Here is a 72,089-nt window from a genome sequence, read left to right on the forward strand (position 1 = left end):
ACTAAATTAAAGCAAAGTTATAAATCTAAAATTGAAAATAGCTAAACCTAAGACTCCTAAAACCTAGAGAGAGTAGAGAGCCTCTCTCTCTCTAGAAACTACATCTAAACCTCAAATTATGTGAATGAAAGTTGTGTGAATGAATAATGAATGATTCCCCCACTATGCAGTCTCTAATATGTGTTTTCTGGGCTGAATCCTGGGTCCAAAATCAGCCCAAAATTGCCCCCAGCATTTTCTGCAATTTCTGCACGTGGCGCATGTCACACGTACGCGTCAGTCACGCGTATGCTTCGATGGTCATCTTCGCGTGTCACGCGTACGCGTCAAGTACGCGCACGAGTCGCCATGCGATTTTGCTTTTCGCGCGCACGCGTCAGGTACGCGCATGCGTTGTTCCTTCCAGGTCAGCTCCTCAGTTTCTTATGTTCCTTCCATTTTTGCAAGCTTCCTTTCCATCCTCTAAGCTATTCCTGCCCTATAAGGCCTGGAAACACTTAACGCACAGATCACGGCATCGAATGACATAAAGGGGAATTAAAATACACAATTTAAAGGCTTAGGAAGCAAGTTTTCAACCGTAGAACAAAATTGGGAAGGAATTGTAAAATCATGCAAATTGTATGAATAAGTGTGCAGATACTTGATAAAAACCACTCAATTGAGCACAAGATAAACCATAAAATAGTGGTTTATTAACGCCATCGGCGCTATTCAGGTTAGAAGGAAGAGTCGTGCAAGATGCGAAAAGGAAGGAAGGTTCGCGCCATTGCCATTGACCGTGCAGTCGCCGCGTCCAGTTCGCCACCACCACCGTGCCGTCGCGCCATCGCCATCGAGAGCAGAACCGAGAAGAGTGTGGGCTCGCGAGTGGGGGTGGTCACGAGCTTGGAGCCGTCGCTGCCTCGCGCCGTCGCTCTCGCTGTGAAGCCCGTCGCTGTCGCCGCTGTCAGCATCGTGCTTCCTAGTGCCGTTGGTGGAGCCGTGTCTGTCGATCTGTTGCTCTGCGATGCTTAGCTGAAGCTTCTGTACTGTTGCCAGAGATCTGTGGTTGCCAAATGACACTACTGCTTTTGCTGCCAAAGGAGGAGGAAGCCTTGCCGCTGTTCTGGTCAACAGGGGCAGTCTTGTGGCCACCAGAACCACCGCCGGGGATGCCACTAATTGACTCAGTCACTTCTTCCTAGTCGCGGTAAGGGTCTTGTTATTAGCCTCTGTCCTTTTGAATTCCGAGAATACTATAGTCACTGCATGTTGGTTTCATTTATTGTGATCGGTGTTCGTCGCTGCTGCCGCTTGAGGTGGCTACCGGGCTGCCGCCGAACCAGCTTTGAGACCGCCGCTGTTTCGGTTCAGCCGTTCTCTCTTCGTTTCGGTAAGCATCTTCGATTTGAAAGCCCTTTAGTTACTATTCTGTTACCTCACGCTGAGGTTTGTGGTGTTAATTGCTATAAGATTGAGTTTCGCTTGTTGTATGTCGCGATTAGAGTTGCTGTGATTACTGCGAATTTCAGGTTGAGAGAGAATGTTCCTGTGACACGTTTGGCTTATGGTTTTGCATATTGAGGTAGGGGCTTTTTCCAAAAACTATGTTTTATATATTGGAATTATTACATATGGATACTGATGTGAGACAATATATATTTGGTGATTGTAACAGTCTTATGTATTGTTTGGTTGTCTTGAATGATTATGAAAGTTTGTTTGACTGGATTGTTGTGTGGATTTGTGAAACAGAATGTTTTTGAAGCTGATTCTTTTAAATATTTGGGATCAAGTTTAATCTGTTGGGAATTGATTTGAGTTGAGTTGGTTTTCTTGATAATGTGAAGAATAGAACACACTTTTGGATTCAGCCTGGATTGCTTTAATTGATTTGGTTTTGATAAATGAATTGTTGCTGAACTGTTTCTTTAAAGTTTTGGAAATAAGTTTAATTGGTTGATAATGATTTGATTTTTGAAACGGTTTTCTTGAGATATGAAAATGAGGTGACTGTTGGATTTAGCTTGCTCTTGAACTGATTTTGGATTTGGACCATTGAAAAGGATTGTGGAACGGTTTAGTTGGGACCCGAACCGGGTGGCAAAGTCCAAGTTTTAGGGGAGGTGCTGCCGAAATTCTGATAGATTCCGGGATTTTATTGAAATGCTATTTGGAAGATTATGAGTTAAACACTTCTACTATTTTATTTGAATTATTAAGAAGGGGATGATTTATGCTTTTGAAATTTATTATTAAAAAGGAAATTGTGATTTAGTCTTGTTTCTTAAGAAAAGTATTATATCTCCCTTGTGAACAAGTTATTTAGATGAAACTTATGCTTTAAGGCTGTTTTAAATGTGAAAAGGGTTTATGTCTTTGAATTTAACTTGAGGGTTTCAATTAGAGGAGTTTCAGTGAATTTTAAAGAACTTGAACGTCTATTGACAAGTTTCATTCTAAAATGTTTTGGGAAAAGTGTTAAGTACTCTTTAAATTCTGAATTTTTGCAAGACTAAAACAATTTTTGAGCAGTTTAAAACGCTTTAGAATTTATCATGGGGTTAAAGCTGGTTTTGTTTAAGTGAAGGAAATGGCTTTGAAAGGAGTAATTGATTACATGATTTGGTTTGGCTTAAATCCTATTTTATTACTCAAATTAGGAAGCCAAGGTTTTAATGATTTTAAGTGAATTTAAGGAAATGAGTTATGTTATTCTCCCCTAAAGACTTGAGACTCTGCCGAGAAACTTTTGTTATAAAATCCCGTTGTTGGATTGATGATTTTGAATATTTCAAAAGAGATCTTTAATTTGCCATGGTTTTGGAAGTTTTGTAAAGAGGATGCCGAGAGTGGCTTTGTTATTTTAAAGGGGAACTTACTTTGAGTAAAAGGGGCTTATGAGCCTGAAACAATTTGAGGAATGAGAACTTTAAAGCCAAGGCTGAAAAGAGTTGAAATTTGATTTCAAAGTGAAGTGAATTGAGAAAAAGTGATTTATGGCTTGAATGCTGATTTTATGAATTTGATGATGTTGGATGGTGGAAGTGCTACTTTATTATGAGCCGGAATGGCTATGTGTGATAATGAATTTTGGCTGATTGCGGAATATGTTATGAGCCGGATGGCTGACTGTAACACCCTAATTACCCTAAGCTTTACCTCTAGCCGTAAAGCAAAAGTTAATCAAAGGTTACGACAATCCTAAGGCTTATATATATATATAAAGAAATAATATATTCTAGAATCCCGATGAAGAAAATAAGCTCAAATACAGAATTACAAAGCGCAAAACGTTCACACGAAACTAACGCACAAGACACAGGATATAGATGTAAGAGAATAAAACATATGTATATATATAGATATAATAGTATTATAATCATAGGGAACTAGCCGCAACTTGCGGAGTTTAAGCCGACTAGTTACAAACAGAAAAATACAGAGTTTTGAAGTTAAAACAGCTTATACAACTTATCTCTCAAATAAGCCTCTAAGGCTATAAAGTTAAATATACAAAAGATGAGAGAATACTACAACAAAAGTAAAATAGAAACATACAAGGAAAGAACCATACTCCGCTCTGTCACCATGTCCGCAATTTCACCGAGGTGAATTATAACCTGCATCTGAAAAATAACAACAAAGTATGGAATGAGAACCGGAGGTTCTCAGTATGGTAACAGTGCCCAATAATGTAAGATGTAAGGCTTTGGGACACCGAAGGCAATCCTAGAACTTCACATCACATACGGATATTCAAGCTTAGAATACAATAAATAAATATATAAAGAACTTAAACCATAAACTGGGTTATCTAAACTTAGGGAAATTCTAACTAATATTAATCACACCGCTGTATCCACTACTAGAAAACAGCAGATTACAGACAGATTTTTCCGACAAAATTTTATTGTCGAAAATACCGACAGATTTTCGACAGATTTTTCGTCGGTAAAAAATAAAAAATTTTTTCACAAAATTTACAGACAGATTTTAATATCCCTCGGTAACTTTGTCGATAAAATTGAAGTTGAAATTTGAAACTATCACCGATAACAAAATCCCTCTGTAACATCTAATAAATCCCTCGCAAGTTTAAAATAAGTTAAACCCTGATGAAACACACCATGATGAAGCTTCATTCAACACAAATCACCGTTCATCTTCTCCGATCGTTCCTTTAAGCTTGCTCTTCTCCTCTCTCTTTGATTTGAGTTGAAAATAGGGCAAGTGTGACTTCTCCGTCACTTCTGCTTTGTCGCCATACGCGTCGCACGAGCTCCCTCTGTCACTGCTCGCTTGCACGAGCTCCTTCCGCCGCCGCTCGTTCGCATAAGCTCCCTCCGCCGCCGCTCGTTCGCATAAGGTCCCTCCTTTGCTGCTCGCGTTGCACGAGCTCCCTCTGCCGCCTCTCAGCTTATGTCTCTCTCTGTCTCGCGCCATCCATCCTCGCCGTTCACAGCCTTGTCGAGTCATCGTGTCACCAGATCTGAAACCTACATGTACGTCTTTATCTATTTTAGATTCTGGAATTGCTATTAATCTATATTTTTTGTTGAATTCAAATGTTCATACGTTATTGTTGCATCTAAAACTCGATCTGTTCCACTTTTGTTTTATGGTTTAGATTTTTGTTCTTGAATCTTCTTCAAGGTTCGAATTTGGTTTTGAAAGTAGCTCCATTAATTGTTATGGCTAAAAGTTTTGCGTTGAAGATAATGTATTGTGCCTTCTGCAGTTCTGCTTCTGAGGTAAGATGGAGAGATTACCATATTCTTAAATTGGAAAAAGGAATTGGAAGATTTTTTGTTTGAATTTTACATTTGAAGGAATTATAAATATCAGTTCATGAAATGCAATCTGCTAAGTACATAGATTGAAATTACTCTATGACTGATTAAAATGAGATTAACAGCAATAATTTTGTGCCCTATCAACTGTGTTTTTTGGCAAATATCAGTTGATGATAATAAACTGTGTTCTTTGTTTTAGCTTGCTCTAGGTGCTGTAAATTCAGAGGTTCTTCTTGGAAGGTATGAGCTTTAAAATATTTACATGATTTTCATATGCAGTAATGTGCTTCTTTTTCAGGCCTGGTGTGTGGGGAAATGGTGCTCAAGTGTAGCAAAATTATTTCCTCATCAAACTATTCATTTCATATGGTTAATAGAATTATTCAAGATCGGATCAAGAGAAAGCCTATATAAATAGCATATGAAACAACTAGCTCAAGTTCTTGGAAGGTCCTTCTTTCTCAATCTCAATGCCTAATTTGCTTCTTTTTTCTTTCCTCCTATTTTGATTTTTGAGTTTTCTGCTAACTATGTAGTGAGGAAGAGGCTAAGAAGAAGATATACTCTGTTTCCACTACTTGGCGCCCTCATTTCCGAAGAGCTTTCTTAGAAAGTTAAAGGTAGGTTTTACCGCTACGTTCTTTCTAATTCCTCTTCCCATCAGTTCTTGTCTTTCATTAATGTCGATGCTTATTAGATTTGTTTTCATTGCTTGCATGTATTAAATTCTGATTTGTAAAGCATTTTTGATATCACAATTGCTTTGTATTTAAAAGACTCCTCAACACTCTTATTTCTTGATGAACCAACAAGTGGACTTGACAGTGCTGCCTCTTACTATGTCATGAAAAGAATTAAATCCCTTGATCATAAAGATGCCATTCAAAGGATAGTTATTGCATCAATCCATCAGCTTAGTGCTGAAGTTTTTCAATTCTTTGATAATCTCTGTTTGCTCTGTGCTGGCAAAACAGTTTACTTTGGACCTGCTTCTGCTGCAATTCAGGTTAATATACAACTAAGAACCAACTAACTAAATAGTTCATATTTTCAATGCCCATCATTTCTATAATACTATCATAAGAACATCATCTTGTATGTAGTTTTTCGCTTCCAATGGTTTCCTTGTCCTGCTCTTCAAAACCCCTCAGATCATATGCTAAAAACTATAAACAAGGACTTCGGTCAGGTAAGCTTTCCAATGTCTCTTTTTTCTTTTCTTTAACAATTCAGTTGTTCTTATATATATATAAGTAAATACATATAAGTCTTCTTTGTCTTGTCCATGTTGGTACTCCCTTGGACCTGGTTGTTTGCTAGATTTTTGAATTTGGTAGATAAGGCGTGACAAGGACTTTAATATGTCCAAATCTTATTTCCACGCTAAACATACTTATCTAGAGGAAGCAATTTCAAAAGCACAAGACACAAATTGACAAGGCTTCATCATTTGTAGTTATCGTTAAGTTGAACAAGTAATTAAAAAATAATCTCAGCTTGAATTGAAACATGATCTGCTATTTATTTAATGGGAAAGGAAAAGATAGATAGATAGATTCATAGATATTCTTTTTGTACATACAACTAGAACATATTTATTTATTTATTATTAACTCTGTCATAAAATATTTTACATATCTATATATATTATTATAGTGCATTCCAGTCGTAGAAGAAAAGCACAAAGGTTGACCCGTCCTTTTATTATTTTACTCTTATATTTATAGGTTCATAAACTTTTTAGGGACTTTCCCTCTGATCTTTATGATTCTTCTTGTATTGTAAACATTATCCGATCCTTTCTTCAAGGGCTAACAACCTAATCTATTGATTGAAGAAAATAATGTTTTAGACTTTTAGATAAGATTAAAAAAAAAAGCAAAAGCAAAAGACGAATAGTGTCATGCAATGAAAAAGGTAGAAACCCCCTGGACTAGTTAATTACAACTTTAACACAAGCTAACGGAATCACATTCGAGAATGGTTCAAATAATAATACAAGAGTTTCATCTTATCATTTAATTTCTATCCCTATCTCTCTCTTTTTCATGATAATTTTGATACAATTTTAATTTCTTATATGTATTTTTTCTAGTGAGTGTGAGTGTGTGAGTGGGTTTTTCCTTTTTCAGGTATTGATGAAGAGAGGAAGAGCAACTATTTAGAGAAGGAGGCATGCACCATCAAAAAAAGCAAAACATGTTCAATTTCTTAAACTTTGATATCTATCACCTTGGACCACACCATTCCCAAATCCCAAATCCCTCCAAATTAGTAAAAGATAAAATGAATTTTTGAATACAGCTTTTCTACTGCTGCCAACATTTCTTGCTGAGAAATTTTTTTCATTTTCTTTTTGGCCTCAGGTTTCAAGAAATTGTATTATTTAATAATACAAATACTTTATTTAATGGGGCTTTAGGATTGTGCAGACACTGTGATTGGGAACTGGCACTTGAGAGGGATAAGTGGTGGAGAAAAGAGAAAGGTTAGCATTGCCTTGGAGATCTTGATGAGGCCTAGATTGCTCTTCCTTGATGAACCTACAAGTGGACTTGACAGGTTCACATACCCTTGGTTTTACTTCTTGTTGGGATCCAATTGTGCTTTTTTTCACGCCAATTCTCCACCACTGGGCCAATTCTCCACCTGGTAGGTTTCTAAGCTATTGAATATCCTTCATGATGTTGGTATCTCTGGCTACCACCGCTTTGATTTACACTATTAATTGTTATTATTATTACTTTTATTATTTAAGATTTTTGTACTTATTATTGGTTTTGGGGCACTTAACATTGCCCAAAGATCTGTTATTTCCATTCCCTAACCTGCTCCTGATGCTGAAAGAGTAACATAGAAATCAAAGAATTATTGATGATCAAAACATAGATGGGCTAAAGAATTTTGATTTGCAGGTACTAAGGAGACTATTGGACTTTGGCAAGAAACTTCCTTCTCCTGATGCTCTTCTCATCAATGGGCAAAGAGATTCTGCTGTCTTTACCGATCAAGCAGGTAATAACTAATTATTAATTAACCATCTCTCCATCTCCATTAATATTCACTATTTGAAACTAAATAAAACTTAAATCAACTATATTTATTTGCAGGGAAGACTTACAAATCAGAGTGTCCAATGTTGGGTTAACAACATCAATCAACTTCAGGATTCAAGGCCACTCATTGAAACTGATTGAAGTTGAAGGTGCTCACATATTACAGGACATATATGAGTCTCTTGATATTCATGTGGGTCAATCAGTGGTACAGTTGAACAATACACTTTGAGTTTATGTTTTAAATTATAATTGATGTATCAACACACTTTGATGTATGGTTGTTACTTATTATTATAGTTGATGTATCAATACACTTTGTTTATGTTTTGAATTATATTGACTTCTTGTTTATAGTACTTTTCTTTTAGTTTGATAATACAATTAATTTGTTTATTTTTGAAATATTATAAATATTCGAATACAAATTAGATAAAAATTTGTATTAAATTTATATTTATTTTGTATAAAAACAAGTTTATTTTGCAATGAAAAATCTAAAAAAAAATTTATTTTACCTTACTGACGAATTTACAGACGGATTTTCTGTCTGTAATCAGAGTGAGATGATTTTCCAAGGCTCAAATTACAGACGAAAAATCCGTCTGTAATTACCGACGAAAAATCTGTCAAAAAATCCGTCTGTAATTACAGACGGAAAATCCGTCGAAAAATTCGTCTGTAATTACCGACGGAAAATCCGTCAGAAAGTTCGTCGTCTTCAGGAAATGGATGGAGAATTTACAGAGGGAAAATCCGTCGCTAACTGGTGAAAATCTGTCGGTAATTTTCCGACGGAAAAAAATCCGTTGGTAAATAATTTCCGACGAGGCTTTTACAGAGGGACAAAATCCGTCGGTAATTTCGTCGGTAACCAAAAATCCGTCTGTAATAAAGGATAAATCTGTCTGTAAATCTGTTTGTATTAATCTATTTTCTAGTTGTGATCCACAGCCTTTGCCAACCTAACCTCTGTGCGATCCCATCGCCACCGCCTACCTAACCTCCTCAGCACCAGACAATCACAATTAATGCAAACAAGTAATACACATGTAATATTCATATACAACAGGTAGACATGTTATACAATTAGGAAAACTCAAGTAAACAAAGCAAGCAAGTAAGCATATAGAAGATGCATATGATGAATGTCTGCCCTATTGGATGTGATATCACATGTCGGTTATGGTGCCAAGCCCGACAGAAAATCCGGTCGACAACTCCCGGATTAGTCTCTCTATTGCGCATAAGGAGGAATAATTTCGAGGGATAAGTGCCCTACCACCTTCTCCTTTCAGAGGGAAACATTCCGAGGGAGTGTGCCCTACCACTTCCTCTGGTTGCGAGAAATATGAGTGAGAAGCCCAGCTTCAACTCTCACATCCGAACGTAGGCGGTAGACTGCCACAGCCCTGTGACGGAGAACAATGCATATCGTAATCACATTTTCAATCTCAAAGACCACTGCTCACAACACACTTCCACTCATACTTGTCACAACCATCATCAATACATAAGTTCCATTCTGAACTCCTTAGTTCATCAGTTCCTCAATTCCAATACCATCCTCCTTTCTCATCTACTATACCCATCCTCAGTACACCAGAAACCTACAGCTCCGTTTACTAACTTTCTAACATAAAACCCAAATTAAACCTCCTAGGACCTTTCCCTTATTCTGATACCAAAAAAATAAGCCCAAAAGTTTTAAAATGGTGTCACAAAAGCTTACAAGCTTGTTGGGGAGGTGAAACAGTTGAAAACAAAGTTTAAGTTTGAGAAACAGGGCATGTGCGTATGCACAGTGGTGTGTGTGCGCACGCCCAAGAGAGTTTTAAAACGTGTGCATACGCATAGGGGTGTGCGTATGCACATGTACCAAATTTTGCAATTCTATTCGCTCGCACAAGGCGTGCGAGCGCCCCCAACAGACTAACCTTCCCAATGTGTGCGTGACAGGTTTTAAATCCTCATTGGATATGCACGCACACCAGATGTGCTAGCGCTCAAAACAGGAAGCCTTTCCCTGCGTGTGCGTACGCATAGGTCTGTGTGTGCACACAGGTTTAAAATTTCGCAGGGGTGTGTGTGCGCTCAAGGCTATGCGTGTGCACATATCAGAAATCACAAAATTCTGCAACTTTGCAAAATTTTAAATTTTGACACCAATCTTTGAATGATCATAACTTCCTCTACAAAATTCCAAATTTTACAAACTTTATATCAATAGGAAGAGTTTTCAATGAACTTTAATTTAAATCAAATTTCAACAAATTTCAAAAATTGAGGCTCAAGTTATGATCCGTCAAAGTTCACCAAAAATTCATTTTTACCCAAAAACTTCATAACCTCAATTTGACCAACTTTCAAACCAAAACCAATATAATCACTACCCTAACAATACCAAAACAACCACTCATTCCTCAATCTCAACCATCCATAATCTTCCATTTACCCTATTCCACACCATCAAAATCATCATTCTCCAACAAACCAAAAATCATCACAAACAATCCTAATTCTCCTCATTCATCAATAACATTTCCAAACCTTCATTCACTCATTAACCCACAAATTCTTCCATATTTAACCAAATCTCAACTCAATAATATATATATATATATATATATATATATATATATATATATAGACACACACACACACACACACACACACACACACACACACACACACATATCATTACCACACACCAAGTCCTACTCACCAACAAGAGCCTTAACTTTACCACCAATTAAATATACCAGTCCATATCACATACAACTTTACATACTCTACCAATAATTATCACCATTCACAATCATTCTATCATCATTCACATATCTTCAACTTAATCCACATCATTTAACAACCCCATAAACATTCCACAATCCACTACACTTATACATAACAACACAATTTATCTCAATCAATCAACAACATCAATAGTTCAAATTCTATCTTAGGGTCAACTAGCCTAAGTGTCCATAAACAATACATATTACATAAAGAAAATCAAAACCATACCTTTGCCGATTTCCAATATACTCAAACACCAAATTTGATTCCAATCAAGCTTCCACCAAGCTCCAAACCATCAAAGCCAAACCAACAGCCACTATCAACTCAAAAAACAAGCTTCATACATACAACATAACCATACATCAACCACTAAAGCTCATACTATATCAGACCACAAGGATAAAGAGGTGCTTTACCTTATCCAATGAGGCTGGGGGTAAAATCTATCTATCACTCGCTGCTAGAGATCACCTAAATAAGCAAAACCATAAAATCTCCTCAAAAACCAAACCCCAAAAATGAAAAAACTTAGGGATGGAAACTGGTGCATGAAGAGAGAGAGAGAGAGATCTTACCATATTTCTTTAGATATAAAGGAAGAGCTCATCAAGAGCTTCACGTGGCCACAAACGGCTCGTCAATCGGAGCTCCGTAGCTCAAGTTATGGCTCCCGGAAGGTGGAGGTGAATAGTAATCACTCCCTTCTTCCTCTCCTCTCTCATTTAGCGCCCCTCTCATCATATGAGGGTATGAATGAGCTGAAAAGCTCATTAAATGAGTTTATATATGTTGGACTTTGGACCCGGTTTGGGCCCAGTCCAACCCGTTAGCGTTTTTAGCCCGTTTGGCCCACTTTGGGCCAAAACCTTTAAGATTAGTGCCCGGTTTTCAATTCTAAAATTATTTTTATCCTTTCAAAACAATAAACCAATTTTCTAAATCTTATTTTTCTCAAAACACAGTGCCAGACAGGCTTAAACCGGTTCAACCGGTTCGGTTGTCGGTTCTCGGTCTTTCGTTTTTCATTCACAACTTCAATACAACTAACCAGCAAGTGCACTGGGTCGTCCAAGTAATAAAACCTTACGTGAGTAAGGGTCGATCCCACAGAGATTGTTGGTATGAAGCAAGCTATGGTCATCTTGTAAATCTCAATCAGGCGGATAATAATTGATGATGGAGTTTTCGAAAATAAATAATAAATAGACAGAAAATAAAGATAGAAATACTTATGTATATCATTGGTGAGAATTTCAGATAAAGGTATAGAGATGCTTTCGTCCCTCTGAACTTCTGCTTTCCTGCTGTCTTCATCCAATCAGTCCTACTCCTTTCTATGGCTGGCTTTATGTAAGGATATCACCATTGTCAATGGCTACTTTTCATCCTCTCTGGAAAATGGTCCGATGCGCTGTCACTGCATGGCTAATCATCTGGAGGCATCACCGTGGTCAATGGCTGCATCCTATCCTCTTGTGAAAATGGTCCAAATGCTCTGTCACAGCACGGCTAATCATCTGAGGTTCTCGATCATACTGGAATAGGATTCACCCTCCTTTTGCGTCTGTCACTACGCCCAGCACTCGCAAGTTTGAAGTTCGTCACAGTCATTCAATCCCAGAGCCTTACTCGGAATACCACAGACAAGGTTTATACTTTCCGGACTCTCATGAATGCCGCCATCAATCTAGCTTATACCACGAAGATTCTGATTAAGAGATCCAAGAGATAATCATCCAATCTAAGGTGGAACGGAAGTGGTTGTCAGGCACGTGTTCGTGGGAGAATGATGATGATTATCACGTTCATCACATTCATGTTGAAGTGCGAATGAATATCTTAGAAGTGGAACAAGTTGAATTGAATAGAGAAACAGTAGTACTTTGCATTAATTCATGAGGAACAGCAGAGCTCCACACCTTAATCTATGTAGTGTAGAAACTCTACCGTTGAAAAATACATAAGTGAAAGGTTCAGGCATGGCCGAATGGCCAGCCCCCAAAACGTGATCACAGGATCAAAAATACAATCCAGGATCTTCCAAAGATCATAAGATGTCTAATACAATAGTAAAAAGTCCTATTTATACTAAACTAGTTACTAGGGTTTACAGAAGTAAGTAATTGATGCATAAATCCACTTCCGGGGCCCACTTGGTGTGTGCTTGGGCTGAGCTTGAATGTTACACGTGCAGAGGCTCTTTCTGGAGTTGAACGCCAAGTTGTAACGTATTTTTGGCGTTCAACTCTGGTTCGTGACGTGTTTCTGGCGTTTAACTCCAGACAGCAGCGTAGAATTGGCGTTCAACGCCCATTTGCGTTGTCTAAACTCGGCCAAAGTATAGACTATTATATATTGCTGGAAAGCCCTGGATGTCTACTTTCCAATGCAATTGGAAGCGCGCCATTTCGGGTTCTGTAGCTCCAGAAAATCCACTTTGAGTGTAGGGAGGTCAGAATCCAACAGCATCAGCAGTCCTTCTTTTACCTTTGAATCTGATTTTTGCTCGAGTCCCTCAATTTCAGCCAGAAAATACCTGAAATCACAGAAAAATACACAAACTCATAGTAAAGTCCAGAAATGTGAATTTAGCATAAAAACTAATAAAAACATCCCTAAAAGTAACTAGATCCTACTAAAAACATACTAAAAACAATGTCAAAAAGCGTATAAATTATCCGCTCGCTGCAGTAGTTTTAACTCCACACCTGTGTATGAAGTTCCCAACTCCGGAAGGGATCGCCACGATAAAAGGAGACCAAAAAATTGCGCGACGCTGTTACAATGAAAGTCTGAACCTCAAGGCAACCGCAAAGGAGAGGAAATCAACACCATTGAACTCGGGGGAGTTCGAGCCCGCGAAGAATCCCGACCACAACCTGAAGGCGAGACCGAAGAGGTCCAGATCGGTGATACTCATGATAAAACGACAAATATTGGGGGAACCTTGAAAAGAGACCTGAAGGAGTCTCTGATACAGTTCCTAAAGGAGAACACCGATCTCTTTGCATGGAAGGCCACAGATATGCCAGACATGGATCCTAAACTAATGTGTCACAAACTGGCGGTATACCCAGGATCTCAGCCAGTATAGTAGAAGTGTAGGAAGCTCGGACCAGAAAAGTTCCAAGCTGTCAAAGAGCAGGTGCAAGCTTTACTAGAGGCAGGATTCATAAGAGAAGTCAAATACCCACTATGGCTAGCCAACGTTGTCTTGGTAAAAAAGTCAAATGGGAAGTGGCGGATGTGCACTGACTATACCGACCTCAATAAAGCTTGCCCAAAAGATCCCTACCAACTACCAAGTATAGATGCTCTAGTGGATGCATCCTTGGGATACAGGTACCCTTCCTTCATGGATGCTTATTCAGGATACAACCAAATCCCGATGTATCCACCCGATCAAGAGAAGACCTCGTTCCTAACTCCCAAAGCAAATTAATGCTACATCATTATGCCGTTCGGACTCAAGAACGTAGGAGCTACCTACCAAAGATTAATGAAAAAAGTCTTTGCAGAACACATCGGAAAACTGATGGAGGTCTACGTCGACGACATGCTGGTAAAAACACAAAGTGAGGAATCCTTGTTGACCGACCTCGCAAAAGTGTTCGACACCATCAGAAAGCATGGTATGCGGCTTAATCCTGCAAAATGTACCTTTGCAGTAGAAGCTGGCAAATTCCTGGGCTTCATGCTTACACAGAGGGGAATCGAGGCAAACCTAGATAAATGCCGGGCTATACTCAACATGAAAAGTTTGACCTGTGTTAAGGAAGTACAACAACTCAACGGAAGATTGGCAGCTCTGTCCAGGTTTTAAGCCGGTTTGGCCATAAGATCCCTCCCCTTTTACGCCACATTAAGGAAGGGAAAGAGGTTCGAATGGATCGAAGAGTGTGAAAAAGCCTTCCAAGATTTCAAAAGTTTCTTGGGGCAGCCACCTATTCTTACCCGGGCACGGGAAGGAGAAGCACTCGTACTATATCTAGCAGTAGAAAATCGGGTAATAGCCTCGACACTGGTTAGAGAAGATGAAAGCGGGCAACAACCTATCTACTTCATCAACAAAGCCCTGCAAGGGGCCGAGATAAACTATCAAAAGATAGAGAAGTTCACCTATGCTCTCATACTCACTTCATGACGACTTCGCCCATACTTTCAAGCTCACACCATCAAGGTTCGGACTAGCCAGCCCATAAAAGGCATTATTCAGAAGACAGATTTAGCTGGGAGGATACTGCAGTGGGCAGTCGAGTTGTCCGAATTTGATTTACAATTTAAAGCTCAGACAGCAATCAAATCACAGTATCTGGCCGACTTCATTGCTGAGTACACTGATACCCCGGGAACTCCCATAAAATAGAATTTTTACGTGGAGGAATCCTCAAACAAAGCCAGGAATGGGGCAGGAGTGATAATAGAAAGAGATCAGGGAACCCAAATCAAACTCTCACTAAAGTTCTAATTCCCTGCTTCAAATAATCAAGCCGAATATGAAGCATTACTGGCTGGTTTGAGGCTGGCTAAGGAGGTAGGAGTTCAAAAGCTCACCATCTTCAGTGATTCTCAAATAGTTACCTCACAAATATAAGGGAAGTACAAAGCTAAAGATTCCACCATGAAGAAATATCTGGACAAGACCATAGAAAAGCTCGAACAACTCGAGGAATATGAGATCCAACATATACCTCGGGAACAGAATGCTCGAGCTGATGCACTCTCAAAACTAGCCAGCACCAAACCAGGGGACAATAATAGAAGCCTCATCCAGAAAATATTGCAACGCCCATCAATCTTAGAGGAAGAAAAGTTCCTAACCATATCAAGTCAGGATCAGGGGTAGATGACCCCCATAATCAAATACCTCAAAATAGAAACACTCCCCATCGATAAGAAAGAGGCAAAACGTCTAAAACGAGAAGCACAGTACTACACTATGGTGGGCGACATCTTATATAGGAGAGAGTTCTCAACACCCCTCCTAAAGTGCGTACCAACTTCTAACACAAAAGAAGTCCTGGAAGAAGTACATTGTGGCATGTGCGGCAATCACTTGGGAGGCACGAGCTCTGTTTAAAAAGGTACTCCGAGCCGGATTCTTCTGGCCGACCTTGCAAAAGGATGCAACAGATTTTGTCAAGACATGTTCACCATGTCAAAAGCATGCTAACTTCCATATCGCCCCACCAAAAGAGCTCATAAGTGTAACATCACCCTGGCCGTTCGCAAAATAGGGACTAGACCTCCTCAGACCCTTTCCCCAAGGATCAGGACAAGTCAAATTCCTCATTATAGGGGTGGACTACTTCACAAAATGGATTGAGGCAGAGCCCCTGGCCAATGCCACTACTCAAAGAAGTCAGAAAATTCTGTACAAAAATATTATTACAAGGTTTGGAGTCCCTTATTCCATTACCACAGATAATGGCACTTAATTTATTGATACCGGTTTCAAAAACCTAGTAGCCGACTTAAAAATAAAGCACCAATTCACATCCGTAGAACATTCACAAGCTAATGGACAGGCAGAAGCTGCAAACAAAGTCATACTAGCCGGGTTAAAATGAAGACTACAAGGTGCAAAGGGAGCTTGGGTCGAGGAACTCCCACAAGTTCTATGGGCATATCGGACAACTCCACACTCCACCACAGGAGAATCACCCTTCCGACTTGCGTACGGGATGGAGGCAATGATTCCAGTAGAGATAGAGGAAGGATCCCCCAGAATAATCCTCTTTAGTGAGGATACCAACTCCCAAACTCAAAGGGAAGACCTCGACCTACTTCCAGAAGTCCGAAAAAGAGTTCGGATTAGAGAGGAAGCGCTAAAGCATCGAATGGCTTTAAGGTATAACTGGAGAGTAGTCCAGCGAAGCTTCACCAACAATGACCTCGTTTTAATCCGAAATGACATCGAAGCAGGTCGGTCAAGAGAGGGAAAGCTAGCAACTAACTGGAAACGACCTTACTGAGTTATAGAAGTACTGGGAAAAGACTACTACAAGGTATATGACCTAGAAGGGCGAGAGCTACCAAGGCCATGGCATGCCTGTAACCTAAGGAGGTACTATAGTTAGAAAGTAATAATTATCTTAGGCAAAGGTGCACTCTTTTTCCTAAAAAGGCTTTTTAATGAGACACCAAGCCAAGATCTACAAAATTGCTCGATCTAGAAGGGTAAGCAGTTATATTTATATACTCTTGTCTATTTCATATTTCCTACTTGAATAAAGTTTTTTCAGAATTACACAAAAAAGTTATCTACCAAGACGTATTAATCTGAGTGCAATAATTCGTCACCCAAATATGACAAAGTCGGCAAGATGAGAACCAAACTCATCGCCCGATTACAAGGAAGTCGGCAAGGTGAAAGCAACAAAAACAGATTAATGCAGGAAGTTATAAAAAGTAATCCATAAAAAGTGACCTGACGAGGTCTTACTAAAAATGGATTACTAAAAATAACTTAAGAGGATTTGACAAGAAGAAGTCAGATCAATCTAATCAACAAAAGTTATAAAAAGCAATCCATAAAAAGTGGTCTGACGAGGTTTTACTAAAAATAGATTACTAAAAATAACTTAAGAAGGACCGACAAAGGAGAAGTCGGACCAAACAAAGCGACAAAAGTTATAAAAAGTAATCCCTAGAAAGAGACCTGGCGTGGTTTGAGTAAAAATGGACTACTAAAAATAACTTAAGGGGTTTCGACAAGAAGAAGTCAGACCCAACCCATCTACAAAAAAAGTTATAAAAAGTAAATCCATAGAAAGAGGCCTGGCGAGGTTTGAGTAAAAATGGATTACTAAAAATAACTCAAGAAGGATCGATAAAGAAAAGTCGACCAATGAAAACGGTCTTTCAAACTAACAAAGTCGACCATCCAAAGCAAGCGCTAAAAGAAACACAGTTCTGCCCAAAAACCACGACACCACGACAAGGCTATCAAAATTGTTCAAAAGACTAACTAAAAAGGTTATGCCTGAACACTAAAAAGTTGTCAAACAAGTTAGTCCTAAGGGTTACCTTGTCCAACCAGAAGATAGATAAAAGATCTAATCAAAAAGAGGTCGGACAAGCAGAGTACCAACACTCTATAAAGATCTACAAAATTTGTAGAGGTTGCAAAAGAACAATCAGCATATCAAAAGAAACACAACAATCATTAAAAAGACTCAGAAGGCAACCTGGAAGAGGACCTTAAGAGTTCAAAAGTACTTTGTTTATCTACTAAGTTGCATAGAAGCAACTAACAGTCAAAGGAACCAAGTTATAACCAAAATTACAGAAATAGAGTTTAAAAGCCCACAAGTCGAGCTGTGGAGATAAAAACACATAAATTATAAGGGGTGCAAAGTTTCCCCAGTAGTAGCGTCAGTGGCAGAAGGAAGAGGAATGATATTCACAGGGACAACGTCCAGGGTCCGATCCTCACTATTGAGTATCTCACAATCCGGATCGGGTTGGGAACGGTCGACCTCGGCAGAAGGATTTGAAGAAGTCGCGGCTGCAGAGGCTTTGACAGGGGGTGCAGGAGGAGGCCCATCATCTTCATCATCTGGGGCAGGCACTATTTTTCCATCCTCCACCACATTGTCTAAGCTAAAAAGTGTCAGGTCGAGTTCAGGAGTAATAACTCGGACCTGCGCCTTCAAGTTTTCATAAGTGCTTGTAACAGTGTCCACCAGATGTCCCTGGAGGTCGGCATAGTCCACGTGGGCAGTCTCAAGCCTCCCCCTCAGCTCTAACACCTCGGCATAAGTGCGGGTATAACTTTCCTTGTAATTTTTTGCCATCTCCTCCACTAAATTTGCAGCTGCCTCAGCCCTGAGAGCCCGCGACTTCTCCTTCTCCAAGTCCAACTCCAACTTAATCACCATGGCGTCAAGCTCATCCTTCAATCCTTTGATTCTATCAAATTCCGACTTTGCATCCTCCAAGAATTCCTTAGTAGCATGAACAGGGGAACCTTGGACAGTTTGAAACAAAGGCGCACCCATATGAACCATCTGGATGCTGTTATTGGTAATAAAACTCAAGTGATGAAGAATGGACACGTTGTCCATAGGAAGTCGACCATAATAGGCAATTTGGTTATCAACAAATCCCACGACATCAAAATCAGGAGCATCGAGGTCAAAAAGATCCACAGTTTTTTGTTTGTCCATAGTTTTCTATTTTTTGGGAGCAGGACCAGAAGCAGCACCAGAAGCCAAAGGGGGAGGATCAGAAGGACCCAAGCGAACCTGGGGAGTCGGGATGACTTTCTGCAACTCTGCAGTGTCCGAGGTTGGCTTCTTCAGAGAAGCCTGAGTCGATCCCTTTCCAGAAGTCTGGGCCAAAATGTTCTGAGCAACTGTTGCCTTCTTGGCCCTGCGAAAATGTCTCATGGAATCCGTAGACTTAACCATCTCTACAAAAAAGGAAACCAAGAAAACAAGTTACAAACAGATAAAGATAAACATTCAAATCACAAATCACAACTAGGGAAAAGAAATCGACCACTACCCAGTTCAGCTTGAAGAAGGGAGGGATCCCCTAGAAACTTCTTTGTATTAAGATGTGGGGGCTCCCCCCAGTTTTCATTCAACGCATTTACAAAAGCCTGCTCAACCTCATCTAGACTTTTCCAGGAATACCTAGATACTACCACGTTCTTTTGCCAACACAAAAGGAAGGTGGGTTCGTCATTCTCATCCAAAAAGAAGGGCCGAGCTCCTACAACAGAGTTTGAGTGGGACGGATATCTAACTCCTGACATAACAACTGGAAGATTTTAATGAATCCCCAAGAGTTAGGGTGGAGCTGTGAAGGAGCTACATTGCAAGACCACATCAACTCGGTCTCAAAAGGAGTGAAAAGAATGGTAATATTCAACTGACTAAAGAAATAGTCATAAGCATAGAAGAAGGGACGTTCCCCTTGAACCGAAGAGGGAAAACTGACTCTCTCTTCAGGATCAGGCGACACTAACTCATAGTTCTTCTCTTGATCCCTATCACTACAAATCCTATGGTGTCTCTTAAGCCGCACGCGATATTCAGAGTCAACAACTGTAACACACATCAGAGCGATAGAATCCAGCCAATCTGACATGCCATCCGGGATCATAGAAGACATTGCAACAATGTTTTTGCGATGTGACATGGGTCAACTATTCCTACATTAAGAAAAAATAAAATGGGTTACTACCAGACAAATCAGACAAATAGGAAAAAAACTCGGACAATAACATATGAAAATCAAGAAGTCAGTAAAAGGAAAGCCCCAAGACTCACACCAAAAGCCTAGGGGCACCCTTTGGAGGCAATAACAAGGTAAGAACCAGGAAAAAAGAAATTGACAACCTATGCCCTAAACATCTCGAAGTAGAAATCATCACCACCAGCAAAAAGCATCAAAAGTCACAAATTCTCCTACTGATAGTTCATCATCAAAAGAGTGTTAAGCTAGAAGCAAAAAAGTAAAAAATAATGATACAAGAATAGCAACGAAGTCCCTGAACAAGATCACCGGAAGACGCACATTCTTCGCAAAAAAAGCAAGCAACAAAGAAAAAACACAAGTCGTGATCAAGACACAAAAAGAGACAATCTTTTCACAGAAGAATCAAAGTTTTTCAAAGAGTAAAAGCAAGATACAAAAGTCAAAGCCCTACATCAAAGCATGCATAGTTGTCGAAAGCAAAAAAGAGAAAAAGATAGAAAATGCTAACCTGCAAGGAAGAAAGTAGTAACAAAGAACAGCGTAAAATCCACACCAAACAGTCACTCCAAAGGCAGGGAAAGTTGGAAGGCCTGAAAACGCGAAAATATGAAGTCGAAGCACAACAGTAAGGAAAAGAGATTAGGGGCAAGTCAAGGAAAGCACAACACTGATTAAAAAAAAGCAACCTTTAGCAAAAAGGATCCAGCCTTTCAAAACAGATTCTTCGCAGACATAAAATACCAGAACGAGTCATCAAAAGGAAAGAAGATACCAACCTGAGGAAGAAGAAGAAAGCAATAAACGTTTTAAAGACTGTCGAAGAAGATCAAAAAGAGACGACGAACAAGCTCACTCCAAACGAACTTCTCTGAAGAGAGATGTGAAATAGAAGGAAACAAAGGGAGTGAAAATGTCACGAGTAAGAGGAAGAGCGAAAAGAAAGGAAAGAGAAACTGAAAAGGGGCTTAAAAATTCAAAATGAATTGAAAAGAGGGAAACGGCAAAAGGAGTCAATAAGCATTTTATCCTCGCACGTTCCTAAGAAAAGCGCAACGCGCGCTACAATTAAAAAAGAGGAGGAAAATGGTTCGCATTCAAGAGCACCTAGCAGAAGTTATATAATGCTCGAGCTCGACTTTCTCCAAAAAAAGGGGTCAAAATCTGAAGACATGACCCTAAAAAAGTAAAGATCAAGCTCAAGCAGGGGCACTATTCATACCCTGGGTCGAGCTATCCGACCTAGGGAGATTGAAGACAAAGCAACTGACCTCTTCAGGTTAGGACCCCGACCTCTTCTTTAAAAGAGTTCGACCAAATCGACATGAGGGGCCCAAACATGCCCAAATGAAGGGATACAACCCAAACTAAAGGCAGTTAAAGCCTAGAAAGATAAGAGCGGTTCCCTAGAAGATAAGATGACTTCACTTAAAGATAAAGATATGATAACTAACTTATCTTATCTAGAAAGGTCAGCCTACACTACTATAAATACACTGGAGCACCCAAGCATAACTCATACTCTAATTCTACATAAAATACCTGCTTAAAGCCCATGCTAACTTAAACATCGGAGTCTCTAGCAGGTACCACCACCCTCCGGTGACGACGGATCAGCAACACCACCAAGTCTAACAAGTCAGACACACCAGCTCCGGCCACCACAGCAGATCTCATCCGAGATCGACCTTCAGTTTTAGGTAACCCTCGGAACAGTTTGCCTTTGTGATTAGTTGTGATTAGCTGCTAATTGTTCTACTTGCAGTAACTATTTGTTTGTGCTTGAACTTTCTAATTGTGTTTGCGATTGAGACTTTGTTGGACTATGGTGATTGGTTGTTGGTTGGGTTGTTTGGGCCTAGAGCCGTGGTTGATCATGAGGTGCGCCGAAGGCCATGTCTGGTTGATATCTTTGGTTTGAAAAAGTATGCCTTGCTTTACTATCACATGTTTGAACCATGTCATCTTTTGCATGGAGCCTATCTTGTAACATTTGCTTTACAATCATTCTCTTACCTTTGCATATTTATTCATACGACAATTCAAGTATTTGAAAACCGTATATATGTTTATATGTTGAGATATTTTTGCTTCTTCCTTAAATATGTTGAAGAGTGAACTGTTATGATATTTCTTTCGTTTTGTATCAATTTTTGAGGACGAAAATTTTATAAGGTGGGTAGAATGTAAAACCCAGAACTTTTAAAAAGTCTTATTATGATCAAGTCTCAAATCATATAGTTGTTTATAGTCTTAATTTCAGAAGTTATTTTATTAAAGATGATTAAAGCAAGTTTTGATTAATTGAATGTGAAATAAGTTATAATTATTATCCAATTTTACAATTATTGGATTATTTTCTATATTTAAATTATAAAGTTGATAGTTATGAAATAATAAGAATTTTATATGATTTGGATTAAATAATTAATATTCTAAAATATTAATACTGCTATTTTGAAAAATAGAGAAATGAATTATATTATCTCTAATTCTTGGATTTGAACATTTTATTGAAAATAATTTGAAAAATTGATGAGCAAATAGTATTTTTACACATTATTACTATTGGATTAAAATTTATTTCTAATTACTAGAGTATCCCTATTTTTATTTGAAATTATGAAATTAACCCTAAACCTAATTTACCTAAACCCTAGCCTTCCCCACTCCCCTCAGCGCCGCACCACCCTCACCAAACAGCCCACACACACAGTTTCCTTCACTGCGAAAGAACGAAGAAAGAAAGGGATGGAGGGAGTAGGGGGAAGCAGGGAAGGGAGATCTGGAAGGAGGAAGGGCATTGCCACCACACCTCGCCGCCGCGCCCTGCCGTCCATCCCGCTGCTACCACCAGCACTGAAGAAGAGGGATGGCTTGCGACTAAGAGGGCCGCGGGATTGTAGCCGTCGTCCTTGTCACCGAGAAAGGACGCCATCGGCACCGTTCAGGGTAGAAGAAACAGTCGCGCGAGATGCGAAGAGGAAGGAGGGTTCGCGCCGTTGCCGCTGACCGTGCAGTCACCGGGTCAAGTTCGCCACCACCGTGCCGTCGCGCCGTCGCTATCGAGAGCAGAACCGGGAATAGTGTGGGCACACGAGTGGGGGTGGTCACGATCTTGGAGCCGCCGTGGTGTGGTAATTTATAACCTACAAACTAACTGGCAAGTGCACCGGGTCGTACCAAGTAATACCTCAGATGAGTGAGGGTCAATCCCACGAGGATTGATGGATCAAGCAACAATAATTGAGTGATAGTCTTAGTCAGGCAAACAGAAAGTAATGTTTGGAAATTCAAAAGACATTAAACAATATAAAGAATATTGAAGAAAGGCAAGTAAGTAAATTGGGAATAAACTATGGAGAAAACAGTTAAGGTTTCAAAGTTATCTAATTTTCCGGATTAACTTTTCTTACTAACTTTTTTAATCATGTAGGATTTAATTTATGGAAAACTATATGTGACTAGACCCTAATTCCTTAGACCTTTCTAGTCTCCTCTAAAATTAATCAACAACCAATTCCTTAGTCAATTAATTTCAATTAGAGGGTGATGATCAAATTCTAGTTTATATGCCACAAAAACTCTAATTACCCAAAAATAAAAGGATTATATGTCACATATCCAGTTAAATCCAGATAATTAAAATTTAGGAGAATATGTTTTCAAGCTATTGTTCAAGTAAAGAGCTTTTCCAAGTTATACAAGAACTCAAATAGAAAGAGGGTCATACTTCTGTTCCACCCAAATTCATAAGATAAAGAGCGAAAAAAATTCTTAAATTATAAATCCATACATGAATTAAAATAGAAAAAGTAATAAAATCAATCCATACAAATAGACAGAGCTCCTAACCTTAACAATGGAGGTTTAGTTTCTCATGGCTCAGAGAATAATAAGGATTGTAAATTGGAATGGAATAATGTTGTCTTCTTTGCGTGTCACGCGCACGCGTCAGTCACGCGTACGCATCAGTCAGGTACGCGTGAGCGTCAGGTACGCGTCCGCGTGCCCATGATTTGTGCGATTCGCGCGAAGCCAGCTGCGCGCACGCACAACTCTCTGTTCGCGTGGCTTGGGAACCAATAATTTCATGCGACGCGTGTACGTCATTTACGCACACGCGTGGATAGCCATTTGTGCAGATGACGCGGACGCGTCACGAATGCGTACGCGTGAACAAGTTTTGTGCTTCTAGCACACTTTTAGCCCTAAGGCAGCACAACTCTCTACCAAACACTTATTTACGCCAATTTTCAAGGTCACGCGTACGCGTCACTGACGCGCACGCGTAGAGTGCCAAAATCACCAATGACGCGCACACGTCATGGACGCGTACGCGTACGCGTGAGGATGTTTGTGCATAAGGCACCATTCCTGCGCCACTTTCGCGCAACTCTCTGTTCATTTTTATTTTTCACACACACCCATCTAACGCGTACGCGTCAGCGATGCTTGCGCGTCGTGTGTGTGTGTGTTTTTTTTTTCCGGTTCCTGTGATAAAATAGCTGCATGATCAGAAAAACAGTAAAAATTCAATAAAACTCAAATAAGTAAGAAAACTACTACTACAAAAAATAACTAAGGATACGAAATTATCAAGTTGCTTCCCGACAAGCGCTTCTTTAATGTCACTAGCTTGACACCTGATTATTGAAGTTTCTTTCTCTTCTTCCAGTTGGTTAAAAGAAATGTCTCCAAGAGGGGAGAGGTAAAAATTTGTGCCCCCTGATATAAGTTCCTTCTAACAAGCTTTCTTTTATTGTGATTAGCTTGATTCACCTTGCTTGTTGGTGTAGAGGTTGGATTGTTTTTTTCTGACCTTTTCTTCTTCATGGATATTTTCTTCTGTTTCTTGGTCACAATCCACTTTTCAGTGCTTTCCTTGGTTATCTTCACTTCTTTGATTTCAACATGTGGGTGTTGTGTGATGGTTAGAGTGTACCCTTCATCAAGAACTTCTTGAATTGGTGGTTCAATAAACTCACCCTCCATGCCACTCTCTGCTTCATTGGAGTGTAGATTCCCATAATTGTCTTCATCCCTTGCAACCTCCTTTGTTTGTGCATCTTGCTTCTTTGTTGGTGCATCAATCTCCTTTGTTTTTGCATCTTCCTCTTCTTCCATATGTGAGGGTGGAAAGTTCTCTAATTCACTGGAGTATAAACTCCTTTGATTGATTTTCGCACTTTCTTCCATAGGATCTTGCATTATATCTCTTGGGAAGGAATTTTCTTGCTCCTCTTCCTGTGACTTGATAATGGACTGCACATGTTTCTCTACATTTTTGACACTTATCTTTATATCATGTATGCATTCTTTCATGAGAAGCTCAAGATCTGATGGTATTTGAAATGAATAAGGAGATGGTGGCTCTTGATATGAATAAGAAGGAGATGATGGTTCTTGATAAGTGTAAAAAGAGGATGGTTCTTGGTATGAATAGGTAGATGGTGGCTCTTCATATGGGTAAAAAGATGATGGTTCTTGATATGGATAAAGAGGTGGTAATTATAGGTATGAATATGGAGATGGTGGTTCTTGATAGTTGGAACATGGAGCACTGAAGTTTCTTTGGTTTTAACTTTGCCAACCAAAATTTGGGTAGTTCCTCCATCCACAATAATAAGAATCACTCCCTGGGTGTGAGTAGTAACCCATGTGATCCCTCTCCATTATTTTTCCTTAGCACAAAACACCAAAAATGATTAAACGCACCATGTGGTAAACAGGAAAGCAAAGAAGAATGAACAGAATTCTAAAAATTAAAATAAGAAGAATTAAAATAAAACTAACTAGGAAACACCAAACTTAATTTCAGAAATTAAGAAAAATATTAGTGCTATTTTTTTATTTAAAATATTTTTTTTCGAAAATAATAAAACAAAATTTAAATAAAATTAAAATTAAAACACCTAATCTAAGCAATCAAACAACTGATAGTTGTTAATCACTATCAATCCCCGGCAACGGCGGCAAAAACTTGGTGCGGTAATTTATAACCCACAAACTAATCGGCCAGTGCACCGGGTCGTACCAAGTAATACCTCAGGTGAGTGAGGGTCGATCCCACGAGGATTGATGGATCAAGCAACAATAATTGAGTGATAGACTTAGTCAGGAAAACAGAAAGTAATGTTTGGGAATTCAAAAGCCATTAAACAATATAAAGAATATTGAAGAAAGGCAAGTAAGTAAATTGGGAATAAACTATGGAGAAAACAGTTAAGGTTTCAGAGTTATCTAATTTTTCAGATTAACTTTTCATACTAACTATTTTAATCATGTAGGATTTAATTTATGGCAAACTATATGTGACTAGACCCTAATTCCTTAGACCTTTCTAGTCTCCTCTAAAATTCATCAACAGTCAATTCCTTGGTCAATTAATTCCAATTAGAGGGTGATGATCAAATTCCAGTTTATATGCCACAAAAACTCTAATTACCCAAAAATAAAAGGATTATATGTCACGTATCCCGTTAAATCCAGATAATTAAAATTTAGGAGAATATGTTTTCAAGCTGTTGTTCAAGTAAAGAGTTTTTCCAAGTTATACAAGAACTCAAATAGAAAGAGGGTCATACTTCCGTTCCACCCAAATTCATAAGATAAAGAGCGAAAACAATTCTTAAATTATAAATCCATACATGAATTAAAATAGAAAAAGTAATAAAATCAATCCATACAAATAGACAGAGCTCCTAACCTTAACAATGGAGGTTTAGTTGATCATGGTTCAGAGAATAATAAGGATTGTAAATTGGATGGAATAATGTTGTCTTCTTTGCGTGTCATGCGCACGCGTCAGTCACGCGTACGCGTCGCTGAGCAAATCTTCAAATCACGCATACGCGTCGCCATGGAAAGCTCTAAATCACGCGTACGCTTCAGTCACGCATACGCGTCGCTCCTCGCTGCCATCTCCTTTGATTCTTGTGCTGCAGAAACTCCATCAAATCCATCCGAATGCTACCTGAAATAAACAAAATTGCAATAGACTCAAAGTAGCATCCATATTGGCTAAAAGATAATTAATTCTTTATTAAACTCAACAAATTAGATGCAAATTCACTAGGAAAAGATAGGAAAGATGCTCATGCATCATGCCGCTGCCTCGCGCCGTCGCTTTCGCTGTGAAGCCCGTCACCATCGCCGCTGTCAGCATCATGCTTCCTGTTGCGGTCGGTGGAGCCATGTCTGTCGATCTGCTGCTCTACAGTGCTTAGCTGAAGCTTCTGCACTGTTGCCGGAGATCTGTGGTTGCCGGAAGACACCGCTACTGTTGCTGCCGAAGGAGGAGGAAGCCTTGCGGCTCTTCTGGTCGCCAGGGGTAGTCCTGTGGCCATCGGAACCACCACCGGGGATGCCGCTAATTGGCTCAGTCACTTCTTCCTAGTCGCGGTAAGGGTCTTGTTATTAGCCTCTGTCCTTTTGAATTCCGAGAATACTATAGTCACTGCATGTTGGTTTCAGTTGTCGTGATCGGAATTCGTCGCCGCTGCCGCTTGAGGTGGCTGCTAGGCTACCGCCGAACTGGCTCGGAGATCACCGCTGTTTCGGTTCAGCCGTTCTCTCTTTGTTTCGGTAAGCGTCTTCAATTTGAAAGCCCTTTAGTTGCTATTTTGTTACCTCACGCTAAGTTTTGTGGCGTTAATTACTATACAATTGAGTTTCGGTTGTTGTATATCGTGATTAGAGTTGCTGTGATTACTGCAAAAGTGGCTTGGAGCTAAGGTTGCGGATGTTGGTGATTTCGGGTTGAGAGAGAAGGTTCTTGTGACGCGTTTGGGTTATGGTTTTGCGTATTGAGGTAGGGGCTTTTTCCAAAAACTATGTTTTATATATTGAAATTATTACATATGGATACTGATGTGAGACAATGTATATTTGGTGATTGTATCAGTCTTATGTATGGTTTGGTTGTCTTGAATGATTATGAAAGTTTGTTTGACTAGATTGTTGTGCGGCTTTGTGAAACGGAATGTTTTTGAAGCTGATTCTTTTAAAGATTTGGGATCGAGTTTAATCCGTTGGAAATTGATTTGAGTTGCGTTGGTTTTCTTGATAATGTGAAGAATAGAACACACTTTTGGATTCTGCCTGGCTTGCTTTAATTGATTTGGTTTTGATAAATGAATTGTTGCTGAACTGTTTCTTTAAAGTTTTGGAAATGAGTTTAATCGTTTGATAATGATTTGATTTTTGAAACAGTTTCCTTGAGATATAAAAATGAGGTGACTGTTAGATTTAGCTCGCTCTTGAACTGATTTTGGATTTGGACCATTGAAAAGGATTGTGGAACGGTTTAGTTGGTACCCAAACCGGGTGGCAATGTCCAAGTTTTAGGGGAGGTGCTGCCGAAATTTCGATAGATTTCGGGATTTTATTGAAATGCTATTTGGAAGATTATGAGTTAAACACTTCTACTATTTTATTTAAATTATTAAGAAGGGGATGACTTATGCTTTTGAATTGAATTATTAAAAAGGAAATTGTGACTTAGTCTTGTTTCTTAAGAAAAGTATTATATCTCCCTTGTGAACAAGTTATTTAGATGAAACTTATGCTTTAAGGCTGTTTTAAATGTGAAAAGGGTTTATGTCTTTGAATCTGACTTGAGGGTTTCAATTAGAGGAGTTTCAGTGACTTTTAAAGAACCTGAACGTCTATTGACAAGTTTCATTCTAAAATGTTTTGGGAAAAGTGTTAAGTACTCTTTAAATTCTGAATTTTTGTAAAACTAAAACAATTTTTAAGTAGTTTGAAACGCTTTAGAATTTATCATGGGGTTAAAGCTGGTTTTGTTTAAGTGAAGGAAACGGCTTTGAAAGGAGTAATTGATTACATGACTCGGTTTGACTTAAATCCTATTTTATTACTCAAATCAGGAAGCCAATGTTTTAATGATTTTAAGTGAATTTGAGGAGATGAGTTATGTTATTCTCCCCTAAAGACTTGAGACTCTACCGAGGAACTTTTGTTATAAAATCCCGTTGTTGGATGGACGATTTTGAATATTTCAAAAGAGATCTTTAATTTGCCATGGTTTTAGAAGTTTTGGAAAGAGGATGCCGAGAGTGGCTTTGTTTTTTTAAAGGGGAACTTACTTTGAGTAAAAGGGGCTTATGAGCCTGAAACAATTTGAGGAATGAGAACTTTAAAGCTAAGGCTGAAAAGAGTTGAAATTTGATTTCAAAGTGAAGTGAATTGAGAAAAAGTGATTTATGGCTTGAATGTTTATTTTATGAATTTGATGATGTTGGATGGTGGAAGTGCTACTTTGTTATGAGCCGGAATGGCTGTGTATGATAATGAATTTTGGCTGATTGCGGAATATGTTATGAGCCGGATGGCTGACTATGAGTCATGAATTTAAGCCGGAAGGTTGAAATGAATGTTGATTTATGGCTGAGAATAAATGCATATATGCTGAGATATTGATATTGTGATTTTGCACTTCCACCTATTTGAGATACGAGTTTTCCTGGGTGAAAGCAGTGGCTTGCCACCACGTGCTCCAGGTGGAGACTCGATACTCTGCTGACCCTATATCGTAAGTATGGCCGGGCACTGTGAAAGTTCCGGATGAGCTCGCCCCCGTAAATATACACCAGTGAGGGTGTTAGATATATATGAGATTATGATTTATGTTAAGTATAACTCGAGTTGGGGATGCACGACAGAGGGACAGTCCAATGGTTAGCTACCAGGACTTGTCGCGCTGGCTTTATAACCGACAGATGATATCATCAGCCACTAGGATAGGCATGTATCATATGCATCTATGTGACATTGTTTAGGTGTGCATATAGTACTTGGTTTGCCTTTGTGATTACTTGTGATTAACTGCTAATTGTTCTACTTACAGTAACTGTTTGTTTGTGCTTGAACTTTCCTAATTGTGTTTGCGATTGATACTCTGTTGGACTGTGGTAATTGGTTGTTAGTTTGGTTGTTTGGGCCTAGAGCCGTGGTTGATTATGAGGTGGGCCGAAGGCCGTGTCTGGTTGATATCTTTGGTTTAGAAAAGTATGAAAGGCTAATTTGGTTCAGGATAGATAAACCTTTTGAAAGGTTTTTAAATTTTATGTTACATGAACAGTTTCCTCTTTCAGAAAAGATTTCAGATTTGTCTTGATAGTAAACCTTTTGCTTTTGAAAAGATGCATAAGGCGGTTATTAATCAGAGAAATGATTTTATCCCGCGTATCCTATTATAGTAATCCTCAAAAACCCTCTACTGAGAACCCTTTCGAGGATGATGTTCTCACCCCCCTACAAATTTCCCTTTTTAGGATATGGACACAGAAGTCACGAAGAGTTTATTTAGTTGTTGTTGAGATGCTCTGTATTGCTTTAGTTATTATTTATTGTTCCCTCGCCTTTATCTTTATACATTCTGTAAGAGGGATAGGAATTGTATTGGTTAATGCTTGTAACATATATATATATATATATATATATATATATATATATATATATATATATATGTATGTATGTACAACTTGTGAGTTTTTGTAAGTTGTATTGTATGCATGGATGTACGTTATATAACAAAAGTATTTTGGAGCGGTATTGCGGTTTAAAGTTTTAAATAGGCTCATATTTTAGTATTAAATAGTATAAGAGTCGTCGTAATGTCCGAGCTATCAGAGTCGCGTAGCCGGAAGCGTGAGCTTTGATTGTTAGAGTGTTACAAAGGACATCCTGCCGCAAATTACCTGCAATGCACATGGTACTTTAATCGATCCGACTCCATGATTCGGTACTCACCACTTCTACAAATGTTGTAATTCTTCACACCTTGCATTATTGCCTCTCTGCTTTTGAATCTGTTACCAACCCTAAACTCCATACCACCGTCTATGTTGTAATCTTTTCTACCCATATTGGAAAATGGTATTTTCTCATGCATTGTGTCCAGATCCAATGTATGATAGTGACTGACAGCTGATAAAGCCAGAATTGATTGTGGGGCTGGCAAAACATACCGAACTAATGCGTTGACCAAAATTTCTTGTACAAACTCCTCCTTATCATCATCCTCAAAAGAACCACTATTGTTGCTATCGACAATATAGTCCTCATTGGGATCCTCACCATCCATGTCCATGTCTATCGTTGGACTAGCATAGTGCAGTGGTAGTGGTGCAAGAGTTGGTTCATTTTGGACAAAATTTGAGTGGCCAGATCCACCACCACCAACATCACGATCCTCTGCAGAAAGCTCCATCACTTGTTCCGCCATGATTCTCCCGTGGAAGTCAAACATGAGGCGCACATGCTCATCGCCATGGAGCTAAAACAGATGAACCTGAAAACTCTATTTGTCATTGGTGCTAGCAACCTATACCCAACTCTTCCAACCTCTTTTGTCCCACTAGCACGGATGTTCCTCAATATTAGACTCTTTTTCTCAGACAAAGAATTTACTCTCTGAGTGCGCAATAGAATAGGATTATCACACTTAAATATCACCATAGTGTCACTATTTCTCATATGACAATTGAAATACACACTTACAACCACATATCCACTACCACTAGACATTTTTGCTTAATTTTTGGAAGAAAAATGGAGGAGAAAAAGAAGAAAAATATTTACGGAGAATACAAATAGTTGCAGATCCTTTTATAGTTGATCGAAATTTGTCATAGTTTTTCTCCTTTACAGTGCAAACGTCATAACTTTTCGTTTATCTCATTTACAGTGTAAACAAAATAAGTGTGTGTATATCTCATTTATAGTATAAATGAGATACATGTTGATCATTCTCTTCCATGTATCACGTGTGCAAACGTGATACATGCAACGACAACGTGTCTTCTCTCGTTTACACTGTAAACGAGATATATACACACTTATTTCAGTTACGCTGTAAACAAGATAAGTAATGCAATGCAAATCGGTAAAAACACTCCAAATTATCTATATCTGTAAATAAAATATTTATTTTATTTATTTAAAAAATCTTTTATATTAGTGAGTTTACATTTTTATCTTTAACCTAATATGAGGTGTATCAATACCTCTAAAATTATTATAGTTGTGAGAAAAAAAGAAGAGGCATGAAAAATTACTTTTTGGTTTCGTGATAAAATCATAGTGAAAAAGAGAGGTTGAGTGAGTCCTTCTCATATTGCATCGAAAAATTGCATTGAAGGTAGAGTGATTTCATATTTATTCTTCATGTGCCCAAATTAAAAAGATAAATAAGAAGACAAGGATAAACAATCAAATGAAAAAGATAAATTGAAATTGAAATGGAAGAAAATCTCTTTATTTTCTATACAATTTCTTGATATAATAAGAAAGAGACTTACTCTACCTCACTTGTTCACACTATAGTTTTTGATAAATTGAAACTTAATCAAAGAAAATTATTCTACCTTATATTCAAGTTCTTGATACAATAAGAGAGACTCACTTAACCTCACTTGTCTACACCATAATTTAATCACGAAACTAAAAAATAGATTTTCATGCCTCTAATAACATCTCTATCACATGGCTACAATAAGTTAAGAGGTATTTATACACCTTATATTAGATTAAAAATAACAAAAATTCTAAACCCAATAACATAAAACCCAATTTTCTAACTAAATATATAAAATCAAAATACATAAATTAAATTGAATATTCTAATACTTAAAATTATAAAATAATAACTACTAAATAATATTTACACTACTCATATTACGAACATCTAAATAATATATATATATATATATATATATATATATATATATAGAGTTCTCATCATATAGTCTATTCAAGACAAGGATAGGTGCGCTTATATTTTCATTAAAAATACCTAATATTCATAATTTCCAGGATCTTAAACCCCAGCCTTCCATCTTTCATAGGCTTGCACAATAATTCCTAACTTGAAACTAGATTAATTTAAAATCTTTCATAGGCTTGCACATTAATTCCTAATTTAAAATTAGATTAATTTGAAATAAATAATTTTTTTAGGAGGGACTTAATTTTAGCAACAAGAATTTTAGTGAGGCACTTGAAAATCACATTGCAGAAGACAATTGGCCTAAATTGAGTTATGAATTCAAGTTGTTGAATTTTGGGTATGAGTGTTACAATGATCTTATTTATTTTTCTAATGGAACTCGAGTCATCCTAAAGTTTGGTTATGAAGGGGCAAAAAGAAAATTTTACCACCATCCAATTTTCTTTGAAAAAATATGTTGGATATCCACCCTCACCAGTTGGTTTGAGAGAACCAATATTAAAGAAGGATTTTTCAATATCTTGATGACTCAAAAATTGAGATTAGAATGGACATCGAGCATATTTGGAACATTTTCTTCATAAGAACAATACCTTTCAATTCTTCATTATCATCACTCCATCTTTCATTAGATCTTGTCATCTTAGGACTATTTTTCTTCTGATATTTTTTCTCTTTTGATGGTTTTTTTAGTGTGATAAAATTTGGTGTTCCTATTGTAATAATTCAATTTTTTAGTAAAATGACTTTTCAGACTTTCTATAATTAAAATTCACAAAATTCTTGTGACATAGCTCGCTTCAGATTAAAGGGCCAAACCCAAACCTACACAAAAAAAGTAATATAGTAAAAATATTTTAATATTATTATAGTCAATAAGCATCTCAAAAATCAAAGATGAGATTTTTCTAATCATATAATTATCGGATCCAAAATTCAACCAATAAAGGTTATTATCAATATTCTTTATTCAAATAAACTGCACCAAAATATTTTAGAGATATTTTGGTGTAGAGAAAACTATAATACTAGTGTCATTTATACTAATAAATGAGTTATTTGATCAGATAAAGTAAAAAATTTATGCTCAGATACCCACTATTCTTGATAATTATCTCTTATAAGATATTTTGAGCTAAATTTTATCCTTTTCTCTCTTTTATTTTGTGCACATCCTTTCTCTCTCTCTAAAATCGTTTTCATCATCATAAGAAAGAGAGAGAAAAAGAGATAACTTCCATGGATATATCAATTTCCACTTTTGATTCAAGAAGATTCAAAGCCCAAATCAAAATTTCACTATGATTAATCTCTTTCTTTCATCGTCCTCTTCATCGTCGGGTTGCTGCGTGACGCATTCGGAAATATGGCAAATCTTGAGGAGGGGAACAGTGGGTTGAATGAAGATATGAAGAGATTTTATAAGCTAGTAGATGAAGCAGGTCTGGAATTGTATCCGAATTGTACAACTGGATTTTTGAGATTATCGTTCATCATTCGTCTTTACCACTTGAAGTGTCTACATGGGTGGAATAACACATCTTTTACCTCTCTCTTGGAGTTATTGAAAGAAGCTATACCTGATTTGAACATTCCCACTTCTTTTAATAAAGCTAAGAATATGGTTAAAGAGTTGGGTCTTGACTATGAAAAGATTGATGCATGTCCTAATGATTGCATGCTGTATCGGAATGAGTACATAAATGACTCAGTTTGTCGTATCTGTGGAGAGTCTCGATATAATCAGACTCCTACTACGGATGGCAACGAAGAGGACTTTGCGCTTCCGAATAAAGTTTATAAGGTTGCTGCGAAAACCTTAAGATACTTTCCTTTAATACCAAGGCTTAAAAGGCTTTTTATGTGCCCAAACACAGCAGAGGCGTTGAGGTGGCATGATGAGCAGCGTTTGAAAGATGGTTGCATAAGGCACCCTACTGATGGCCAAGCATGGAAGAACTTGGACAGTCGATACCCGAACTTTTCAAAAGAACTGCGCAACTTGAGGCTTGGTTTGGCAAGTGACGGTTTTAATCCTTTTCGAACTATGAACGTGTCACATAACACATGGCCAGTTGTCTTAATGGTGCGAATGAAGAAGCCGTCTAGGAAGAAGGTGGGAAGAAGCCGTCTAGGAAGAAGGTGCCAATGAAGAAATCAAAGGTGGAGGGTGATAAAGTCAAGATAAATACCAATGATGCTGAGGGTCAAAGCAAGAAGCCGACCATTAAGATGCCGATGAAGGAATCGAATCAAGAAAATGCCAACGAAGAAGAACATAAGATTGAGTCTCTTATCCCTGCTATGACTTTAGACGAATTTTTTGAAAAATATGGGATATCATTAGATGAAAATGATGAAGAATATGAATATGATTATGATGAGCTCAATCCAACCATTGGTGATAGTTGTGACAGTCAACTCGGTAATGCCTTTATCCCTTTCTTCAATAGCAAATAGTGAAAGGCACCAACCTGACTCTTGTATTTAGTAGATTACTCTTTTATTCATTAGCTTAGTATTCTTGTTAATAATTTCTAGTAACGACATTGGAAATAGGTACCAAAAAGAAAAAAGTTCGTGGTCCCATCCAACTCAAGTATATTCATGCTTTGGAGACACAAATAGAGTTAACATGGTACAATGGCAAACCCATAGGCCCAACAAAGACACAGGTTCAATTGTTTAGTCGGTTTTTGGGAACACTTGCAAGAAACTCTAATTTGGTCACATTGTTATATACTAATTGGCAAGCTGTGTCCATTGAGACTAAAACTTCGATATTGGATTATGCAAAGATGAGTCGATCATTCTCCTTTTTAAATTGTTTACAAATAGGCTTAGCATGTATGGTAAAATAACATTATTCGTTGTTTATTTGTAGTCTAAATATAACATTCCTAGTGATGCTGAGCCTTGGGTGATAGATACCATTGGAGAGGCATGGAAGCAATTTAAGAAATGCATAAAGAAATATCACTATACACCCTACAACTCATTTAGAGAGATGATGAAAAATCGTCTAATGACTGTACCTGAACTACATTTTCAAAAATTAGTTCAATTTTGGAGGCTTGATATTATCAAAATAAGTTATTTTCACAACTCTCTTGGCTTTAATGATGGTATCGTGTATTTAACTAACTCTATCTAATTTTATATTGCCACAAATGTAGGTTATTTCTGACAAAAATCGTGAAAACAGATCCAAACAAAAATGGAATCATCGAATGGGTCCAGTTAGTTTTGAATTAGTACGCGCTGAATTGGTATTTTTTGTGCTTTTTATTTCAAGTATTTTTGCATCTTTTATAGCTATGTGTGTTTACTTAGTCACATGTTGGTGGTTTCTTTGTAGCGTGCAAAGAACGAGGACAATGAAGATCCATCATAATCTGAGATGTTTGTTGTAACTCGTACGAACAAAAAAGGAGAGACTGATTCGGGAACACAAGAGACAATTGTTAGTTTTCTGGTCTCTTAGAAAAGTACACCAAACAAGAAATGTGTTAGCTATTTTTATTTATTCTAAAGCTGTTGGGTGCATGCATTTATTTTGATCCTATTTGTGTGTAATAGGAACATCTTCAAAATTTGAAAGAAGCAGGATACAATGATGATGACGCAGTTCAAACAGTTTTCGGAAAGGAGAGACATGGAAGAGTTCGTTTCTATGGTCGATCAGTCACAAAATCCTCTCTTAAAAAGGAGAAGGAAATCCGACAAATGCAGCAACAACATAATGAAGTGGTTTCAACTATGGAGAAAAATCAAAATAACTTAACTTCCAAGTTGGATGGTTTAACAAACTTGATTAAAACGTTGTTGCAACAAGTCAATCCTGGTATGAGTGCAGAACAAGTGCAAGTAATGATAGAAGCTGCCCAACGATCTCCGCCTGACGCGAGTAGTGCACCAAATGATGCGCGGCGAAGCATTCCTCCTTCACTTGGATCGAACCATGTATCAAAGGATATGGAAGTAAGTACTGTTCAAAACTTCTAGTTAAATTAATAGTATGCTTTTGGTAAATGATATATCATGAATTTGACTTAAAGTTAAGGTTTTAGAATTGTTAATCATTTATAATTATGCATGGATATTGGCTATATATATGTTGCTTGTCACATGGTATTTTTTTTTGAGAACTTAAATGTCGTAGTGCTAGCTAATTGCAAGAATAATGGGATTGAGTTTACAATGTTGAGTGGAATTAGTTTCTTCTGTTAAAAGTTTCCTTTGATTAAACTCCATGTTAGTGTTACTTGATTAGGTTGTTGTTTGATTAGGTTAGCTTAGTTGAATTAGGTGGTTAGGTAGTCAATTGATTTTGTAGTGGATTTAGGTTTGAACTCTGATGTTTATTCTATCTGAAATTGGTTTTCCTGTGCTGGTAATGACTTGTCCTGTTCTAATTTAATTTCCTGCTGCTGTTTCATTGATCTGTCCTGTGCTAAATTAGTTTGCTTGGTGTTGTTGATTAGGTTTAAACTATTATTGATCCTATGTTGCTACTTCATTGTTTTATTTTTGTGCTAAACTGGTTTATATGATGCTGCTGCATAGTATTATTGCTGCCTTATTCTTGTGTTGGCTGCTGCTGGAATGAACAAATTCTGAGTTATTTGTGCAGTAATGATAACTTTGATGAATTTCTGAGTCTAAGCTATCACTACTGCTGCATTCTTGCAATAGTTTCTGTTTGAAGTGAATGATGGTTGTGAATAATTCTTGAGTGTTACTGTGGATGAATGTTTCCCTTCTTTTGCTGAATATGTATTGCATCATCAAAACCATTTTTGCAAGATATTTAACATGTTTATTTCTTTTACGTGCAGGAAGACATGATGTGATGAAGAAAATATGTTCCATACATATATCACATGGGATGGGTCTTACAATGACCTTAATTAGTTATGTAAATGTAATATTTTGATGTGTTATGTACTTTTTGAGGTAGTACATGTAATTGGAAAAATTTCGCTCTATTTGGATTTGTGTTGTTTAGACTAAAGATTAAACATATCTATCTTATAATGAAACTTTTATGATTTAGATTTCTTTAATTTCTTATTTTTAGATTTATTTTGTGATTATTATCATTTTGGGATGTGATTATAATTTAAAAAAATTGAATTTCATAAACAACAACAGGCTATAGTCATCGTTTTAAAAAACCGTGACCATAGATAGGACAAAGAGGCTATGGCCACGGTGAAAAACCGTGACCATAGATGGTCTATGGTCACATTTTTAAGGAGGGTGACCATAGAGTCTATGGCCACGGTGAAAAACCGTGACCATAGATAGGATAATGGTCACGGTTTTAAGGAGGGGGTGACCATAGAGTCTATGGCCACGGTGAAAAAACGGTGACCATAGATAGGCTATGGTCACGGTTTTAAGGAGGGGGTGACCATAGAGACTATGGCCGCGGTGAAAAACCGTGACCATAGATAGGGCTATGGTCACGGTTTTAGGTGGGGTGACCATAGAGGCTATGGCCACGGTAAAAACCGTGACCATAGAAAGGCTATGGTCACGGTTTTAGGTGGGGTAACCATAGAGTCTATGGCCACGGTGAAAACCGTGACCATAGGTTGGGCTATAGTCACGGTTTTAAGGAAGGGTGACTATAGAGGCTATGGTCACGGTAAAAAAACGTGGCCTAAAGTGTCAGATTTTGAAAATTGAAACCGTGACCATAGATCAAAAAATCGTGACCATAGACCTATGGCCACGAGAGAATAGACCACGGTAAAAAACCGTGACCATAGGTCTAAAACCGTGACCATAGATCTATGGTCACCCTTTTTACTAGCTATGGTCACGGTTTTTTACCGTGACCATATGCCTTTTTTTTGTAGTGCTTGCACATTAATTCCTAATTTAAAATTAGATTAATTTGAAATAAATGATTTTTTTAGGAGGGACTTAATTTTAGCAACAAGAATTTTAGTGAGGCACTTGAAAATCACATTGCAGAAGACAATTGGCCTAAATTGAGTTATGAATTCAAGTTGTTGAATTTTGGGTATGAGTGTTACAATGATCTTATTTATTTTTCTAATGGAACTCGAGTCATCCCAAAGTTTGGTTATGAAGGGGCAAAAAGAAAATTTTACCACCATCCAATTTTCTTTGAAAAAATATGTTGGATATCCACCCTCACCAGTTGGTTTGAGAGAACCAATATTAAAGAAGGATTTTTCAATATCTTGATGACTCAAAAATTGAGATTAGTATGGACATCGAGCATATTTGGAACATCTTCTTCATAAGAACAATACCTTTCAATTCTTCATTATCATCACTCCATCTTTCATTAGATCTTATCATCTTAGGACTATTTTTCTTCTGATATTTTTTCTCTTTTGATGGTTTTTTTAGTGTGATAAAATTTGGTGTTCCTATTGTAATAATTCAATTTTTCAGTAAAATGACTTTTCAGACTTTCTACAATTAAAATTCACAAAATTCTCGTGACATAGCTCGCTTCAGATTAACGGGCCAAACCCAAACCTACAGAAAAAAAGTAATATAATAAAAATATTTTAATATTATTGTAGTCAATAAGCATCTCAAAAATCAAAGATGAGATTTTTCTAATCATATAATTATCGGATCCAAAATTCAACCAATAAAGGTTATTATCAATATTCTTTATTCAAATAAACTGCACCAAAATATTTTAGAGATATTTTGGTGTAGAGAAAACTATAATACTAGTGTCATTTATACTAATAAATGAGTTATTTGATCAGATAAAGTAAAAAATTTATGCTCAGATATCCACTATTCTTGATAATTATCTCTTATAAGATATTTTGAGCTAAATTTTATCCTTTTCTCTCTTTTATTTTGTGCACATCCTTTCTCTCTCTCTAAAATCATTTTCATCATCATAAGAAAGAGAGAGAAAAAGAGATAACTTCCATGGATATATCAATTTCCACCTTTGATTCATGAAGATTCAAAGCCCAAATCAAAATTTCACTATGATTAATCTCTTTCTTTCATTGTCCTCTTCATCGTCATGCCAATTTCTCTAAAGTAAATTGAAGAATAACTTCTCTTTTTGCCTCAGTAAAGGTTCGGCCATGAAGGTTCATGGATAATACTTCATTTTCTTGTTTCTCTTGTTTAGAAAATCATATTTAGAAACCTCAGAGTAAGAAAACATCACTTTCAAATTCAAAAGGTGAGAAGAATCCTTTCTTTCTCATAATTTGAATTCAGCCATATGATGCATTACAAGTGAAGATCATGTTTGATTTTATTCTATTCATAATTCATGTTCTAGTTGCCTCAAGGAGTCCATAACTACAAATTTCAAGTTTTAAGGGTGACAAAATCTCTCTCTTTCTCTTAGTGTTTGATTCGGCCATGAGGCCTTTCAAGCTCTAAAATATCTTGATTGAAATATAGAAAGAAATTGCTATTGAAAAACTCTTAAGAGGTGTTTAAAAATCTTGGAATTGTGGTAAGGGTTAGTTAGTGTAATTGCCCTCATATACGCCATAAACCCTAACAATGTTTTGGATAGAAAATTTGATAAAATTGAATGCTTAAATGTGTGATTTATGATGTTTGAATGATGTTGGAATGCTTGAAGTGAATCCGAATGCTTAATGTATGAATGGCTGAATGTATATGTTTATGAGGCATATACTTATGCTTATGTTTTTGAGGATTTAATTGTAAGATTAAATAATTAAAATAAAAGTTTATTACTTAAATAGCAAAAGCATATTTTATATTAACACGATTATTATGATACAATATGATATATTTTAACTTGTTTAGGATAAATTTACAATTTAAAATATTTTATAGATTTTAAAATTAATGATAAAATAATTAAAATGAGCCAAATATATTACACGAATAATAAATGTATTTTATATTATTCATTTTACCTCTAGAGTTATATTAATACATTACGCCAGAAGCGGCAAATGGCAGCGGCCATATACCAGCGGTCTTTGAAAATGCTGCTAAAATACTAGATTGTAGCAGCCTTGGTGACGGTTTGAGATGGGGCTGCTAAATCAAACAATTTGGCTGTAGTTTATGGGCAAAATGCCACACACAAAAAATTTCCAGTTGGAATTAAAAAAAGAAACCTCTCCCTCGGTGATTTAAGAAAAACACAAAACTTCAACGTTCGCGGTCTCTGTCCCTGTCCCTGTCCCTTTCACGATCACGGTTGTAGCAATCGGAGTCAGCGGAGGGTTTGGAATCGGCTGCAGAATCGAAGGAAGGTCAATTACGAGAAAGGAGCTGCTCTTGGCTGTGCTTCTGGTTGGCGATTTCCTGCTGGAGTGCCAGTTGCTCGCGTTGGGTTTTAGTAAGGAAGACGGGCTTGGATGGTGCGGTAGAGTTGGTGACTGCAGCAGGGGGTAAGGTGAGATCATCGATTGAGGGTTTCATGGTAGTTGGCTATGCTCCTATGAAGTAACAGAAAAAGAGGAAAAGGAATCGCTTGGTTAATTGCGGGAGGGGACAAGAGAACACACCATAAGACAAGAGTACCTCAACACTAAAGATCAAAGCAAACAATTTGGCTGTGAACTTTTTTTTAAATTACCTGTAAGTTTTTCTTTAAATAACAATGACCATTCAATTTTTTCTTCCTTTATGCAAATTATTCATCTTCTTCCTTTTCATTGTACAGATACCAAAAAAAAAAAAAACATCTAACAGTGTCCTTTTTAAGCCACTAGTATTGCCCATTGAATTAATTCTAACTATTTAGCATTGTTTTGAAAGCTCAAAATGTTGAGGTCTGAACTATTTTGTATTTCGTGATATATGTTGTGTTGTGCTTCTACGTAGTTGTAATTGCTAATATCTTGACCTTACGGCTATTCAGGCTCACCAGGAATTATGAAGAAACTAGTCAATTTGATTGAAATTATATCTGTCATGGAGGTTGGTTTATGGCACAAAAAATATTTGAATTTTTTTAATGATATTACTTTTGCTGGTCACATGCATTATATTATTTTAGTCTTAAGAAGATATTTACTTCCATGGGTAACTAAGATTTCTATTCCCTTGTATTTTAGTGTGAAAATAAATTGTTATCTTGGTAATAATTTTTCTTTTTTTTTGTCCCTTAAAAGCTAGGTTTTGATACGCTTGATTGGTGCTGATGAGCATATGTATGTATGTAAATCATGTGGATGCAATGAAGTGGATTGAAGACATCAATGTGCTTGATATGATTGTTGAGAAGTTCAGTTCTTCAGTAAGTAGTGTTGGTTTTCTAAAATATCTAACATATGAAAAACCTAGTTGTGGATATGCTACTATGTGGGAGTGGGATATTTTTTCCATTAAAAAAGTATATTGTTTGCAAGAAGATAATATAGATCAAGGTAAAAAGATTTTTGCTTGATTTTTGTTTGACAAGTTCAATCTCTTTGATTTGTATTGTGTTTTAATTTACTAGTCGTTAATCAAATTTGAATAAATGCAGCAATGTAGGAACTAGTTGGGATAATATCAGCAAATCAGGAGAGAGAAATTGGTGAGCTAATTGAAAAGCTATGGAAAAAGTTGACAAAGAGGGTGTAATCACAATCTCAGTAAGTTTTTATATTTGCAACTTGGGTACTTTATTTTTTCTTTAGTTTCTAGTTTCTGTGTCTGATGGTTTTGGATATTTATACCCATGATACTGCATCTGTTCAGCTCTAACTTGAACCTGTTTCAGGATGGCAAAACATTGTACAATGAGTTAGAAGTTGTTGAAAGAATGAAGCTCGACAGGGGATACTAATGAGCGGATATTTTATACGCTTTTTGCCACTATTTTCATATAGTTTTTAGTATGTTTTGTTTAAGTTTTATTAAGTTTTCATAGGTTTTAGTGCAAAATTTAAATTTTTGGATTCCACTTTCAGTTTGTGTATTTTTATACAATTTTAGGTATTTTTTGGCTGAAATTGAGGAGCAGGAGCAAAAGTCTGATTTAGAGACAGAGAAAGCACTGCAGATGTTGTATGGAACTGACCTCCTTGCACTCAAAAGAGCTTTTATGGGGCTACAGAAGTCGACATGGAGCGTTCTCAATGGCAATGGAAAGCTAACATCCAAAGCTTTCCAGCAATGTATAATAGTCCATACTTTGCTGCAGAATTCAAGGCCCAAAACTAGCGTTCAATGCCAGCCTCCTGCCCTTTTCTGGCGTCCAGTATCCAAAGGAGAAGAGACCAGCGTCCAACACCCATAAGGACCCCCTAGCCAGCGTTCAACACCCTAGAGGCCTCCAAGCACGTGGATCTCAATCAAGCTCAGCCCAAACACTCACCAAGTAGACCCCAGAAGTGGATTTTAGCACTAAAAGACTGTTTTACCCTTCTTATGTAATTCTTAGTCATTAGCTTAGTATTTATTTGAGAACTTTTATAGTTTTAGAGGAAGACCTGATACCATATTTTCGAATTCCACATTGTATTTTCTATCAGTATGAGTTTCTAAACCTCATAGGTTGAGGGGAGGAGCTCTGTTGAGTTTTATAGATTAATAAAAGTATTACTGTTTTATTTCAATCCGTGTTTGATTCTCTATTCTAAGATATATCTTTGTTCTTCATCAATATGAATGCGTTGAACCAGAAAAAGTTATCTTATTCTACATGGGTTCAGAGTGAGTCTTTCATCGGACAATAATGAACCACTAGCTTGATTATACATCTCTTAGATGGCTAATCCACGACTTCGTTGGGGACATTTTGAGACATCAGTTCAGCCGAGGTATGGGGAGATTAGAGTCTTTGTGGTAGAGGCTAGAACAAAAGGCACAACATCCTTTGATCCAGAAGATTCGTACTTCTCTGTGGTGTTTTGAGTAGGATCACTAAAGAGAATGAACTGCAGGAGCTTCACCCTCAATTAGAATGGATCTGCACTAACCCTGGGGTTCAGATCTGGAGGAGCATTAGCGATCTTGTAATAAAGACGTTAATCACTTACAGCCTGCCATCGAAGAAATTATTCACGGTTGGAATAGACAGTAAGACCAGATTAATCCAAAAGAACAAAGCATCTCCAAGCCTTAACCATCTTCTTATCATTGCAAACACATCAACCTAGTAACGTTTTATTTATTTTCTTTTCATTCAAATTAAAGAATCAACCAACTTCTCTATCCGTCTGACTAAGATCTACAAGATAACCATAGCTTGCTTCAAATTACAATCCTCGTGGGATCGATCCTGACTCACTTAGGTATTACTTGGACGACGCACTGCACTTGCTAGTTCAGTTGTACGAAGTGTGGGAATTCATGCACCAAGTTTTTGGCGCCGTTGCCGGGGATTGTTCGAGTTTGGACAACTAACGGATTATCTTGTTGCTTAGATTAGGTAATTTCCTTTTCTTTACAGGTTTAGTTTTATTTTATCTGAGTCTTTTAATTTCTTCTTCCTTTTCGAAAAAAATTTCAAAATTTTTTTTTCAAAACCTTTTTTTTTCTTTATTAATCTTTGTTTTTGGTTTGAGTCTTTTGTTTATGTCCTTGTTAAATTTTCGAATTTCTTTGAGTCTTTTTCTAAAAATTTTCAAAAATAGAGTCTTTTGTTTGAGTCTTATGTCAATCTTTAAGTTTGGTATCTTCTTGTGTCTTTTCTTTAAAATTTTCAAAAATTGTGTCTTTGGTTTTCAAAATCTTTAAGTTTGGTGTCCTTTGCACGTTCTTGTTTTCTTTGAATTCTTTAAGTTTTGTTCTTGGTGTTCTTCTTGATCCTCAAAGTGTTCTTGTTTTCCTTTTTATTTAGATCTTAACATTTTTAAGTTTGGTGTCTTTTTGTGTTTTTCTTTCCAATTTTTGAATTCTAGGTGTCTTAGATCTAAAAATTTTAAGCTTGGTGTCTTTTTGTTATTTTTCTCTTTCTTCATTAAATTCAAAAATAAAAAAAATAAAATATCTTTTCTTATCTTTATCTTAATTTTCGAAAATTACAACAAGTTTTTCAAATTTTAATTTCAAAATCATTATCTTATCTTATCTTAGTTTTAAATTTCAAAATTCAAATCTTTTCAAAAATCATATCTTTTTCAAATCTTTATCTTACCTTGTTTTCAAATTCAAAATTAAAAAATTTTAAAATTTAATTTTCAAAAATCTTATCTTATCTTATTTCAAATTTCAAAATCAAATCTTTTTCAAAAATCAAACTTCAAATGTTTTCTTTTAAAATTTGATTCTTTCTTATCTTATCTTTCTTTTAAAATTTAAATTTCAAATCTTTTTAAATTAGAAACTAACTTTTTGATTTTGATTTCAAATCTTTTTAATTTAAAACTTATCTTCTCTTAACTTCCTTATCTTATCTTCCTTACCTAACTTATCTTAGCTTTTCTATCTTATCGTCTTTTAAATTTTAAAATTAAATATTTTACAAATCTTTTCAATTCTTATCTTATCTTGTTGACTTTTTCAAATATTTTCAAAATCAAATCTTTTCTAATCTTCTATCTTATCTTGTTTTCAAATCTTTCTTAATTAGTTAGTTGATTTCTCTTTCTTCTTTTTCAAAACTTCCTAACTAACTCATCTCTCTTCTATTTTTGAAAATATCTTCTTTATTTTTCCTCATCTTTTTCGAAAATCATCATTAAATTTTCAAATCTTTTTAGTTCATTAACCTTTATATGATTAATAAATAAAATAAAAATAAAAATATTTGAATTCTAGTTTCTAATTTTGCTTCTAATTTTCGAATTCTTCCTCCCTTCTAGCCGAATTCTTCTCCTCCTCCCTCTATCTTCATTATTCTTTCTTCCTTTGGATATCTGACCAGGAGCTCCTTATACTGTGACATAGAGACTCCCATTTTTCTTTGTCTCTTATTTATGTATGCAGAGACACCGGAGTCACTATGGGAATACAAGAATTGCGAGACCTCAGGGCTCCTATACATTTGACACTCCTATTGACTCAAATGACTTTAAGGTCAACCTAGACCAGGTTCTGCTGTTACGGCAGAAATGCCAGTTTCATGGACACCCATAGGAAGACCCCAGTAAGTTCATCTCCGACTTCCTGTAGTTCTGTGACACTGTAGAGGTCAATGGAGTGGACCCTGAAGTCCCCAGACTAAAACTCTTCCCATTTGCTCTGAGTGATCAAGCAAATGAATGGTGGCATATGGAACTTAGAGGAAGTGTGAACACCTGGGATAAGGTTATTAACAATTTTTTGAACAGGTTCTCCCCCTCACAGAGATTAACTAAGCTAGTGACCGATGTTCAGACCTTCAGGCAGAAGGGGAGTGAGTCTCTCCATGATGCTTGGGAGAGGTACAAGCTGATGTTCAGGATATGTCCTCCCCATAGGTTCTCAGGATGGGGCAAGACAATGATCTTCTATGAGCAATCTCTGAGATAGCCAGGAAGACAGTAGATCACTTTGAAAATAGCCCTCTGTACTTTATAGAGACACATGAAGAGGCAGATGAGCTCATTGAGATAGCTGCCAATAACCAGCACTTATACTTCTGTGAGGAGACTCCAAATAGGACAAAAGTTCTAGACATGGAGACTGTAGTCGCACCCCCTGATGAGGTTTATAATGCTCCTAGTGATATGAGTGGTAACTACCCTCAAGGAGACACTCTCACCCATAACCGGTGGACACCTGAGCAGGTTAATATTCATCTTACTGAGTTGTTTGAGGAAGTGCATCCCTATAGGGCCCTCACAGAAAGGCTGATGCTCTCTGGGAAGGAGACCTTAAAAGATGGTGAGACAGTAGTCTTCACCAAAGAGGCCGAACCTCAGGAGTCTGCTATTGTGGGACTGAAGGCAATCAAGAACCAGGAGGATCCTGAGAATGCCATTGAGCACACCCCACAGAGGAGAAAGAATCTCGAGTTGAATCTTCTCTGGGTGTGTAAGAGGAGCCTGTCATTACCACAGAGCACGTCCTTACAGAGGTGAAAGAACCTCAAGAGCTACCTTTCCTAGGCATGCAAAAAGAACCAGAAAATGAGTAGTTGGCTCATTTCCCAGCAGCCCTTAAGAAGTTGCAAGTCAATATCTCTGTTGCAAAGGTTTTGGGAAAAAAGACCCCCTATACAGCCTGTCTAAAAGACATTTTTTTAAAAGAAGGACCTAAGGGGAGATAAAATAGAGATACTTACTGAGAAGTACAGTATCCTAATTCAGAATGAGCTGCCAAGGTGCCAGATCTAGGGATCTTTCAGATTCTATGGATTACTGGAAAGATCACTTTTGACAAAGCCCTGTAAGATCTTGGCTTGAGTTTAAATCTGATACCTTCATCTGTGATGAAGAAGCTAAAAATCCAAAAGGCACAAGAAACAAGGATCACCTTGCATAAGGACTAGATGGTGTTCAAGATTCTTAACCCTCCATTACCCATTGACAAGGGAGGCACTTGCATAAAGGATTCAGCATTCAAGCCTCCTCCCTTGGATGAAACCAATTCAATCCTCCTAAGACCAAATGTAAGTTTGGTGTTAGATGTACACTATCCACAAAGGAGGAAGGCCCCAAAAGGAAGATACCTAGGGGTTGGAAAAACAAAAATATCCCTACTGAAGGCTTTTCACCATGGAAGATGGTAATGTTCACTTATCTCATCATGGTATTCACCATGGAAGAGGAAAATGGCACTAAGGGACACCAGCATATTGCTACAAGCCAAACCCTGCCTCATGCAGTAAATGAGATCTTGTCTCTTGAGTGTATTAAGCTAATCCATGAGAGCACAGGAAGGAAGATCCCAGTAAGGAGTAAGGATTTATTCCTCTATGACTATCGTCCTCCTTGAAAGGAGTTGTCTGTCAAGCTAATGACATTAAAGAAGCGCTTGTTAGGAGGCAACCCAACCATAAGTAGAGTATTTCTGTTCTTATTGCTTTTGTTTATTTTCATTTGAGTTTATTTTAGTTTATTTTTAGAGTTTTTCCTTGCTTTTTAATGTTTGTGATCATGTGCAGTAGTTAGAACGGAAATAGAAATAGTCAGAGCTGGAAACAGAACACCCTGAAGCAGAAACTTTGCTAGAGTTGAATGCCAGACACGGAGCCAGAGTGGGCGTTCAACGCCCTCTGGGGAGCAACAAACTGGTGTTGAACGCCAGCCAGGGAGCCAGGCTAGGCGTTCGACGACCAAAAAATAGGGATGTCAACGGGGCAGGGTGGCGGTGGGGGATGCCTCCCTGCTCCCCATCCCCGCCCTTAGATTCGCTCCCCGTCCCCGTTCCCATTTCCTGCCGTGAGGGAATAATGCTCCCCATCCCCATTCCCCACAAGGTCCCATTCCCCGCGGGGATCCCATTCTCCATCTATTTGATAGTTCTAACTAATTATTAATTTCCATATGAATTGAGCTGCAAGTATCCATCTTATACAAAAATAGCAAGATTTTATACAAAAAGTATAAATGACACGATGGTGACTTCTTTCGAAATGACGCAGTGAGGGGACGCAACGACGAGCTAGAGGGCAAAGTAGTGGATGAGGTGAGAGACGCAAAAATAGAGAGGAGAATGGACACAACGACAGAGTTATGAAAGGAACGCCGCAAATAGAAAGCACGACGCGGTGAGGGTGATGGCACGGTGAGGTGTGACGATGCGGTGAGAAGGGAGAGTGGCAAGGAGGTGGCTGCATAGAGGTTGAATAGAGTATGGACAGTTTTAGGGATCTCTGAATTGAAGAGGGGTTATGCAAATGAAGATTAGGAGTTTTCGATTTCTATATGTGTGTGTGTGTGTGTGTGTGTGTGAGAGAGAGAGAGAGAGAGAGAGAGAGAGAGAGAAATGACTAAAAAACATTTATGAGAAATAAACTATTAAGGATAATTCAGTAAATTTATAAATTTTGGGGAATAGGGGGATCCCCACTCGGGTCCTCGCGCCTGCCTCGGGGAAATTTTATCCCCCATCCCCATCTCGCGGAGAAAACTTCCCACAGTCGGATCCCCATTCGGGACAGTCCCCGCAGGGATCCCCACATCTCGGGGAGTTTTGCCATCCCTACAAAAAAGGCAGAAGATCTGGCATTGAACGCCAGGAAGGAGGTTCCTCCTGGGCGTTCAACGGCACAAATGGGTGGCAAGCTGGCGTTCAACCCCAGCTATGGTGCACAAGCTGGGCATTCAACGCCCATAAGTTGGGCAGGGAATTTGAACTCCCTAGCTTCTCAGGTCCCACAGAATCTCCAACTACTTCACCATCCTCCATGAAATAGCAAATAGAAACAAGGGCTATGAGGGAAGAACAACAAAGACAAGGGCGTGACATTGAAGAGATCAAGCACTACATTGGATCTTCAAGGAGGAGTAGTGGTCGCCATCACTAAGGTGGATTCGTTCTCTTAATCCCCTTTTCTTTTATGTTATTTTTATGTTTTCTGTTATGTTTTATTGTCTGTTCTCTTGTTCTTGTTGCTTGATCATCTATGTCTTAAGGCTATAAAATGTTCCATATATCTCTCACCTTACTTAAAAGAAAAATTTTATTTTAAAAGAATTGAGAGATACATGAACTTTGAGTTATATAATAAGAATAGTCAATTATTTTGGTGTGGTGGCATTGCTTTTGTTTTCTAAATGTATGAATGAACAGTGCATAATCGAAGTTGGAATTAAGAATTTTGGCTCTTGAAAGAATGATGAAAAAGGAGAAATATTATTGGTAATTTGAAAAATCCAAAAATTGATTCTTGAGGCAAGAAAAATAGCAAAAAAGCAATAATATATATATATATATATATATATATATATATATATATATATATATATGCTTGCGAAAAAAAAAGAAAAAGAGAGAAATTAAAAGCAGAAAAAGCCAATAGCTCTTTAAACCAAAAGGCAAGAGCAAAAAGACAATAATCCTTTAAACCAAAAGGCAAGGGTAAAATGATCCAAGGCTTTGAGCATCAATAGTTAGGAGGGCCTAAAAGAAATAAAATCATGGCCTAAGCGGCTCAAACAAGCTGTCCCTAACTATATGCTTGTGGTGTGAAGGTGTCAAGTGAAAAGCTTGAGACTGAGCAGTTAAAGTCATGATCCAAAGCAAAAATAGTGTGCTTAAGAACTCTGGACACCTCTATCTGAGGATTCTAGCAAAGCTGAATCAAAATCCGAAAGGGTTCACCCAGTTAAGTGTCTGTGGCATTTATGTATCCAGTGGTAATACTAGAAAACAAAGTGCTTGGGGTCACGGCCAAGACTTTAAAAAGCTGTGTTCAAGAATAAAAAAGAACTAAACTAGGTGAGTCAATAATATCATCTGGATTCTAAGTTCCTAAAGAGACCAACACTTCTGAGTTTCAATGGATAGTGAGATGCCAAAGCTATTCAGAAGCAAAAAGCTACTAAGTCTCGCACATCTAACTGAAACTGAGCTTCATTAGAAACTCTGAGATTCATTGTATCTTACTCTTCTTTTTATCCTACTTTGATTTTAGTTGGTTGGGGACAAGCAATAATTTAAGTTTGGTGTTCTGATGAGCGAATATGTTATACGCTTTTTGGCATCATTTTCATATAGTTTTTAGCATGTTTTGTTTAAGTTTTATTAGGTTTTAGTGCAAAATTTATATTTTTGGATTCTACTTTGAGTTTTTGTATTTTTATGCAATTTCAGATATATTCTGGCTGAAATTGAGGAGTTGGAGCAAAAGTCTAATTCAGAGGTAGAGAAAGCACTGCAGATGTTGTCTAGATTTGACCTCCTTTCACTCGAAAGAGGTTTTCTGGAGCTACAGAAGTCCAAATGGAACATTCTCAATGCCTACAGAAAGGTAACATCCAGTGCTTTCCAAAAATGTATAATAGTCCATACTTTGCTTCAGAATTGAAGGCCCAAAACTGGAATTCAACGCTAGCCTCCTGTCCTTTTCTGGCATCCAGCGCCCAAAGGAGAAGAGGCCTCCTAGCGCATGGATCTCGATCAAGCTCAGCCCAAACACTCACCAAGTGGGCCCCAGAAGTGGATTTTATCACTAAAAGACTGTTTTACCCTTCTTATGTAATGCTTACTCATTAGCTTAGTATTTATTTGATAAATTTTATAGTTTTAGAGGAAGTTCTGATACCATATTTTTGAATTCCACATTGTATTTTCTATCAGTATGAGTTTTAAAACCTCCTAGATTGAGGGGAGGAGCTCTGCTGAGTTTTATGGATTAATAAAAGTATTACTGTTTTATTTCAATCCCTGTTTGATTCTCTATTCTAAGATGTATCCTCGTTCTTCATCAATATGAATGCGTTGAACCGGCACAAGGTTATCTCATTCTACATGGGTTCAGAATGAGTCTTTCATCGGACAATCATGAACCAATAGCTTGATTATGCATCTCTTAGACGGCTAATCCACGACTTCGTTGGGGACTTCTCGAGACATCAGTTCAGCCGAGGTATGGAAAGATTAGAGTTTTTGTGGTAGAGGCTAGAACCAAAGGTGCAGCATCCTCTAATCCAGAAGATTCGACCTTGTCTGTGGCATTTTGAGTAGGATCACTAAAGAGAATGAACTGCAAGAGCTTCACCCTCAATTAGAATGGATCCGCACTAACCCTGGCGTTCAGATCTGGAGGAGCATTAGCGATCTTGTAATAAAGACGTTGATTACTTACAGCCTGCCATAGAAGAAATCATTCACAGTTGGAATAGACAGTAAGACCGGATTAATCCAGAAGAACAAAGCATCTTCAAGCCTTAACCATCTTTTTATCATTGCAAACACATCAACCTAGCTAGTAACGTTTTATTTATTTTCTTTTCATGCGAATTAAACAATCAACTAACTTCTCTATCCGCCTGACTAAGATCTTCAAGATAACCATAGCTTGCTTCAAATCACAATCCTCGTGGGATCGACCCTGACTAACTCGGGTATTACTTGGACGACCCAGTGCACTTGCTGGTTCAGTTGTACGAGGTGTGGAAATTCGTGCACCAGATACATATCTTCATATTTTATAACTAACCAAAAGAACTAGAAATTTGTATGTTGCTTCTCTACCTCTTTTCTTTTAAGTTTAAAGAATAGCTTCTTTTTAACATGTTATATGTAAATTGTGACTACAGGAACTTGAGGATTCACTGATTCTAATCCATGAGAAAAAATCTCGAGTATTGATGCTATAGTTAAAGTATTAGAGTTGGGTTTAAAGGTAAGCAACAACAATTTCCTTTCGCTAGTCTTTTTTTTAGTATTAGCTTTTGTACTATATAATTGGTTGACATTTCTTTGTTATCAGAAACAAAGACCTTTGTTGATTGTTGCGGAGGATGTGGAAAGTGATGCCCTTGCAATTCTCATTCTAAACAAGCTTTGTGCTAGAATAAAGGTTTGTACACTAGCCAAGAGATTTACCTTTTGCATTCAAGTAAGATTTTGGATCCTTTTATGCTTATCTTGTGTGGTGTTTGTTGCATTGGCTCAGGTATGTGCCATCAAAGTGCCTGGTTTTGGTGAAAATAGGAAGTCCGGCCTCCATGATCTTTGTTGTTCTTACAGGAGGTGAAGTAAGTGTTCTGTTATGAAGTTATTACTTATTACTATAAAGTAAAATCCTATGTTAAAAAGCTTATGAATGATACAACTTTTATATCCTTTTAGCTTACCACTGAAGAGCTTGGCATGAATATTGAAAAAGTGCATTCGGAAATGCTTGGCACTTGCAAAAAGGTAACCTTTCTTTCTTGCTGGATTTGTAATATAATTTTAATGGACAACAGAGTTTTGTAAGAGCATGTACACTATAATTCAAAAGCTAGTGTTTAAGCTCAAAATAAAATTCTTTGTTTTTGATTTTAATTGATTTTGACAACTAAAGTTTTTAGTAATCTAGGTGACAATTTCTAAAGATGATACGTTCATTCTTGATGGAGATGGTGACAAGAAAGCAATTGAGGAAACATGTGATCAGGTTTAAGCGGATCTCCTCCTAAATTTGGGGCTACCTTTGTTGGTGTTTACGTTACTTACATTGTATTTTTTTCCTGACTTGATTCTTGTGATCTTTTCAACAAGCAGATTAAGTCAACAATTGAAAATAGCACTTTAGATTATGACAAGAAAAAGTTACAGAAAAGACTCACCAAGCTTTTTGGGAGTGTTGCAGTTTTTACGGTGGGCATATTAAGTTAATCTAGATTTTTAGTGGTCTCATACCTGGTAACATGTTAAAGTTCTACAATGATAATATTAACATAATAAACTTGCCTTTCACATATTGGAGGAGCCAGTGAGGCTGAAGTTGGTGAGAAGAAGGATAGAGTGATAGATGCCTTGAATGCAACCAAGGCCGCCGTACAGGAGGGCATAACCTGGTATGTTATTAGCACTTGCAGTTGTATACTCAATTTCACATCCTAAACCAGACCTGACATAACTACATATTATGTTCTGCACAGGTGGTGGTGTTGCTCTTCTTTATGGTTTTATCTATTTAGTGCTATTTGATACAAGTATCTTAAGTTTAATCAATTATGATGTAAAGAAAATAAGTTATTTAGTAAAGAAAAATGGTGCCACATGTAGTAGTTTAGCAGTTATTTTTTAAAATATCATGTAGAAAATTACAGCAAGTTGAAAATTGCTGCGTCGTTTTAAAGCACCCATTAGAATTGCGACAGTTTTAAACCGCTGCAATTTTTTTAAAAAACCAGTTAAGAAAATAGCAGCGGTTTTACAACCGTCACCAAATCAAGTATCTGATTAGCGACAGTTATACCAGCGGTTGCTGAAAACTACTGCAAAATCTACTGCCCGCGCCACTAATCAGGGCGGTTTACTTGATTGCCGGAATTGTATTTTGAAATAGTTTAAACCGCCTCTAGCCGCAGAAAAAACCGCCACTAAACTCCACCTCTCTTGTAGTGATAACAATACAAAGTGTATATTTGCTGTTAGTGTAATACGTTTTACTTTCTTGAAATATTTTTTTGTGATACGTAAAAATATTACCAAAAAAATTCTAAGTGAACAATAAATATGTAACGTATTATGTGAATAATAAACCCTATTGTAATTAGGTTATAAGTGCATTTAGGTGAAAAAAATAACCAAGGATCTGAGCACTAATATCTAGGACACATGAGATAAAAAGATAAAAAATATTTTTCTAGTTATGTGCTTGTGGTGTTGCTGTGTCAAGGAGAAACTTGGGTGAGTAAATTCGAGGGGTGCTTCATCACCTGATACCTTGAGCCAACTGGTTTGGGAATATCAATTGAAAATCTACACTAAAGATTTGGCTTGAGACAAAACATATAGATTCAAAGATGTGAAATTATCTTCCCCAATACTTTAAAGTTGGTTTATGAGAGAAAAAGGTGCTGAATATTACATTCACAAAAAACTGAAAAGGAAAACTGAGTTGAAGGTTAAAAACTATAAGAAGAATACATATAAAATCTTCCGGAATAGATTTTTGAATATTCAGATTTGAAGTTTGCAAGATCATGTGAGTAACGGAAGCCCATATTTAATCATATAAATCAGTATAAATCACTACAAACTTAATCACATATCAGAATTCTTTTTGTTGCTTGGGGACGAGCAAAGTTTTAAGTTTAGTGTTATGATGTCTTGGCATCTTTAATAGTTTTTTTTAGCATTTCTTTTAATAAATATTAGTAGTTTTCTTAGGTTAATTGTGGTTTTCAAAGATAATCTATTTTGTTTGGAGTTATTTTAGAGTTGTTGTGTGTTAAGAATATTTCTGAGGAAATTCAGACGACGAGAAGAAAATCCAGAAGCAATCAGGGAAGGTGGGACGCCCAATGGCCTATAAGAATGCAAAGGTGGGCACCCATCCCCACAAATGGCGCCCAGCGCCCACACACTAGCGCCCAACGTCCACACATTGGTTCCCAGTGCCCACAACGCCCACGCATTGACACCCAGTACCTTTGTTTGGCACCCAATGCCACTTCCTCATGCCTAACGCCCAAAATTTTCTTCACGTCCAGGGCCTTAACGCCAAGTGCCTAACCTTGATACCTAACACCTTCGAAGAAGAACAAAGTAACAACCACAATGGCATTTAGCACCTAACAAGAAGCACACGCTCGCGCTTGGCGCCCATGATAAGCAACACAATGGTACTTAGCGCCCGTGATCAAAGACCGACCAAAATACTTGGCATTTATTTTAGTAAAAATAACATGGACATTTGACATAGCCCACAAACTCCAAGAATTTATCAAAATTTGATTTCAGTTAATTCAATTTAGAAAGATTATGTTTAGTTTATCTTTTTTTTAGGAAAAGATAAGATTAGTTTTAGTTTTAAATTTAAAAATTAGGTTAGTATAGAGGATATAAATTGATGGGTGGAAATTTAGATTCCACACAAAAACTCACCGGCAAGTGTATCGGGTCGCATCAAGTAATAAAACTCACTTAGAGTGAGGTCGATCCCACATGGATTGATGGATCAAGAAACTTTAGTGAGTGATTAGTCTAGTCAAGCTAGCATTGAAGTGAATTGAGTGAAATTGAAACTAAAAATAAATTACAATTAAATGGAATTCCTATTCTAACTATCTCTTGTGCCTTTGAGTGATGATAATGGGCTTTGCTTGCTTTGGATTTGAAGAGGAGTGGATCCGGATGGCTTGATTTAATTTGCATGGTGAAGCTACTTTGGCCAATTTTCTTGCCAAGTCCTATAGCGCTCAGTTAAGAGCACAAACGTAGTGCTACTTTGCTTCCTTTATTCGCGCCTTGCTTTTCCTCATGGGTCATGCCCGAAAAAATGAAATGAATGAACGGAGCGCTCTCTTGTTTCTCCTTGGCTTTGTTGAGGCGCTCCGTTGCAAAAATCAACGCTACATGCTTTCATTCTATCTTAATTAATAAAGCCAATGCATTGTCCATGATGGTACTAATTAACTAAACACATGCATGCTTTTATTATATTACTTAGTTAATAAAGCCAATTGCATTACGTTAAAGCATTCATTCATTATGGCATTAATGATTTAATGGTTTCATTCATGCACTTCATTAACGCCTTATTGGTATTAATAATATTACATGCATTCTTTCATGAACTTAATTAAACATCCCAATGTATCATTCATTTATTTCAACGTAGCATTCATTCATTCTTATTGGCATAATTAATTAATGTTTCATGCAACATTTCATGCATGCATTCATTGACTAATACCAATTGCTTTAACGTAGCATTCATTTTCCATGCCTAATGCGTTATAATTCATCATGATGGCTTTAATAATTAAATGCATGTCATGGCCTCATGGTCATGGGTCACGCTTTTAAAAGCGTGGCCTAAAATTTCAAAGTGTGCTCAAACTTCAAAGTGTGCCCCCAAAATCCTTTTTCTCTTCTTTTGAGCTGATTTTGTGCTATTTTGCTTCTTTTTCCACTTATTTCCTACAAAATTTATAAAATCAAAAGATCAAGGAAATATACCATTTAAGCACAAAAGCTTTCAATATCTAAGCACAAATCATCAATTTCTTGTATGAAAAAGCATAGAAAAATATGACATGATGACATATCATCACAAATAAGCTGGAGAAGAGCAGTTTTAGCATCCAGCAGTCATTAGCATATTTTCACCTTTTGTTTTTATTTGTTTTCATGAGTCACTAATTTCTCTGTGTTAGGGTTAGGAGCTCTGTTTAATTTTATGGATTGATAATACTTATTTTTTTTATCTTGATTAATGCATTGATACTTCTAAAAAATTGGGTTTCGTTTTATTCTGAATGATTAGAGGTATTGAAAAATATTTTTGGTTTGTTTTGAATTCCTTTATTATCTTGGGAAAGCTATTATTGGGATTAGTTTCAAACTCATTCTCGTAACTTTTTAATTATTTGAGAATAGCTTTGAATGTTATGTGACATTAAATCAGAACTATACTATAATCCTCCTATTGTTAACTAATTGATCAAGGAATTGGCTATTAGCTAGGATGGAGAAAAATTGAATCACCAAGGGATTGGAAGTTGATTAAATACGATTTGTCGTCAATATATCTATGCATGAATCAAGGTAATAAACATGAATGTTTCCTTTCTTGAGAATTGAACATCTCTGAAACCCTAACATCTTCATTCGCTATATATCAATCTCATCATTCATCAGCTTTGTATGATAAATTGTTATTGTTTTAAGTTCGATTATTGCTCTCACAAAAGTTTGTGAATCTAATTAGGGTTTCAAATAAACATTGTTTGCTCAATCCTTTAATCTTCTTGAGAATAATTCCTACCCACCGTAGTATTCCTTGAGTCAATTTGGTGCATGATAAATCACTATTCTATAGTTTATCTTGTGCTAAATTGAGTGGTTTTTATAAAGTCTTTGCACACTTATTCATACAATTTGCACAATTTTACAATTCCTTCCTAATTCTGTTCTATGATTGAAAACTTGCTTCCTACGCCTTTAAATTGTGTATTTTTAATGTCCTTTTATACCATTCGAAGCCGTGATCTGTGCATTAAGTGTTTTCAGGCTATATAGGGTAGGAATGGCTTAAAGAATGGAGAGGAAGCTTGCAAAAATGGAAGGAACATAAGAAATAAAGGAGATGACCAGCAAGGATCGAGGCGTGTGCGTGATTTGGAGATTTTCACCGCGACGCGTGTGCGTACCTGACGCGAACGCGTGACATGCGAAGAAAACCATCGACGCGTACGCGTTACTGACGTGTACGCGTGACGTACGCCACGTGCAGAAATCGCAGAAGACGTTGGGGGCGATTTTGGGCTGAGTTTGGACCCAGTTTTCGGTCCAAAAACACAGACTAGAGCCAGGGGACAAGCAGAGACTCAACACACATTCTCATTCTCATAGTTTTAGTTTTTAGTTTTGAATCTTAGAGAAAAAATACTACTTCCTCTAGGGTTCTTCACATTCATAGATTTCTAGTTTTATGCTTTTGATTTGGATATTGAGAAGAGTTACTACCTCCATTAAAGTTTCCATCATTCTAGTTTGTTTCCTTATTTTCTTACTCTTTTAATCACCCATTTACCCTGTTCAGAATTACATATGGATATTTTTTATTTTGGAATTTATTAATGCAAAGAGTTCTTTTTACCTTTAATTAATTTCCTTTTATTATTTATTTGAACTTTCATGTCTTCTTTTCTTTCCCGTTTATCGTTTATAAAAATGGCATTCATGTCAATGGAGTAAACTCCCAACTTGACTTGGGAGTTGATTGAAAGGAGACCCTTGAGTTGGAATACTCAAGTGTTAAGTGGTAATTGGAAGTTGTTGGCCGGCTCTCTAGTCACTAACGCTAATTCTTCCATAGGAGAGGATTAGGACTTGTGAATTAGAGTTGGCTCAATTACTTGACTTTCCTTTATTCGGTAAGGGTTAACTAAGTAAAAACAACAACCTCTTACTATTGCATTTGAAAAATTTCAACAAGGATAGAACTTCTGATTAATCCTCTCCCAGTCAAGGCTTCTTTATTTCAATTACACAAAACCTCTTGTTAAGTTTCATTACTTTAATTTATAATCGTTTATTTTTATGTTCTCCAACTCTAAAATTTCTCGAAAAAATTCCTAACCAATAAATAGCACTCTTTTGTCAACTCGTTGGGAGACGATCTGGGAATTTTACTCCTAGTATTTTATTCTTAAATTGTGACAACCCTTTTTAAATTGATAAGCGGAATTTTTGTCGGTTAAGAACTGTACTTGCAACGCTGTTCTTATTATAAATTCTTAATCGGCAATTTTTCGACCGTCAATTTTTGGTGCCATTATCGAGGAGTTGCAATAGTGTGCTAAATTATTGGTTGGTGTAAATATTTTTAATTTTACATATTTGCATATTTTATTTTATTTTATTACCATGAGCTATATGTTTCTTTCATTGAATGACGCGTTCACTACCTGATCCGAGATTAGCCGCGTTTGATCCTGAAATTGAAAGAACTATTTCACGTATTAGGCGAGCTCGGCGTCGGTTAGCTTCTGAGGGTGGTGAAGTGGTTACTACCAATTCACCAGTCTTATCTGAGAGCGAATCTGAAGTGCCATTTAAGGAAGAAACAAGCTCCTCTTCTACTAATTCTGTTGATTTACATGCAGGTAATATGGCGGAGCCCAGAAGGATTACTCTTCAGGAAGCAGGAGCTCTAGACTTTACACTGCAATCGTATCAAGCGCGTCACCCAAATCTAGATGCAGATTTTGAACTAAAGACTGCGCTAATCAACTTACTACCTAAGTTTCATGGCTTACCTGCTCAAGAGCCTATTAAGCACCTCAGGGATTTTCAGACAGCATGCTCAACTACTAGGCGTCATGGTACGGATGAAACTACTATTTGGTTATATGCCTTTCCGTTTTCTCTTGAGGGAAAGGCAAGTGAGTGGTTCTACACTCAACCTGAAGCAGTCGTTACTAATTGGGATCTGCTCAGAAGGGAGTTCCTGGACAAATACTTTCCAGCTGAAGTTACAGATTGACTGAGGAAAGAAATTTCCTGCATTATCCAAGGCAAGTCAGAGACTCTCTACGAATATTAGGAACGCTTCAGGAATCTCCTAAACTCATGTCCCCACCACAAGATTGACCAGTTGGTGTTGATTAGCTACTTCACACAAGGCATGAAGCCTCAGGATAAGATTACATTAGATGCTGCGAGTAATGGCTCTCTAAAGAAGTACAAGATGGCAACAGAAGCGTGGCAGCTGATCGCCGATCTAACTGAGTCTACCCGGAATGCCAGGCACAGAAACAACCATCCCAAGGCTATTGTGGAGGTTTCCTCTAGTAGTGACACTGCTGCTCTCACACAGACTCCGGGAGAGATGACCAACATACTGAAGCAGCTACTGCTGAATCAACAACAACCTCAGCCTCCCCCACAACAACAGTGTTAACAGTTGGTTTCTCGAAGAGTGTGCAGAATATGTGCCTACTATACTCATTACACTGATGAGTGTCCATAGCTCCAACAAGAAGACAACACCTTGGCATCTACCTATAATTTCTACGACCGCCCGAATCAAGGATACTATCAATAAGGCAACAATTATAACCAAGGTGGGAACCACAATTCTGGTTGGCAAGACAACTACAACCAGGGGTGGAGAGACAACTCTAACCAGGGATGGAGGGATAATTCCAATCAAGGATGGAGGGACAACTATAACCGAGGAGGCAGAGACAATGATGGAAATCAGAGGTGGAACAACAACAATAATCAGTAGAACCGGTATCAGCAGAACCCTCCTTACCAACAGCAAAACCAAGGCCAGCCTTACCGAGCACCACACCTAAGGTAGTCCCAAGTGCCTCAGAACAGCCAACAGCAGACCCCTCAAATCACTTACCCCCCTTCCTCTTCTAATGATGAGATGCTTCGCTCTCTTGTGCAAGGACAACATGACATTTAGAATACATTTAACACTATTATAAACGGTCTGAACGCTACTTTCCAAGCGCTCGTCTCCCAGATGGATTCACTATCTACCCCCAACAATCAACCTTCAAGCTCCAGTACAATTCCTTCTCAACCTTTACCCAACCCCAAAGGTGGAAGCAATGCCATCACTTTGAGGTCTGGAACCACACTGCAAGAGAGAAATCATGAGGAGCCAAGCTCAAAGGAAGACATTCAAGTTGAAGACATTGTTGAGGTAGAGGATGTTGAAAAGGAAGATGAAGTATAAGACATGGTTGAAGAAGAAGCAGCTCAACCAGGGAATGGAGCACCAAAGGAAAATGAAGTTACAAGAGAAGCGATTCCTATTCCCTTCCCACGCCTTGCTAGGAAGTCCAGAAAGCAGATGGAGCTCAATCCCAAGATGGTGGAGATCTTCAAAAAGGTTGAGGTAACCATTCCCCTTTTTGATGCCATTCGCCAGGTACCTAAATATGCGAAGTTTCTAAAAGATTTATACATGAATAAAGATAAAATACAAGATTTAGAAACTATTCCTCTAGGTAGCTCTATTTCTGCTTTAATGGGTGATTGATAAACCACTATTTTATGGTTTATCTTGTGCTAATTTGAGTGGTTTTTATCAAGTCTTTGCACACTTATTCATACAATTTGCATGATTTTACAATTCCTTCCCAATTCTGTTCTATGGTTGAAAACTTGCTTCCTAAGACTTTAAATTGTGTATTTTAATTCCCCTTTATACCATTCGATGCCGTGATCTGTGTGTTAAGTATTTTCAGGCTTTATAGGGCAGGAATGGCTTAGAGGATGGAGAGGAGGCTTGCAAAAATGGAAGGAACACAAGAAACTAAGGAGACAACCAGCGAGGAGCGACGCGCACACATGGCTCACGCGTGCGCGTGATTTGGAGATTTTCATGGCGACGCATGCGCGCACCTGACGCGTACGCGTGAAACGCGTGAGGCACACGTACGTGTGACCTTGCGAAAGTTCAATCGACGCGTACGCATGGACGACACGTACGCGTGACAGAGCCACGTGCTGTACGTTTCAGAATTTGCTGGGGGCAATTTTTGGGCTCCTTTTGGCCCAGTTCCAAGCCCGAAAAATACAAATTAGAGGCTGCAGAATGGGGGAACCATTGATTCATTGATTCACATAATTTTAGGTTTTAGATGTAGATTTTTAGAGGGAGAAGATCTCTCCTCTCTCTAGGTTTTAGGATTTTAGGTTTAGCTTTTCTTAATTTCAGAATTCTACCTTGCTTCAATTTTGGTTCCTTCTACTTTAATTGTTCTAGTACTTTGGTTTACTTATTCCTCTTGTTGATTTGTTTATTTCCATAATTTGGTTTATAAATTCTCATGTTAGATTTGATTTCTCTATTTAATATAATTTGAGGTATTTCATATTTATGATTGCTTTCTTAAATTTATATTATTGATGCTTGCAATTGGTTGTTTGGATTTAATATTCCTTATTGCTTTTCTATGCTTTTATGTTATGCCTCCCAAGTGTTTAATAAAATGCTTGGTTGGATTTTAGTGTAGATTTCTCTCCTTTTGGCTTTGGTTGAGTAATTAGAGACTCTTGAGTTATCAAACTCCTTTGTTGATTGATAATTGAAAGTTGCTAGTTGATTTGGATCCCTCTAAAGCTAGTATTTCCTTAGGAGTTGACTAGGACTTGAGGAATTAAATTGATTTATCCACTTGACTTTCCTTTATAGTTAGAGGTTAACTAAGTGGGATCAATGAACAATTCTCATCACAATTGATAAGGAAAACTAGGATAGGACTTCTAATTTTCATACCTTGCCAAGAGCTCTCTTAATTATTAATTTACTTTCTTGTCATTTATATTCCTTGTTCAACCTTTCAAAAATCCAAAAAAGATACTTTTCCATAACCAATAGTAACATGCCTCCCTGCAATTCCTTGAGAGACGACCCGAGGTTTGAATACTTCGGTTTAATTTTATTGGGTTTGTTTTAGTGACAACCAAATTTTTGTATGAAAGGATTCTTGTTGGTTTAGAAACTATACTTGCAACAGGAATTTATTGTGAATTCTTTACTAGCAAAAATCCGTTCGTCAGTGATATACCGGAAAAATGTAGTGATCAGGGTCCATGCATGGTTACTATTACTATAGAGGGTGTAAAATTTTCTAACTGCATGTGTGATTTAGGTGCGTGTGTGAGTATTATTCCATTATCTGTATATGATTCTTTGAGGCTCCCTCCTTTAAAAAGGTCGGTGATAGGAATTTCTGAGGACGTGCTGGTGAGCATTAAGGGGCTAACATTCCCTATTGACTTCTATATTTTGGAGATGCCCCCTAATGACTCAGAAAAACCATCTTCCATCCTCCTTGGAAGGCCATTTCTGAAGGCTTCAAGGTTCAAATTGGACGCCTTCTCAGGAACTTACTCTTTTGAGATAGATGGCCGAGCAGTGAGTTTCAACCTGAATGAAGCTATGAAGCACCCTCTGGAAGATCATTCCATCTTCTAGTGCAACATCATGATGAGACTGTAACTGCAGTCCACCAGGAAGAAGTAGAAGAGCTGCACATGGATCAAGGTGCAAGTGTGGAGAAATCCTCTGAGCTTACTAAAGATACCTTGTCACCATCAATGGCTCTAGATGATCAAGTGCCTAGCCATGAGTAGAAAATGGAGTTAAAACCCCTTCTACCCCACCTCAAGTATGATTACCTTGAGGATAATCAGAAGCTCCCAGTTATTATTGCAAGGGAACTCACTTCCCAACAGGAGGAGCAGTTGCTTAGTGTGCTGAGAAGACACAAGAAAGCAATTGGGTGGAGCTTGGCGGATATAGCAGGCATCAGCCCTCAAGTTTGTGAGCACAGGATATTTTCAGAAGAGGGAGCAAGGCCTGTTCGTCAACCTCAAAGGCGGCTGAATCCCACCATTCTAGAGGTTGTCAAGAAGGAAGTGACCAGGTTGCTTGAAGCTGACATCATCTACCCCATCTCAGATAGTGAATGGGTTAGCCCAATACAGGTGGTGCCCAAGAAGTCTGGAGTCACAATAGTGAAAAATGAGCATGGAGAGCTCCTGACAACTAGAGTGCGGAACTCCTGGAGGGTGTACATTTATTACAGGCGCCTCAACCAGGCTACTCGCAAGGATCACTACCCCCTGCCCTTCATCGATCAGATGCTTGATCGCCTGTCAGGTAAATCACACTACTATTTTCTAGATGGTTACACTGGCTATTTTCAAATTTATATAGCTCCTGAAGATCAGGAGAAGACTACTTTTACATGTCTCTTTGGAACGTATGCATATAAGAGGATGCCTTTTGGCTTATCTAATGCACCGGCTACTTTCTAAAGATGCATGATGAGTGTTTTCTCAGATCTTATTAAGAATTGTATGGAAGTTTTCATGGATGACTTTAGTGTGTATGGTGATTCATTTAACCTTTTCTTGGATAGTTTAGCTAGAGTATTAGATCGGTGTGTTAGTTTAAACCTTGTATTAAATTTTGAAAAATATCATTTTATGGTAAAACAAGGTATTGTTCTAGGACATGTTGTTTCTAATACTGGTATTTCTGTCGATCCAGCAAAGGTATATGTGATTTCTGGTTTACCTTACCCCTCCTCCTTGAGGGAAGTCTGTTCGTTCTTTGGTCATGCAGGTTTCTACCGGAGATTTATCAAGGACTTCAGTAAGGTAGCATTGCCTTTATCCCGAATGCTGCAGAAGGATGTTGAGTTCGAGCTGAGTGAGGACTGCATGAATATGTTTGATAAGCTGAAGATCGCCCTGACTCAAGCTCCGATTGTGAGAGGACTCGACTGTAGCCAGCCATTTGAGATTATGTGTAACGCCTCCAACCATGAAGTAGGAGCGGCACTGGCTTAGCGCGAAGGTAAGGACCCTTTTGTAATTTCATATGCTTCTAAAACCTTAGATGCTGCTCAGTCTAATTATACTACCATTGAAAAAGAGCTTCTGGCTATTATTTTTGCTTTGGATAAATTCTGAGCCTATTTACTTGGTACTAAGGTGGTAGTATACTCAGACCATGCAGCTCTAAAATATTTGTTAGTTAAAAAAGAGTCCAAACCATGGCTAATACGTTGGATATTGTTGCTGCAAGAATTTGATTTAGAAATTAAAGATAGGAGTGGTTCCCAGAAATTAGTGGTGGACCACTTGAGTCGCCTAGAGCACGTTAAGAATGAATCCACTCCTATCAATGATGCTTTCCTATTTGATAGCTTGCACTCAATATCTGAGGTAGTTCCTTGGTATGCACTTATAGCTAATTATTTAGTCAGTCATACCTTCCCTCCCAATTTTACTAAGCATCAAAGGGACAAGATGAAAAGCGAGTCCAAATATTATATATGGGATGACCCATATTTATGGAGGTGTGGTACTGACCAGATAATTAGAAGGTGTATGCTTCAATCAGAATTCCAGTCAATTTTAGAGGCCTGCCACTCCTCTGAGAATGGTGGACATTTTGGTCTTCAAAGAACAGCTAGAAAAATTTTAGACTGTGGATTCTGGTGGCCCACTCTTTTTAAGGATGCCACTGGCTTCTGTAAATCTTGTTCCCCATGCTAAAGGTTTGGAAATATATCCAAGAGGGATGAGATGCCCCAGCAACTGATGTTGTTCTGTGAAAGTTTTTATGTTTGGGGCATTGAGTTCATGGGTCCATTTCCAAACTCTAGTGGTTTCTTATACATACTGTTAGCTGTTGATTATGTCTCTAAATGGGTGGAAGCAATTCCTACCCGTACTGATGATGCTAACAATGTTATCTGTCGCTTTGGATCACCACGAGCAATCGTGAGTGATCAAGGCACTCATTTTTGTAACAGGAGATTAACAGGTCTACTAAAGAAACATAGCATTGTTCACAAGGTAGCAACGGCTTACCATCCTCAGACCAATGGGCAAGCCAAGGTGTCTAACAGAGAGATAAAGCGCATATTGGAGAAGATAGTCAAGCCTCATAGGAAGGACTGGAGCACCAGACTTGTTGATGCATTCTGGGCTTATCCGACAGCATACAAGACACCCATTGGAATGAGTCCATTTCGCCTGGTCTATGGAAAAGCCTGTCACCTTCCAGTGGAGGTGGAGCACAAAGCTTTCTGGGCGGTACGAGAATGCAACATGGGATTTGAGAAAGCCGGTGCTAAAAGGAAGCTGCAACTAGCAGAACTAGAGAACCTTCGACTCGAAGCATATGACAACTCCAGGCTATACAAAGAAATGGTGAAGGCTGTGCATGACAAGCATATCAAGAGAAGAGAGTTCAGACCTGGGGAGCTAGTTCTCCTTTACAACTCCAGAATGAGGCTCATGCTAGGCAAGTTGCGATCAAGATGGGAAGGTCCCTATAGAATAAAGAAGGCAGAGCCATATGGAGTCTTCCACCTGAGTCATCCCTCAATCTCCAAATTCATCAAGTTCAATGGCCACCGCTTGAAGCTATATCATCGTGAGAAGATGAAGGACAATAAAGAGCTAGAGGTCTTCCTCTTGAAGGATCCACCAACAGAAGAAGATTGAGCTTGTGGACCGTCCAACTTAAGGACGTAAAAGTAATGTGTTAGGTGGGAGACAACCCACCATGGTATGATCATCCCTTTTCATTCCTAGTTTTATTTTATTTTGTTTTTATCAGTGTTCATTCATAATTTCTGCATAATCACCTGCATTCTGCATAAAAAAAATGCATTCAACGCGCAAGCATCTAGGACGCGCACGCGTCACTTGTGATTGCGAAAGGAATAGGAATTGAATAGAGAGTTGCGCGGGAGTGGTGAAGGAAGTGTGCTTTGCGCACAAGCAAGCCCACGCGTACGCGTCCCTGATGCATGCGCGTCGCTTGCGCTTTTAGCAACCCACGCGTAAGCGTCCCTGACGCGTACGCATGACCCTACAAATCGGCGTAAATAGCGTGCTGAACAGAGAGTTGTGTTGACCTCGCGCTGGAACTGTGCTCTAGGCACAAATTTACCCACGCGTACGCGCCCGTGACGTGTCCGTATCAGTTTCACTATGTGTCTATCAACGCGTGCGCATACCTGACGCGCACGCGTCGTATATCTTTTTGGTTCTCATGCATTTCAACCCGAGAGTTGTGCGTGCGCGGGGCTGCCTTCGCGCGATTGGCACAACACATGTTACGCGTATGCGTCCCAGACGCTTATGCGTCGCTTACATTTTACGCGACCCACGCGTACGCGTGCGCCGCATGATTAACCCAGTACGCCGCGCAGATTTCAATTATTCCCTCCCCCAATCCTAATTCTTTTTCATTCCTAATTCTTTCTTGTTTCTTCTTCCTTCTTTCTTCCTTATTCCTTTTTACTATCTACTACTTTCTTTCTCCCTTTTTCATCTTCTTCCCCAGGTTTCTTTCTTCCCTCTCCTCTACTCTTTCCTTTTTCTTTTAATTATTGCATTTATTTTTTTTTCTTCTCAATTTTTCTTTTAGCTTAGTTATTTATGGTTTCTTTTTCTTTCTTTTCTCATGCATTTTTTATGTTGGTGTTGGAGCTTTATTTGGGTAATACCTTATTATCATTGAGCTTGCAGATATTATAAGGAGTGATTTGACAATTGATATGTTATTTTGGCTCTTATATACATTTGCATTCATTATTTTCATTCCTATTTTAACTTGCACATCAAGTGTTTGTGAAAAAGCTTTTATGGCATTTTGAACTCTATTTTATTTTACTCTTACACTTTAATGCCTCTTTTTCACAACACTTGTACTCCACATGTATTTGGAATTATCATTCACAATTGTCATCATAAAAGTGCTCTTTAATTTGGCACATTTAATAATTGATGCTTGAGTTATGCTCTCATGCTTATTTCTTGCATGCTTTTACCCTCTTGCATCTAATTCTTATGAATTGCCTTCTTGCTCTTAATTGATGTCATACCTACAAGTTGTAGCTACCATGTATTTAAGCTATCATCTTTTCTTTGGCATTTATTATCACTTGGAATTTCTTCCTTCTGGTTCTTTAGTTATCTATATTTAACATTCTCCATCTTTCTTTCTTCCTTAGGCATGGGTATCAAGAAAGGAAAAGAGAAGGCCACTGACAAAACACCGGCAAGGAGAGGAACCAAGAGAGCACCGGCTAAGGCGCCACCATCTACCAGCGTCACGCCACCTACAAAGCAGGTGAAGGGATCATTAAAGTTGATGAAGCAGAGAAAGCCTTTTCCGCACGGGACTCCACACGGTTCACTAACCGTTATTGCGAACAGATGTTCCCCATCCTAGCCAAGAGGAACTACAACAATGAGTATCTACTCATTTTCCTAACACACTTTGTTGATTTTATGGAGCCCCGGATTGAGAGGAGACAGTGGGGATTTTGAGGAGGCAGCCACGAGAGGTCAACCTATCATGGGTAGTTGAATTCTACTCCAACTTCTACTTGCCTACTCTGCAGACTGTCTATGTCTGTCAGCAACAAGTCCCTGTCTCTGAGAGTGCCATACAGCGAGCACTGGATCTTCCACCTAGTCCAGAGGGATTGGATGCATATCAAGAAGCCTCTCTTAAGCGCTAGATGTATCAGTTTGACTGGGATAGTGTCCTTGGAGTTATAGCCCAACCTTGCAGCACCTGGATCTATGGGCAGCATCGGTCAAAACCCAAGAGCATCTCAGCCTAATCACTTACCTTGGAGGCTCGCGTGTGGTCATAGATTATGTCCCACTATATCTTTCCGAGCACTCACGAGTCCACCTTCACAGTGGACATGGCTGTTCTCATCTGGTGCATCCTGATAGAGCAACCTTTCAACCTGCCCCGACTCATCCAGCAGGCAATGGGGCACGTACAGATTGTAGGTAACCTGCCTTTCCCCGCTTTGGTTTCAGATTTAGTCTCTACAGCAGGTGTGTCCTATCGAACAGGAGACACGAAGGTTATGATCCCTAGGGCCGACCAGTATGTCCCGAATGGGAAGTACATCAGGCCACCAGTTCCCTCTGCGAGCCAGCATGCAGGCCCATCTTTGGATACTCCTCCTTCTTCTACTCCACCATCATCCATACCACAAGCACCATCCATCCATCAGATGTTCCTTAAGATCCTTGAGAGGTTCGATTGGCAAGACCGGCGGATGGAGCAATTGGAGCGCCGCAACAAGCGCCGATGCAACTATCTGAAGGAACTCATAGTTGGTACCCACCCACCACCGGAACAGAAAGACACCCCGGACTCCCCTTCACGCAGTAGCACAGGGAGCCATGGCGAACCAGACAGCGAAGGCGATGTTTCCAGCCTTACCTTGCTCCTTACTAATGGCACGGAGGACCGTGCCAAGCCTTAAGTGTGGGGAGGTCAGTCCTTGACTTCCGGAGGTAATTTCTCTCTCTTAACACCAACATTTGACTTTTTCTTTTGTTAGGTAGGATAGATTGCATGATAATAGTTGCTTGCATGTATGTTTTTATTGGTTGAAGTAATAAATTTCTTTTCAAGACCCTATTTTATAGTATTTCACTAATTCAAATTCAATTTTGTGTTAAACTTGTTTGGAGATTTTAATTTGGAACATAGGTTATAGCTAAGAACACACAACCTATAAGATTTGAGCTTAATTATATGGTTACATTATTTAACCATGATTTTTATTCTTGTGTGTTTTTTCTCTATGATTGCAATCTATAGTTTGTTCCATTCTATATGTCCATTGTTTAGTGTATTTGCATGCATACATATGATCGAGGCCATCATTTGTTATTAGCTCACTTATCCCAAATAGCCTACCACTTCAATTACCTTTGTTTGCCACTTTGAGCTTTTTTATCCCCATTTGTTCTATATCGTACCACATCACTAGTCTTAAGCGGAAAAATAATTAATCACCTCATTTGAATCTTTAGTTAGTTTAAGATAGAGATTGTGTGTCAATTAAGTGTGGGGAATTGTGAGAACTTGGGTTGATGAGAAAGTGTTGAGTTTTATTGACAAGATATTGGGAATTTAGGTGCTTACTCATGTGAAACCAGAAAAATCATATGCATTGAAATGTTATGTTTGCTTTCATGTTTCTAAAAAAAATTAATTAAAAATAAATAAATAAATAAGGGATAAAATTACCCCAATGTTAAGTTTAATAAAAGATCAATGTATATGTGGTGAAATTAAAGAAAATTTGATACATGAGTGTGTGAAATATACAAAAGTGAAATTTTGGGTAGCTAAGCATGATTCTAGAATTACATAGAGTGTGTGTGTGTGTGTTAGGTGAGAGCTTAGGTTAGTCAAAGATTCATATTATAGCTCATTTGGCCATACATATATCCTCACCCTTACATTAGCCCCATTACAACCTTGAAAAGACCTCATGATGTTGTATTGGTATACTAAATATTTGTTGATTGGTTAAGATAAAGAACAAAGTTTTAGAAAGCATGACTAGAGAAGAGTAGAGTGGATTAACCCTAGACACTTGAGCGATTAGAGTGCATATACACTACCAGTGAGGGTTCAATGCTTGAATCTATGTTCCCTGCTTTCATGAGCTATCTTCTTACAAGTTTACTTGTATTTTATTGTGTGATTTGAATTAGTAGAATCTGATTTATGTTTGTCTTGGAGAACTTGTTTACTTTTAACCAAGCAGATAGAAAGATCTTAGCATATAGTTACATTCACATACATAGGTTGCATCTCATGAGTCTTACTTTCCCCCATTCATTCTTTTGGTCTCCTTGAGCTTAGCATGAGGACATGCTAATGTTTAAGTGTGGGGGAGATTGATAAAACACTATTTTATGGTTTATCTTGTGCTAAATTGAGTGGTTTTTATCAAGTTTTTGCACATTTATTCATACAATTTGCATGATTTTACAATTCCTTCCTAATTCTATTCTATGATTGAAAAATTGCTTCTTACGTCTTTAAATTGTGTATTTTTAATGTCCTTCTATACCATTCGATGTTGTGATATGTGCGTTAAGTGTTTTCAGGCTATATAGGGTAGGAATGGCTTAAAGGATGGAGAGTAAGCTTGCAAAAATGAAAGGAACACAAGAAATAAAGGAGATGACCAGCGAGGATCGAGGCGTGCGCGTACCTCATGCGTGCATGTGATTTGGAGATTTTCACAATGACGCGTGCGTGTACCTGATGCGTACGCGTGACAAGTGAGATTGCACAGCGATGCGTGCGCGTACCTGACGCGTACGTGTGACATGCGAAGAGGACCATCGATGCGTATGCGTGACTGACGTGTACGCGTGACGTGTGCCACGTGCAGAAATTGCAGAAGTCACTGGGGGCGATTTTGGGCTGAGTTTGGACCCAATTTTCGGCCTAGAAACACAGACTAGAGCTAGGGGACAAGTAGAGACTCAACACACATTCTCATTCTCATAGTTTTAGTTTTTAGTTTTGAATCTTAGAGAAAAAATACTACTTCCTCTAGGGTTCTTCACATTCATAGATTTCTAGTTTTATGCTTTTGATTTGGATATTGAGAAGAGTTACTACCTCCGTTGAAGTTTCCATCATTCTAGTTTGTTTCGTTATTTCCTTACTCTTTTAATCACCCATTTACCCTATTCAGAATTACATATGGATATTTTTTATTTTGGAATTTATTAATGCAAAGAGTTCTTTTTACCTTTAATTAATTTTCTTTTATTATTTTATTTGAACTTCCATGTCTTCTTTTCTTTCCCGTTTATCATTTATGAAAATGGCATTCATGTCAATGGAGTAAACTCCCAACTTGACTTGGGAGTTGATTGAAAGGAGACCCTTGAGTTGGAATACTCAAGTGTTAAGTGGTAATTGGAAGTTGTTGGCTGGCTCTCTAGTCACTAACGCTAATCCTTCCATAGGAGAGGATTAGGACTTGTGAATTAGAGTTGGCTCAATTACTTTGAATTTCTTTTATTCGGTAAGGGTTAACTAAGTAAAAACAACAACCTCTTACTATTGCATTTGGGAAAATTCAACAAAGATAGAACTTCTGATTAATCCTCTCCCAGTTAAGGCTTCTTTATTTTAATTACACAAAACCTCTTGTTAAGTTTATTGCTTTAATTTATAATCATTTATTTTTCTGTTCTCCAATTCTAAAATTTCTCAGAAAAATTCCTAACTAATAAATAGCACTCTTTTGTCAACTCGTTGGGAGACGACCTGGGAATTTTACTGCCAGTATTTTATTCTTAAATTGTGACAACCCTTTTTAAATTGATAAGCAGAATTTTCGTCGGTTAAGAACTGTACTTGCAATGCTGTTCTTATTATAAATTCTTAATCGGCAATTTTTTGACCGTCAATGCACTTGCCAAAGGCCTATCAAATTTTTGGCGCCGTTGTTGAGGATTAACTGAGATTGACAAGAAATATTTGGTTGAATCACTAAATTAGATACTTGTTTTCTTTTATTTTTTGTTTTTTATTTTATTCCTTATCGTGCCCAAAACTCCCTTCACTCTAATGTAAGGAATTTGAACTTTCATGCTGTGTTTGTTTTTGTGTTTGTACATGCAAGATAGTGAAGATTCCACACCTCTCTAATTTGGTCTGAAAATAGAGAGAACACTCGCACAATTAAGAAAAAAAGAGTCAAAGACTAAGAGAGAAGCAGAAGAGTAAGAAAGAATGGCAGAAGGCAATAGAAATACCAGGAGAACCCTAAGTGACTATACCACACCTACCACTAGTGTTTGTGGAAGCAGTATAGTGAGACCTAACATCCAAGCCAATAACTTTATGTTAAAGCCCTCACTCATTCAATTGGTGTAGGGGGAGCAATTTGGTGTCGGCCCCCCAAGATGATCTTGATGTCCATATAGCTAGTTTTCTACAGCTATGCGATACTATCAAGAGGAATGGAGTTACCATAAATTCCATAAGATCGCGTCTATTCCCATTTTTATTGAGGGATAGAATTAAGCAGTGGCTTCAAGCTTAACCTCTATAAAGCATAGCAACATGGGATGATTTAGTTAGTAAATTTTTAGCTAAATATTTTTCACCAAATAAGTTAGCCCGGTTGAGAAATGATATTAATTCCTTTTTCTAGA

General features: G+C 37.8%; 1 protein-coding gene, 1 long non-coding RNA gene and 1 pseudogene across 2 annotated transcripts; all 3 read left to right on the top strand.

Annotated features, from left to right (window-relative positions):
- The first annotated feature begins 5,215 nt into the window (after window positions 1-5,215).
- LOC112723868 (uncharacterized) lies at window positions 5,216-8,188 on the top strand. Its single transcript, XR_003812133.2, has 5 exons — window positions 5,216-5,784; window positions 5,882-6,979; window positions 7,145-7,430; window positions 7,694-7,793; window positions 7,889-8,188. It is a non-coding gene; the product is annotated as an uncharacterized lncRNA (long non-coding RNA).
- A 27,767-nt stretch (window positions 8,189-35,955) lies between these two features.
- On the top strand, window positions 35,956-37,479 carry LOC140176519 (uncharacterized). The gene is made up of 3 exons (XM_072208053.1): window positions 35,956-36,057; window positions 36,174-36,575; window positions 37,433-37,479. The coding sequence occupies exons 1-3, from the start codon at window positions 35,995-35,997 to the stop codon at window positions 37,445-37,447; spliced, it is 480 nt and encodes a 159-aa protein (XP_072064154.1). The 5' UTR covers window positions 35,956-35,994; the 3' UTR covers window positions 37,448-37,479.
- Window positions 37,480-42,133: 4,654 nt separating this feature from the next.
- LOC112721301 (chaperonin CPN60-2, mitochondrial-like) lies at window positions 42,134-67,603 on the top strand (annotated as a pseudogene).
- Window positions 67,604-72,089: the final 4,486 nt, after the last annotated feature.

The sequence above is a fragment of the Arachis hypogaea genome, chromosome 11 (assembly GCF_003086295.3).
Source record: "Arachis hypogaea cultivar Tifrunner chromosome 11, arahy.Tifrunner.gnm2.J5K5, whole genome shotgun sequence".
Lineage (NCBI taxonomy): Eukaryota > Viridiplantae > Streptophyta > Magnoliopsida > Fabales > Fabaceae > Arachis > Arachis hypogaea.

What these genes read in the sequence shown, in the direction of transcription:
- LOC140176519 (XM_072208053.1), top strand. Translation starts at nt 35,995, where the DNA reads ATGTTTGTTGTAACTCGTACGAACAAAAAAGGAGAGACTGATTCGGGA. An exon ending in CGGGAACACAAGAGACAATT is followed by an intron (nt 36,058 to 36,173) that starts GTTAGTTTTCTG and finishes TGTGTGTAATAG; the next exon opens with GAACATCTTCAAAATTTGAA.